The 68,054-nt window shown below is 35.3% G+C and overlaps 4 protein-coding genes across 8 annotated transcripts in view; 2 read left to right on the top strand and 2 right to left on the bottom strand.

Annotated features, from left to right (window-relative positions):
• The window catches only part of LOC136229996 (xyloglucan endotransglucosylase/hydrolase protein 2-like), a 2,147-nt gene extending 1,145 nt beyond the window's left edge, over positions 1–1,002 (bottom strand). The window contains exons 1-3 of the mRNA XM_066018897.1: positions 726–1,002; positions 553–653; positions 260–453 (exon numbers count right to left, since the gene is read on the bottom strand). Of these exons, the coding sequence (XP_065874969.1) occupies positions 260–453; positions 553–653; positions 726–891 (461 nt within the window). The 5' untranslated portion in view covers positions 892–1,002. The remainder of the gene's footprint in view (positions 1–259; positions 454–552; positions 654–725) is intronic.
• Positions 1,003–22,654: 21,652 nt separating this feature from the next.
• LOC136230868 (small ubiquitin-related modifier 1-like) lies at positions 22,655–24,634 on the top strand. Its single transcript, XM_066020062.1, has 3 exons — positions 22,655–22,846; positions 24,055–24,204; positions 24,293–24,634. The coding sequence occupies exons 1-3, from the start codon at positions 22,760–22,762 to the stop codon at positions 24,362–24,364; spliced, it is 309 nt and encodes a 102-aa protein (XP_065876134.1). The 5' UTR covers positions 22,655–22,759; the 3' UTR covers positions 24,365–24,634.
• A 6,279-nt stretch (positions 24,635–30,913) lies between these two features.
• Positions 30,914–36,187, bottom strand: LOC136230865 (ER lumen protein-retaining receptor). Its single transcript, XM_066020061.1, has 6 exons — positions 35,813–36,187; positions 33,361–33,626; positions 33,044–33,159; positions 32,451–32,524; positions 31,323–31,386; positions 30,914–31,229 (listed from the first exon to the last, which is right to left on the bottom strand). The coding sequence occupies exons 1-6, from the start codon at positions 35,901–35,903 to the stop codon at positions 31,193–31,195; spliced, it is 648 nt and encodes a 215-aa protein (XP_065876133.1). The 5' UTR covers positions 35,904–36,187; the 3' UTR covers positions 30,914–31,192.
• Positions 36,188–61,735: 25,548 nt separating this feature from the next.
• Positions 61,736–65,004, top strand: LOC136231104 (protein XRI1). 5 transcript variants are annotated; one of them, XM_066020375.1, is made up of 10 exons: positions 61,736–61,754; positions 62,181–62,267; positions 62,975–63,033; positions 63,158–63,277; positions 63,373–63,512; positions 63,674–63,737; positions 63,817–63,919; positions 64,021–64,061; positions 64,180–64,263; positions 64,445–65,004. In XM_066020375.1, the coding sequence occupies exons 2-10, from the start codon at positions 62,248–62,250 to the stop codon at positions 64,717–64,719; spliced, it is 906 nt and encodes a 301-aa protein (XP_065876447.1). In that variant the 5' UTR covers positions 61,736–61,754; positions 62,181–62,247; the 3' UTR covers positions 64,720–65,004. The 5 variants fall into 5 exon arrangements, with proteins under 5 accessions (XP_065876447.1, XP_065876446.1, XP_065876449.1 ...); XM_066020374.1 differs by lacking the exon at positions 61,736–61,754 and adding an exon at positions 61,853–61,871; XM_066020377.1 differs by lacking the exon at positions 61,736–61,754 and having other exon boundaries at positions 61,878–62,267; positions 63,158–63,274.
• The last annotated feature ends 3,050 nt before the right edge of the window (positions 65,005–68,054 follow it).

Below are 68,054 nucleotides of genomic sequence, written 5' to 3'. Positions count from 1 at the left end.
CAACTTAAAATTGTTTGGCTTATTTGAAGAAATAGCAAAATAGAATATCTAAGTGATTGGATAAAAAACAATTTTAATACTCGTTTTTTTTTTTTTTTGCGAATATAGAAAACCATGGTATCATTTTATCAAAAAAAAAAAAATCCTCAAATTGTCAAAGCACGATACTACTATATGTTTTCCCGTTAATTAATTAATACTAAGAGATGATAAATTAATGTGAATTTTTTCAAACCATGGGAAAGGATAAAAATCTTACACAATTTGATGTTCATTCCACATAATTTTGTAGTCATGGAAATCAGCAGTAGGATCAAACCAAAGAGAAAGTCTTTGCTCTCGATTTCCTAAACCGTTTGCAAACACATTGGTCTGTAATACAATCGGCTTTCCTTCTCTATTGCCTAAGAACTCAAAATCAAGCTCATCATGGTTGTCACCTTTTGAAGTTAACTGCACCCACCATATTACTTATTCAAAAAAAATGATCAATCGCATAATATAAACAAAAGTAACGCTTAAAAATAGATCGATAGATAAATAGATATTCACATAAAAAGCCGTAACGACTCCCGCTGAATCCTTTGGAGGTAGTTTTATCTTCATATGAAAATATCCAGAACCATAGCTAAGTTTCGACTCGAATCCAGCCCCTGCAATTAAATAATATGTCTAAAATGTACATTAATATAAGAATAATTAATTGAAGAGGATAAAAGAATAACCAGAAGATTGATCCAAGGAAAGCTGAACTTGTGTTCCTTGATTAAAAGGGAAGACATGATCATATCCCCAAGTAATCTTATAGTTTTCATCAAAACTAATAGCAGCACCATTTGCAACCACAGAAAATACAAAAATAAATCTCAGAATACTTGACAACAAATTCATTTTTTAATTGTAATTTTGAAACTGCAATTCTATATTATATATTATATGCTTAATTCAAACTTTGTGACACTATGTGTGTGCATATATATAGATGGAAAGGAGGGATATGCATGTCTACGTATTAGATCCGTGTAGGCAATATATATATATATATATATATATGTTCTCAATAACGATATAATATAAAAATATATAATCTCTAACAGAATAAGGTTAATTGATCACCTTCAAGTAACGGTATAAATTATAGGGTTAGTGTCATATATTTTTGTCGCGTCATTTATCGATTTAGAAGGTGTTTGGTTACAACTTTTCATGCTCCTGTTTGTATTTTCATTTTAAAAATGAGAATTCTAGGTGTTTGGTTAGAGAGTTCGTGTTGAAATGAAAATTTTAGGTGTTTGGTTAGGGAGCTCATGTTTGCCTTTTAACTAGCTTTTTACAAACGCAGAGAATCCCTGCTTTTTTTGGAAAAGCAGTCTTTTCCATCAGTAAACAGCAAATGGCAACAACAAACAGTTAGGGCCCGTTTGTTTTACATACTGTTTGCTGTTGCAACAGTAGGTCACTAACCAAACATCTAAAATTCTCCATTTTGAAGTGAAAAAGCAAACAGGAGCACGAAAAGGAGCAATCAAACACCCCCTTAGTATCAATGATTGTATCAACTCTCCGTTTTGTATCAATCATCCTTACAATTAGGGAGCTTCCTTAGCTAAAACCCATAAGGTCCCTAACTGCAAGGCTGCTCCCTAACTCTAAAGCAAGGTTGCTTTCAACTGCTTTCACTCGCTATCTCATGTCCATTATCTCTTGTTACCTTTCCATTGAATCCAAATTCGAATATGGTTGTATATTTGTGTATTTAATTTGATAATTACATATTATATTTCAGTGAGAATGTTTGATAAATTATCAAATTGGTCCAAAATTTCATATGTTAGGTGGAAAGAGTAATTAATAGGCTTAAAACACTTTTTGGCCCTGATTTATCCAAAATTTATGCATTTGGCCCATGACCTATTATTTGGTCATATTTGGCTCTTAACCTATCAAATTATATAGAATCCAACCCATATTGAATGAAAAATTAACTCTATTGGAAAATTAACGACAGTAACCAATACAAAAATGACACATGACACATAAATAAAATTAATTTTCACTCTATCTGAACACTAGAAAAAGGTTTTAGGATTTTTTTACTGTGTAAAATAGTTACGGTTGTCATCTCCAGTTGAAAATTAAGTTTATTTATATGTCATGTGTCGTTTTTGTATTGGTGACTGCTGTTAATTTTCCAACAAAGTTAATTTTCCATTCAATATAATTTGATAGGTCAGGGGCCAAATATGACCAAATAATATGTCAGGGGCCAAATGTACAAATTTTGGATAGGTCAGGAGCCAAAAAGTGCTTTAAGCCTAATTAATAAAGTAACTATAAACTCAAGCCAGAATATTTGGTAAAATTACGTAATAGGCTTGAATCCATCAAATTACATAATTTAGAATGAATTATGTAATTAATTATGAAACTGACCCAGATTAAAATAAGGGTGAAACAGAATAATAATTTTATAAAATTAAATAATAAAAAAGTAAAAATAATAATAAATTTTTTTCTTGAAAAGGTAAGGTATCTGTGTTTTATTTTTTTTTTATTTTTTTTGAAGCCAAATTTATATTAGTTTGATACTAAGTTCATATCATTACAAATAATAGGTCAAATTGAAGAGAGACAATCCTCATGATCACCAATGATTCAGAAAAATCCATTGCCCACTCTGCAAGAGAATGTGCAACCATATTTCCTTCCCTAGAATGTAACTAAAAGAACAACTACCAAATATCGTAGCCTATGCCAGAACATCTTCATACTGGAACAACAGATGAGAATGTGGAAACTCTCGTGCCTGTAATACCTTCACTACCACTTGTGAATCCGATTCCACAATAATATTATTAAAACAACAATCCCTTGCAACCATTAGAGCAAGTGTAATGGTTGTGACATGGATATGTTACAAAGTGATGACAACTCAGCATAGGAAACATCCAAAAAAAACATCCCACTATAACTGATTTTTAGACAAAAGCTTCAAAATGTAAGCATAGCTGTGTAAAAATGAATGGGACCCTCCACTATTTGATACTTTGGAGTAATTTACAAAGTAAATAAGTCCCTCTGTAATGCACGCGCCATTAAATGTGCTCTACAAGTCTGCGTGAAACTCACATTTTTCTCTATGTCAATTTGTCTCAAATTCTAATGGGTGTTACCTCTGCAAGTAACTTTTCTAATTTTGTAACAATAAAGTAATTAGGATTCTAATGGTTGGGTGTCACAAGTAATAAGCTTGTGACACCCATTAGACTTGCTCTTAAACCCTCTAATATCGCCTGTAGTTCTGCCTCCTCCACGGAGCCACAAACACCAGTTGGAATCCCTGCAGATGCCATAATTTCACCTGCTGAATTCCTAGCTATTACAACCGCCCTACATTCCAATCCATTATTCCCAAATCGAGCATCACAATTTATTTTCACCACGTCACTCGGAGGTGGCAACCAGGCTTTAAGAGGCTTTTGAACTGTATACAACAAATCTGACGGCTGCACATTTGGATATAACTGAACACTATAATTACTTTTATAATTATTGTTAGTCATTCTAATCAACATCTTACAAATTAATTTAAGAAAAATTCAGAAACTATTAGTTTAATATTGAAATTAGTACAAAAATTTATGAAACAAGTTTGAATAAAGTCGGTATATCTTTTTCCAAAAAAAATGATAAATAAAAGTGAGTATATCTATTCTTCATCTATAAAGAAAATATAAACAGTTTGATCCCTTAAAATATTTATAAGTACATGATAGAAAAGAAAAAGAAGTATCAAGTTGCAATTGTGTGCACGTTTGTGATATATCCATACTTCCAACATCATTAATCTTTGCGTTCACAAGTAAAGCAACTTCCACTAAAACATATGACTATACATCTAATATAATTTGGGTAAATTACACTTATGGCCACTGAACTTTATCCATTTAACATTATGGGCACTGAACTTTAATTCTTAATACAGTAAAACCTCTATATAGGAATACACTTGGGACCGGACTATTTGTATAACAATTGGAAGGTTATTACTAAATAGAGTTTGATAATAGAGGTTATTACCAAGTTGGGACCGAGTTTTTTTATAACAAAATAGAGGTTATTCCTATATAGAGTATTTCTATACAGAGATTTTACTGTAGTATGGCCACTCAACACCTAAAAATGACCGTTGACAGTCTAAAAATAAAAAATCCAAAGCATAATTATATTCTAAGGAACTTTAATTCTTGAAAATTTTTGTTTGGAGGTCATTTAGTTGTTGTTTTGTTAGGAGAGGGAGTGAATCTTTAGAGAGAAAAAGCTAAAAAAAAATGATTTTGGAAAATAAAAAATGTAGTTTCATGGTAAATATCGTTTTGAACAATTTTAATTCTTAAATATTTTCATTTTGATGTTGGTAACGGTCATTTTGAGGAGTTAGTTAAAATTGAGTGGCCACATGTGTTAAAACGTGTAAAGTTAGGGGTCATACCGTTATGAATTGAAGTTTAGTGGTCACAATGTTAAAATGGATAAAGTTGAGTGGCCATGAGTGTAATTTACCCAATATAATTTTATAGTAATTCTGATCATCATCATATATAGATATAATTTATATTTTGAGATACTAATTAGGTGATCCCTCTGTCTTCTCATCATCAATCTATTGTGCATTTCGTACTAGTCTACTAGACAAATATTTCATATACCAAAATAGAATAGTAAGCCTCCTAATTTATCTTTTTAACTTTTATACCTTAATCACCTATATACTATTTTATATATATATCAAGGGACAATTACAAAACTAGCACCTTTTAAAGGGCTAGTTTTCTTTTCTAACTCCTTTTGAGAAACTCACCAAAACTAACACATTTCATTAACTAAATTCCAACCTTGCCCTCATCTCTAACACTCCGCTCCTGCTCTTCAACATTCGAACTTCCATCACTCTAACCTAACACCCCTCTATTCCTCTCTCTAACTTTCCGCCGATTCATTGGCCGATTCTGTACATTTCATCTGGCGAATCTCTGTTACTTCGAGTGGACATGGTGAGAACACCAAGCTCAGACAACGAATCGAATTCAGAAGGAAGAACGAAAAAGAGGGTAAATAACTTGACTTTACATTTGCGTTTCTCTCTTGTATTCCATGTACATTTGTTGTGTTTGAGAAGGAATATTTCGTTTCGTTTACTGCTTCTGGTGTTAGGGTTTTTTCTAGGTTCGTCTGGTGTTAGGAAGTCATTCGGTTTGGTTGAAATTCATCGATGTGTATGTTCATCGGCAACCTAATGGTAGATAGTACATAGTCATAGACAGCCTAATGGCCGATAGAACATCCATATCGATGATATATTGCCGATATAACATTCCTATCGTCGATCTAATTGCCGATAGAACATTCATATCGACATTATATTGCCGATAGAACATTCATATCGACGAACTATTACTGATAACTCTCTTATTTTAGCATACGCTAGCTCATTCTAGCTCAACGTTATAATTAGCTTAATTGTATGTTCCCTGATGATATGTCTACAACATTTTTCAGCATGATCGTGTAGACAAGAGGAAGAGAGATGAGCATGGCTCTCCTTCGAAGAAGAAAGCCAAGAAGAAATCTGGATATAAATACAAAAAAGCATTTGGAACGGAAAGCGTCATCACAGTTAGGTGTAACCTAGAAGCAGCAAACCAGATAAAGGGGTTGTTAACATCAGACCAACTAAATCTATTTAGGAAGAGTTGCTTCGGCCAGTATTTGGAAATGACCAATACAGTATTTGCAGGAGTCCTCTGCCATACCATTTTAACAAGGGAGATCATACGTGAAGACCTCAAACCCAGGGAGCTTTGCTTCAAAGTTAGAGGTGTTGAGTTAAGATATGGGGATTCGGAGTTTGGACTCCTAAGTGGGTTACGGTTTGGAGACATAGAAGCATTTCTCGAAAGGTTCAGTGGGATAAATAAGCCATATAGATTTAGGACTAAGTTTTTTCCAGGCATCCCTACACCATCCTATAAAGACGTGGAAACAATTATGCTGCAAACTGTTTGGAAGGATGAATCTGATCAGGATGCAGTTTCATTTGCCATGTTGTATTTTGCCATTGGCTGTGTGTTGGATAACACTCGCGAAAAAAAAGTTCTTCCTTGGGTGTTGGAACTTGCTGAATTTCCAAGAATGTTTAACGAGTTCTCGTGGGGTGTTTGTGGCTGGGATGTGACCTACAGGTCTCTTGTTAATGGGATAGATGGTGGAAAAGACCGAATTGATCAATTGGTCGCTTATAGGGCGAAGTTAAGGACTAATCGTGTCTCATACAACCTATATGGTTTTGCACACGTATTTCAGGTATGATGTGTGTATATTTTGTATACTAGAAATGTTGGTAATAGGCATAAATAATGAATTGGAACTTTGTTGCAGGCTTGGTTGTTCGAAGTATGGGATGCCACCCAGGCATGGTATGAGAAGAAAGGCACTCGCATCCCACGATGGCTACGATGGAAAAGGACCAGTATCGCTAAATTGCCCAAAGTTCTAGCCATTTTTAAAGTAAGTTGACCACTCATTGTGCCTATATGTGTCACTATTGTGCTATACATCTGACTGACTTGTTTATTTGTACATTTGTATTTTTAGTCGGGTGTAAAACCAAATGCCACGAAACTTACAGCTGAAGACATCGAGAAAGAAAGCTCATGGTATGATCATCTAGTAAACCATGTGGATGGTCTGCAGTGTAATTATGACCAAGTGTTTACCGATTTGGAAAAGGGGCAAGAGGTTGCAAAGGGGAAGGAGGTGGAGGAAGAGGGGAAAGAGGAGCAAGAGGATGAAGGCATGGAAAAGGAGGAACATGAGGGATTGGGTACATATGAAGGGGGAGATGTTAATGTAGAGGATGACAGTGAATCTGAGACTGATAATGATGAAAATGCCTTCATTGTCTCACCTAGAGTACCTGTCCAGAAGAAGAAACAATCTGGTCTGGAACGACTACTAAGGAGGATGTTTGATGAGCACGAGAAGAAAATGAATGACAAGTTTGCTGAGCAAGAGAAGATGATAACTAAACAGTTTGGTCAGCAAGAAAGGAAAATGAATACCTTTGTAAATAGATTGTCCGTTGTAGAACGTGGTGTGCAGGAACTGAAGTCACAATGGGATGTTGATATGTATGAGATGGAGATTAGAGGACAGGGTCTGGAGGATAATAAGAAGACGGAGCAGGAGGAGATGGAGAGTACAGAGCAGGAGGAGAGGGAGAAGAAAGAGCAGGAGGAGAGGGATAAGAGAGAGCATGAGGAGAGGGAGAAGATAGAGCATGAGGATAGGGAGAAGAAACAGCAGGAGGAGAGGGAGAAGAAAGAGCATGAGGAGAGGGAAAAAAGAGCATGAGGAAAGGGAGAAGAAACAGCAGGAGGAGATGGAGAAGAAAGAGCAGGAGGCGAGGGAGAAGAGAGAACATAAGGAGAGGGAAAAGAAAGAGCAGGAGGAGAGGGAGAAGAAAGAGCAGGAGGCGAGGGAGAAGAGAGAACATGAGGAAAGGGAGAAGAAACAGCAGGAGGAGATGGAGAAGAAAGAGCAGGAGAGGGAATTTGTTATAATGATTGATGTAAGTTTGTTTTTAACGTTTAATATGGTGCTTTTAACATAGAATAATGATATAATCTGTGTTTCTAATTGGTGTTTTAATAGGATGAGAGCCATGACGGCCATGATGCTGAGATCGATCATGGACAGCTTACTCTTCTGGTTAACCAAATTGTCCAATCATCTTTACCTAGACGTGAAGATAAAGGAGAAATAGAAGATTTGACTATCGAGGTTAAACATGAGGAGGAAGGGCAGGGTAAAAGAGGAGGAGGAAGAGGAGGAGGAAGAGGGAGATGAGGGGGGGTAAGGGATGCAAGAGGAAGGGATGGAAGGGGAGGAAGAGGGACAAGAGGAGGAAGAAGAGGGAGAGGAAGGGATGGAAACATCAAGGAGGAAGAAGTGAAAGGGAGACCCCAGCGAGAAAAGAAACGTGGGAAAGACGTTAAGTCACCATTCACTGATCCTCGGATGGAATATCATTTTGATGATGATGATGCCCAGTACCCCGTGGAACAACATGATGGTCGCGATCGTATAAAAGGACACCTTCTACAGGCATATGACGACTGGAAGAAGAGTACCCCCCATGATCAGCTGAGGAAGTTAGGTGGAATCGATTGGGGACAGACTGTATCGTGGTTTGAAGAGGCAGAGATAACTGGAAAGTACATAGACAACCAAGTAAGATATTGCTCACTTTCCATGTTTTGGTTTATATTGTTCACTTTGTATGTGTTGTGTTTGTACTTATTTTTGCATGTGTTGCAGCTTGTAAATGCATTTTTGTGGTTATTGAATGGAAAATACGTCCATCAGAGTCAGTGGGATTTATGGAGTTTGCAAATATGACCAAGGATTATGACAAACCCGGAAAATGGGGACAATCCAAGTTGTTTGTGCAACGAATCAATGGGATGAAAGAGTTTCACACTCGGCCTTGGTATGAGGTTAAACATGTGCTAATACCCATCAACTATAAAGGAGAACACTGGTTACTTGGTGTGTTCTACATGGAAGAAATGAGGATGGAGTTCTATGATAGTCTGGAGTCAAATGCATCCAACGAATCAATAGACAAATGGCTAGAACCCCGATTTCGTATTATGACAAGAGCAATGGAAGAGGCCGATTATTGGAATAAAAGTGGGAGGCCTAATAACGGTAATCGATTGATAAAGTGGGAGAGGGCTCGCGGGTGCCCACAACAGCTGCGTAAATCCAATGATTGTGGTGTCTTCCTATGCTTGTTTGCTCAGCATTATGTTGAAAAAGTGCCATTATGTACGGATTATGGATTCTCTGGGTTTGATGGACGTTTCTATAGGCTGCGGGTGTGCTTGGAACTCTTCAACCAACGATTGTTCAACCAGAATGATCTAATTACAGGGCCTAATTTGCTTGGATTGTAATCTTTTGTAAAATGTAAACGTTTGTTGGTAACTTATTAATGTAAATTGTTGGTAACTTATGAATGTAAATTGTTGGTAACTTATTAATGTAGGACAGATGGGAACATATCGGCGTCTATATAGCCGATATGGGACCATATTGGCGTTAACGTAGGACAGATGGGAACATATCGGTGTCTATAGACACCGATATGAGACCATATCGCGTGTACGTAGGACAGATGGGATCATATCGGCGTGTATGTAGGACAAATGGGATCATGGAAGGCGTGTATATAGTCGATATGGGACCATATCAGCGTCTATATAGTCGATATGGGATCATATCGGCGTTAACATAGGACATATGGGAACATATCGGCGTCTATATATGATATATTATTGCGTAAACTCCTGATTCAAAAGACACAAACTCTCACTCGTTTAATTATCATGGAAAAAATACACAAATTATCAATACAGAAATTATCAATACAGAAGATAGAGTACACTATTTGCCAGCTGAGTTTTTAGAGCAGCTTGCTTCACTCGATATTGTTGGTGGAAGCCGAGATGGAACTCGTAACATACTAGTACAATTCGCTCGATTATGACCAGTATGCTCGCATCTGGTGCATCTTGTTGGAGTTACCTCCTCGCCCTTTGACGGTATTCGGCTTTGATTTCTCGGACGTCCCACTCTAGGCGCAGCCTTTTTAGGAGGAAGCACCCGCTTAGGAGTCTCACAAACTTTCCATTCAGACTGGTGGCCTAGTGGATGTATGGGTTCATGGTACGACAATCGTACAGTCTCATTTTTGTAGTAGCGATGCACCCACATATATGCATTCTCTAATCGATGCATTGATGCAATCTTACATACATGTCTGCATGGAAATTGTGACAATTGCCATTTCCTACACGTGCATGTTCCCGCGCGCAGATTCACTATTCCACCCTTACCTCGATCGCCGATTTCAAAATTGTGAGCATCAATGGGCTTATATGAACACCGAACTGACTTATTGACATGTTTATTCATCTTCTTGTTATAAAATGCGGACAAATATGTCTCCCGTTCCCCTGCAAAAACATTTTCAATATATGAGCATATAAGAACTATTAGTATATTATACTAGGGACAAGGTCCTAATATCAAACCTGCTTTTGTGCATCTCTCATGAAACCATGCTTGGAGGATTGTCCTTATATACTCAACCAACAATGTGATCGGTAGACGTCTACCATCTCCCATTCTCGCGTTGAATGATTCTGATATGTTTGTCGTTATAATGTTATACCGACGTGTGCAAAAGTACGCATATGTCCATTTCTCTCTTCGAGCTTCCTCCAGGTAGTCCGCTGCCCCCGGACATATACTACGAAGTCTGGCGAATCTTTCCTGGAAATCAGAGGTCCACCAGGCTTTTGCAACTTGCCAATACGCTATGTCTAACTTTTTCCCGCCCCTAAACTTAGCCTTCACATTCTGTTTCAAATGCTGAGCACAACTTCCATGTACCGCATTTGGATACACCATATTGACTGCATAATCAATGCTCTTATTCCTATCTGATATTATGACTAGGTCTTCAACATACTGTCAATTCTCCGAAGCATGAACATATCTGAACCGAGTATGACTCCACCTCTAGCCCGCCACTTGCATGTGTCAACATGCTTGCATCGGACCTCAAACAAAGACTTAGTTGATCTGTGCACCTTCCATTCGAACATATTATCAATTGAATATCTCCCAAGTGCATCTTGCAGTTCTCGTTTGCTTTTGAACATATCATGCGCCTTTAACCCACCATCCCCCGAAGATTCTGTAGTTTTCATCGGAATGTCTCCATCCTCTGGTACTTGTGGAACAAACCGAAATGGATCCGTTCTCCTTCTCATTCCTGCTTCATCATCAATCTCATGCAAAATTGGTTGAACATTATCAATCGATGGTTCTGAAACGGATCTTTGGCGATCATCGTTATCATATACGTGATCATCATTGTCAAATCCATTGTAGTCGTTATCATATCCATGGTCATCGTTATCACATCCATTACCATATCCTTGATCATCCCCATGCACTACATTATCATACCCACAATTGTGATCCAATGTAATATCGTCTAGCCCAACAGGAGATTGGGTATATGGATTCATGACATGTTTTGCCGGACCACGAGTCTCAATTGCTATGTTAGGTACACAATAACTTATTCTGGTTGCCTCTACTTCAGCAACATTTTGTGGCCATAATTCACCAACAATTGGTCGTCTTACTTCTGCAACAATTGGTCGTTTTACTTCCGCAACATTTGGTCGTCGTACTTCAGCAACCATTGGTCACCTTACTTTCGCAACAGTTGTTCGAGAAGTCATAGTCACATATAATGGCATCACATCGGGTTTATTCCATCTACAAAACTCAATGAAACCAGTAATATCACTGTCATCCACTATGTGTGCTAATCTTCCAAAAAGTTTATTTGGACCGTATGTTGTGTGCATTGCCATTTGTATGTCAAAACAGGCTGCATCAACATTCAAGGAAGCGTGAATTCTATCTCTCAAAGTTTGATAATCAGTTGGCGTTGAAAAATGGAGCACCTTCGATTGACCACCAACGTATATCATAGTGTCCATGGGCCCCTCTTTTTTCCATTCTCCATCCCACGAAAGCATACACAGACAAATATTCGGGGTGGACATATTTCTGCATTATCATAAACACAGAAGTAAATTATATATTATTGTAACTAAACGAAGAAAGCTAACGAAAATTATATATTATTGATATACACACTTCAAACTATAAGATATGTCGATACAACTTAAATATAGACACATATTGGCACATATCTACGATGCATTCTCGTGATAGATGTCGATAGTGATCATGTATCGACTGATTTCGACGGAAGATCAAAAGACGTTTTTCTAGAATGATCTGTTAAGCGATGCCTTAAATGCATGTAATGATCACTTTGACTTTCACTCTTCTTCGAATATCACTCTAAGCATTAAATACGTCGATATATGTCGATACAACATAGGTTTCGACACCTATCGGCACATATCGACATATAACAGCACATATCTGCGAAGTATTGTCGTGATAGATGTCGATAGTGCTCATATATCGACATATATCGACGGAATATGAATAGACTTTTTTTCTAGAATGATCTGTTAATGAGCATTAAATGCAGATAATGATTAGTTTGACTTTCACTCTTCTTCACATATGAATCTATAGTCTGTTGAGATTCCCCATGCATATTACAGTTCCTTCTCCTATAAATATACTCGTTGTCTGTTCATAGTTTATTATTCATTCTAGTAAACTCTTCAGCTCTCAAGTTTATCAAAAAAATGGCAGCGACACCACCAGGATCACCACAGTCACCACCACCACCACCTCATCCTCTGCCCGAGTTCGAAGAACTCATGGCTGCTTTCATCCTTTCGTTCCGTGATGGAGACACGGACGAAATAGTGAGGTTCATGAGGGGCATGGCACACACCATGTCTTGGGCTGCAGATGAAACGTCTGATCTTCTGGAGTCAGTCATGGGACAAAACAGGCAACTGAGGAGGACAGTGAGGCGCCTCAAGAGGGACTTGGAGAAGTCCAGGAAGGACTACGCTGACGCATTAATGGGTCCTGAATACCTTTGATGTTTACGTACTTTTATTAGGTGTTTTGTGTTTGTTTCTTTTTTTTTGTTTATGTGTTTTGTGTTTTTCTATTATGTTTTACTGTGTTTTTTTTCATTTTTTTTATGTTTTATGTATTTTTTCCTTATTTTAATATAAAAATATGGTTCTTATATATGTTTTATGTGCTTTGTGTTTGAATTTTATGATTTAGAATGGAAAATCACACATTTCTGTCTGTCGATATTCATCTTATATTGACACTGTCGGGAAAACCGCAGATTGAAGTTCCAAATCAAATGCATCTTCTTACAACAATGTCACTCATTTTAGGGTTTCGAACGAACAGTAATAGCATGAAATGGCAACAGCAACGATATACATTGGGTTTTAGAGAAACAAAATGATACATCTTAACCATGAATAGGACGAAGCTTTAAATATTGTAAATAAATGTAAAACTTACATGATTGTGTATAAAATCTTGAAGCACACACTGTGGGTTGGATTGAATGTTGATCGGCGTCTGTAAATTGATCCCGTTCTTTAGAGAGAGAGAGATAGTGAGAGAGAGAGCGAGAGCGAGAGCGAGACGAAAAGGGGAAAATGGGGGGAAAGACAACGTTATAAAAGGTTAGAGATGAGAGTAAGGTTGGAATTTAGTTAATGAAATGTGTTAGTTTTGGTGAGATTTTGAAAGTGTGTTAGAAAAGAAAACTAAGCCCTTAAAAGATGCTAGCTTTGTAATTATCCCATATATCAATCATACGTTTATAATACTATTTTTTTTTATAGAAGTTTCAGTTTAATAGAGTTTATAATCTTTTTTTTATATATATATAATTATTTTGTTGTTAACAATCTACACGGGTTGCTAACTTTTTTCTTTGATGTTTTGTGGGTTAAGGTGCAAAAATACCTCTAACGTTTTGGGTCAGAAGCAATTTTACCCCTAACGTTTAAAATGGTGCAATTTTACCCCTGACGTTGGAAGGCAGGAGTAATTTTACCCCTAACGTTGATAAATTGGGTCAATTTCAGACATTATTACAAAATACAAATATTTTTGTTTCTTATTCTGCACCAATTATATAACAATTCGTTTAAAAAAAGATTTCATATATTTTATAATTTAATAATAGAATTAGAGATTAATATTTATAAATTCGGTGAATTTTTTAATTTTTTTTTTTGTCTAATTCGTATTTTTTTATTTTTTTTCACATCCCAACATATGCTTGTGATTTGTTACTGATAAAAATGACGCACATGTGAAGTGTAAATGACAAAATTCATGACCGAAAAAACAATTTGATGAATTATTTCTCAAATTGAACCAATTTATTAACGTTAGGGGTAAAATTGCTCCTGACCCAAAACGTTAGGGGTATTTTTACACCATAACCCATGTTTTGTAAAGGCTATATATATATAGCCACCAATTTGAAGTTCAATAAATACACAAACGGTCCATATTTATTTGCTTATTTGTGACTTTCGTTTACATTTGGTATCAAAGCAAAACACTTAATTGTGTGAGAGTAAAATACATGTGAGAGTGGAGTGAAACATGAGAGATTGTCAATGGCAGAAAAAGAACACAACATGTTAACAATTTTCAAATTTAATAGGGATTATGAGCACGTGTCCATGCTTATGGAGAATTTGCTACGTTCAAAGGAGTTGTGGCATCTGGTGGATACATGCTGCAATGAATAGGGAGAAGCGACATTCTAACTAGGCCTCGAAGAGCGGAACTAACAAATCTGAAGTTTAAAGATTTATCAGTTAGTTCGATTGGTGTAGAAATTTTTTGTTAGTTAGTTTCAAAGTTATTTAGATATGGTTATTATTACTTATGTGTTGAATATTTGAATATTTATGAATATCTAATGTAGTTTATTATTTTAGTAATTTATTATTTAATTACATAAACTTTAATATTATTCATGGATGAAAACAATGAGCTTTGAATAATAAATCCAAAGTGAATACAAAGTCTTGATAACGCTTTGTAGTACTTCACGAGACGAGTTATATCCCAGAACCTGGTTGTCTATGCATAATATCTAATTAATTGTAATAACCTAGCCCAATACCATATAAACATTGTTCGTTTTGGGTCAAATCCAACATATTGGACCTCATGGTTTTAAAACGCGTTTGTGTGTATTGGATTCTCACTTTACTACTAAGTCGTCGTCACTCTCTCTATTCGGATGTGGAATTTAGTTCATTCTTTCCCTTATCCTCATTCCTTAGGGACACTCCTTACTTAGACATTCTATCCCGGCATCATCCACTCTGGACCAACTCGTTACAAGCCTACCAGCTTCTGTCTGGTTCGTCCCCGAACCACACATCGTACATGAAAAGTTGGTTTTGATACCAATTGTAATAACTTGGTCCAATATCATGTAGATATTGTCCGCTTTGGCTCAGATCTAACACATTGGGCATTTTATAACTTTAAAACAGTCTACATGTATTGAATTTCCATACTTATAAACCCCGGTCACCTTCTCTCTATTTCCGATGTGGGATTCAGTTCATTCTTGCTCCAATTGCCATCACTTAGGGTCGGTCCTTACTTAGGACTTCTACACCAGTGCTACGCACTCCAGACCGGATAGTTACAAATAGCATTGAACAATTAGAACATAAAGGTTGATTAAGACCAATTAATGTCTCTTTTTCAAATTGAAATCAAGTGTAAGGTTTTGTTAGTTAAATACATGTTGCACAGAACTTGTGTGTATTGTTAGTTAACTTTGGGATTAAGACGTGCAATTAAAATGCCATTGTAAATCCATTGTTCCGTGCGAGTGGGAGATGTTAGAAATGTAACATGAGCCAAATAGTCCACCCTTAATAGATACGAACCGAATATAGGTTATTTGAGTATTAGGTTAACTTTAATTAGTTATTATATAAAGTTAATTATCTTAACCCTAACCCTAAGTGCGGACATCCCCTTCTCTATGTCCCTCAGTCCATTGCCCTTAGTTCGTGCATCGTCGTATCTCCTCATGATGTGTCTTGGTGTAATTGATTCATGATTGGAAATACACATTTTTGGTTCGATCTTCTGCTGCAATCAATTGCAACAGATTCCGCGCTACAATAGGTAACTCGAGAACACGTTATTATATATGCATATAAATATGAATGAATTTTAGTTCAATTTATTTCTTGACAATAATCACATTAAATATCTAAAAATGTTATATCAAATTGTAGTAAATACGATGTTATATACTCCGTTTGGTTCATATTATTTGTTAAAAAGAGAAGATTTTTTTTGGTTCATATTATTTGTCATTTTAAGTTTTAATTTTTTTTTCCATTTTACCCCTATTAATGAGTTTAGCTTTAATTATTCTTTTTGTCATTTTAAATTTTTCAAAATATGAAGAGATAATGAACTGCTCGTTCTAAGTCATCCCTAGAAATGAATCAACAATTCGAAGTGATTTTTTTTTTTTTTTGCGTATTCTTGATAAACTATTGTTTATATATATATATATATAGGAGATGTGTGACTTAGGGTCTGTTTGATTTACATTGTTTGCTGTTTGCTTTTGGGAAAACTGTTTTTTTTTTAAGTAAGGATTACCTACTTTTATAAAAAAAAAATTCAGCTGTAAAAAACAAATATGAATTGTCGGGTAAATTACATCCATGACCACTGAACTATACCTATTTTCACATTGTAGCCACTGAACTTCAATTCTTCCCGGTATGGCCATCGAACTTCACACTTTGTTACACGGGTGGCCACGGTCACCGTTGCCATCAATTTTCTACCATTGACCCATAATTTGACCGGATGTGTCTCTCCCTTCCCCTTTCTCAATAATTCTCTACCCATTTTACCCTTATTAATTACCACCTATCATATCAAATCAAATAAAAAAGTTTCTCTCACCCTTTCAGTTCACCTTTCATCACCTTCTTACCCACGTTTCATCCACAGACAGCACTCTCTTCATTTTCTCATCAAAAAACCTTCCTAAAAACCTAACTTTACTGAAACATTGAAGAAAGCAAGTAATTCGTGGTTCCTTTTTCTATCGTGCGGAGAGAAGGAGAATAATTGATTCTAAAATTTTATAAACAAAAAACCTTCAAGTTGTTATTGGATTGAAGATGGTTTTATATAAACAAATATATATATCTCAAGCTTTAGGTATGGCATATTATCTTCGATGAAGTTTGAAATTTGATTTATTTGCATTACAAAATAAAAAAGGGTCTTCTTTTCATTACTTTTTTAATGATATATGATAGAGGGACCAATATGTGGGGTATTCCAACTGCACATATTGAAATATTCGATCGTCTATTTTGTATAGAGAAAAACTATCTATTAAACTTCAAGAACTCTCTGTAAAAACTCTGATAGTTGAATCAGTTATAATGGTTTTTTCTAAAAGAAAATTTAGCAAGAAAATATTAGGAGTTCATAATTAAAAAACTTTCTCTTCGAGAAGAGTGTTATTGTATTTATTAATTTTGAGTAGATTTATTCACGAGTTTATTGGTCTATTGAGTCCGTCTAAATTCATTCTTTATGGGATGGGTTTCGACGTACACATTTAATATTTGATCCAACTTAATCCAAATTTAAAATAAGTTAGACATATAATTTATCTTGAAATCCATGCAGTCTTCTTATATACTACTTTTATAGAAAATGTTATATTTTTGTTATATTTAACATTTTATTTTCAACTTCATTATCATTTACGATTATTCTATTATACTTTTCAAATAATTCAATCTACTGATACTCAATTTTTAACTTAGCATTAAATAAGAAAAAAATATTATTTATTTTCTAAGATCTTTATTTATTAAGTAATTATACTTTGATGATACAGATTAATGTTAAATGAGTTGATTTTAATCTTTGATAGCACTCAGATGTTAACTTTTGGATAAAAACATTATAATCAGGGATAAGGGCGGATATACCATACGACGGATCCCGTTAGCTTCAATGTGGCTGGCGTATGTCCATGGTCGTGCATTATGCCGATAAATCCATTTATCCCTGATTATTACGTTTTTACCCCAAAGTTAACATTCAGGTGTTATCAATTTTAAATCAATAGAGAATTTTCTTCTCTAGTTAAACTAGAAAGAGTTAATCAAGAGGGTTCACGGACTAAATCTGTAGGAATGGTGAAATCATCATTGTTGAAGGCATAAACCTTAACAAAAACTTCAAAGAGAAGATTATAATTTTTTATTAATGCAAAGTTAAACATTACAAATGAAAGAGATAAATTTATATCATCTCTAACCCTAAAGTTGAAATTACATAAAAGCCCAAAATACATAAACTAATTAGATAAAGCTTAAAGGATAAATGGGTGCCATGATTGTAAATAATGAGTGGCATATGTTGTAATTAATAGGTGGTAAATTTGTAATAAGAATGAAGTTGGAGTGAGGTGCAAAGTTAATATTTTACATCATTTTAAAAGTCCACACGACGTGTGGGCTTTTAGTCCGAAAGTAGCTGTTGATTTTGGCAGCCCACATGACGTATGGGATTCCCACACGGCGTGTGGATTACCAAGTGAAGATCATGAGCTTTCCTAATAGATCCATATGGTATGTGGGTTTTCCACACGACGTGTAAACTTGTTTTTCAGCAAATGGTCTTCTATTTGCTTCGGTTTGTTGCCTCTTTGATTTGACTTCTTCCACCACTCGTCTAATCGACTAGATGCCCCGCATCATACACTCCCTCTTGAAAAATAACTTGATCTCAAGTTACTTGTTCAGTATGGAAGAAACTCGTGAATCTTGAGCAGACTCAAAATGAACCAAGGTGTTGTGTGAAATGAATTCAAAAAGCCCATTCCATAAATTTTCGGATTCACCTTCTTCACACAAACTTCATCCCATATTTCAACTTGTGACATGCCCCAATTTCCACCATCCTTGACATTTGTCTTCCACTTTCTACCAGCATCAAATGGGATATCTCGACGAAGCTTGTCGAACCACTCCCCAATAAAATCTTGCATTCTCTTCCAAGTTCCCACGACATGTCAAACAGACCAGCCCTGGACCTTCTCGGTCTCACTCCACTAGTTTGAAGATTAGCCACCAATTTTCTCTACCCATAGCAGACCTCAAATGGAATGTCTCGGTGAAACATATCAACCCAATCGGAGCGAACCCTTCAGCACTCTTCAAACCCCCAATATGACTTTAAGTTGAATCTTCTCGGACTTCACTAACCTTCATGTCATTACCCTAGAAGTTGTAATCAACCTCTACTTACCCATTACCAACATCAAATAGAATATCCTGGCGACACTTTTCAACCTACTTCATAGTGATCCCGAGAACACTTGTATGAACTCCTCCCTTATATTGAGTTAACAATCCCAATATAAATCGTTTCCGCTCTTGCTAAATTTAAAAAATGTATAAACAAAAGAATAATAGGGAGCATATACAATTCAGACGGATAAAGAGATCAGATAAAATATATGAACAAAGATGAACCTAATCGGTTGGAGAAGAAAGAAGTAGGGATGGCAACGGGCATTGTACCCACGAGTATCCAGCTCTACCGGACGACTACTCGTACCCTGTATAAAAATTATGAGATGTGTATGGGATCAAAACTATTACCCATGATGTGTATGGGAATACCCCTTGGAGTTCGAAATACGAGAAGTTGAAACCTTACGATGATTGCCCGACTGGGATGGTAGCTCTTGGGCGATCACGAGTCCCTTTGGGCTTGTTTTTTAAAGGCTAAGTATTATAAGGATTGGCATGGTTTGAATATGTTTAAAGCTAACCCTGCTCATTCTTACACTTGGAAGAGTATTGTTGCGGGAAGTTAAGTAATGCGCAAGGGCCTCTACAAGTTGATTTCTTCAGGGTGACAAACTCAGTTTTAAAGCGACACTTAGTGTGGTGGCGCACCCCTCTCAGATATTATGGGTCAGGTGGTTGAGCCGGTGAACATGGATTTGGTTATAGCTGAGCTATGGGATACTCAACATAATGCTTGGGATTGGACTCGACTGTAGTATCTTGTTGGGGTTAATTCAATGCGCATGATCATGCCTTACATGGTGAATCCGGAGAGTGACTTGGAAGATTGTTGGTCAGGGGATCCTTCATTGACCGGCGCCTACATAGTCATAACTGGTTACAGGATCATTGACCTAGCTTGCTCAGATTCCTCAGATTCCTCATGGGCTCGTGTGAAGAAGCTTGTCTTTCTTGAAAAATCAAATGCTTATTGTGGCAGGCGTTGCACAACGCCATCCTCTAGAACTCAAATCGAGCTCGACGACACTTCACGACGGATGATCGATGTTTGTGGTGCAAACGGTAGGACACTGAGTTGCACGTTCTCTAGGGTTGCGTTACAGCTGGGAGCTTGTGGACCGTTATGATTCCAACTGAGAACTAGTAGGTCTTTTTCTCCCTTCCCTACGCAACTGGTTACTATGGAACTTTTCAGTTTAGAGGAAATTTTAGGAAGCTCCATGGCTTGTTTTCTTTGGTTTTATTGTATGGTGGATATGGAAGTGGCATAATGAATCAGTCTTCCGAGGCCAAATTAATTTTTCTAAGCATGTGGACGTTGCTTATGGATTCTGTTGTGAATTTTTAAGAGCTCGGGATTTGATTAACGCACACAGTATGCTCTGTCACCATATGATTTGGATAGCGTGGCAACCCGTGGATCATGGTTGGGTTAAACTCAATATTGATGGTGCGTGTAAAGTTGGCAGGTGGCTCAGTGCATGACTAGCATGGAGGTTGGCTGTCACACCCGACCCTAAACGACCTCAATCGGCATCAGACGTGAAATAGAAAGATCATAATCAATACTTAGGAGTCTCCAACCTCGCCTAATCGGTCGGTAACCTTCTCTATATCATGTACTTTATCACCTAAAAACATTAAAACATTTAAAAACGTGAGACAAAAATCTCAGAAAGAAACTATCAGCTATAAAAACCAAATTTACTTAACATAGCTATGTATATACATTAATAAAGGGACGTGACATTGGCCGTGCGAGTTTAGGGACACACCTCGGTTACAGTACCTCGTCACTGCCTGAGCTTTATGGTCTCTACTTCGGGTTATATATTGCTTGGGATAAGGGTTACGGAAGAGTGATTATTGAGTTAGATATGTTTACATATTTAACTCATTTACCCAACCTACTACATATTTAGACTATTTTTGTGTGACTTTTCCAAAATACCCTTAATATATCTAACACTTAGAAAAAATTTAGCCTTTCTTTTTTCACCATTCCGTCTGACTTCGCAGATTTCGCAATATGTGAAGTCTGCGAAAATAATGTTTGGTTCAGTAGATGATTTTAATTTGCAGATTTCACAATCTGTGAAGCCTGCGAAAACAATACTAATTCGCAGATTAATTTTTATTTTCGCAGATTTCGCAATATACGAAGTAAAAGACGTGTTTTTAAGCAGTATTATCTTCGCATACTTCGCATATTGCAAAATCTAAAAAAAGGCATAACAACAAGGGTGCAACAATAATTCTAATATTAAAATCATAACGTTATCAAAATTTACAACAAGATTGCAACAATAACAACATTAAAATCATAACATTATCAAAATTTACAACAAGATTGCAATAATAACAACACTAAAATCATTTCAAAGTCAATGTGACGAATCTTGACGGAAATTTCTCCCCGTATCAGAAAAGAATCCAAGAAAAATTTCTCATTTGCATCTCAGTACACCGCCTTCTTGAAAGGGATGTTATGTATTTAACCACCTTCAGAAAAATTTAATCTGATTTGGCTCGCGAAAAGAGGGTTTCGCGAAGTCTGCGAATAGGAATGTGCAAGAAAGAGGACGATTTTACTTCGCGAAAATGGATTACGCAAAGTCTGCGAGGAGAAATGTGACGATTTTACTTTACGAAAACAGATTACGCGAAGTCTGCGAATGTAAAAATCATGAACATTATCTTCTCAGACTACGCGGAATCTGGTTTCGCGAAGTAAAATCGTCAGTTTCATCCTCTTTTTCCTCACAGACCTTCGCAAAACTCATTTCACAAAGTGATTTTATGGAAAAAAAATAAAGAGAAAACAGTAGATATTTATATTTTTTCACTTTTTACCATTGAAATCGTCAATAACCATATGATAAACGCAGAAAAACAATCAAAATAACATCGAATAACAATGTCTTCGATCCGCACGAGAAGAAAGAAACCAAAAGACGAGAAGAAACAGGAAGATGAAAAACCATGACTTAATTTTCTAGAAATATGAAGATAAAGAATCAAAAGATAAATAAAGGAAAAATAGAAAGATATAGTAACGAAGAAATTAGTGCGGATTTCGCAATATAAAGAAAGAGAAGAAAATTAAAGGTCTGGAAAAAGGAAGAGAAACCGTACGCTATTTTAGAAAAGTTATAATAATATAATCTAAATATATAGTAAACATATAAATATATAAATATATAAATGAATCTCCATTTCACCAATTTTGTAAAATCTCTATTTCCTTTTACCAAAAATAAAAATACAATGTATGCCACTAACATAGATAAGGAAGAATCTAATTCAATTAGCAATTAAATCAAAGTACACATCGTACCCCCTCAAAAGTTTTTATAGCCTCCTCTACACCACTATTATATCTTTTTCCTCTAACCTTCAGATTTTCCTTTTTCTCAATTCTACCCCTCCAATCTAAAATCTACGGTCCCTAATTTTCTCTATCCGGAATCCAAAAACTTATCAAATTCATATTATTCCAAAATATGTCATTCCGTCTTTACGCTCGCACAATAATCAGACGCTACTCGCCTTACTGTCAAGACACGTCATCAAATGGTTTAAAATTCCAGGCGAAACTACAACATTGCCACTGAATTGGTAGGGATCGCGAGTCTGATATATGGCGTATATAAAACGCGACGCATCAGCATTAATAGTGTGACGTTTCGAGGCAGACTGGTGTCCTTGTTCTCATTTCTATTGGCAGGGGAAGGGTGAAGGCTCACAGAATCTCAAGGAGAGGAATCGGCGATTGGAAATATATAGAGATGTCGGCAACCGGTGGCGGTGGTCAGGAGGAGGACAAGAAGCCCGCCGATCAGTCTGCTCATATTAATTTGAAAGTGAAGGGTCAGGTATGTATGCGCTTTCAATTCATGTTTGCCTACGCTTTTGCTTGTGAGTGGGGATTTTTTTATGTGTTTTGTTTTCTGCCTGTTAGGGTTTCATGATGAAATTTGAATTAGTTTTTTTTTAATTATCATTTGTGATGTCGTTAAAAGCAGTTTTATGTTCGGTTATTTGGTTTTGTAGATTTTCCTCTCGCAATCAATGGGGAGATTGCTAAATTTCATCATTATTAGATTCTTGAATAGTTTTTGAAATGCTATATGAGTAATGGGAGAATTATGTGCTTGATGGTTAGTTAATGTGGTATGCTAGCGGAATTGTATGTGAAAACTCTTTCTTCTTTTTGTTGATGACCTGGTCCGTCTGGTTACACTCTGTTTACTCCGACTGTCATTTTGAGGCCTTAATTGATGGTTATAACTTTATATAGTGTAAAATCGAGTGGATTTTACAGTGACCATGTCACCCATATTGTGAAAATGATTAAAGTTCAGTGGCAATTGGTGTAATTTACCCTGTTTTTGAGGTGCAAATGGTGGTGGATATGTTTTTTTTATGGTTAATTGATGGGTTTCATGTAGGGGTGGTAATGGGTAAGGTAACATTTATTTTTTGAATCACCCCGTTCCATTTAATTGAGAAGTATTCACAATATCTTTAGCTGTTAAGAATAAACATAATCTTCATTTTAATATATGGCGCATAGGTAATTTTTTGCATCCCATACCTTTTTTCACATGGTTCGGGTAATCCCATTAGGGTTAGCTAGTACTAGGTTTTGCGGGTGCCCTTGCCCATTGCCATCCCTAGTTTTTATGTGTTGGGGTAATGTTACGTTACTCTAGTAACACATTATTCAAGCAAAGGGTAGGGAGCTGCGGTGTTAGTGTCTAACTACGTTTTGTACTGATTTGAAGTGATCAAGTGCAAGTGAAAATGAATTTGGCTTATTTAAGCTTAATGCAATATATTAATAGTTCTACGAGGGCTAGATTGAATTGCCATTTATCAGATGTTCTTTAGTGAAGATTTGGTTGATGATTTTTACTGATTTCCAAATTAGTAAGAAGTACTACTGGAAATTATGGAACCGTTTCAGCTTCTGTTTTGTAATGAAAATCCTTAATTGTTCTTTGTTGAACAGTGAACATGGGATTATGACTGCATTATCATTCCCATTTACTATCTAACAAGTTGACTTGCTTTGAAATAGGATGGCAATGAGGTGTTCTTCAGGATCAAGCGAAGCACACAGCTGAAGAAACTAATGGGTGCATACTGTGACAGGCAATCTGTGGAGTTCAACTCCATTGCTTTTTTGTTTGATGGGCGCAGACTGCGTGCAGATCAGACTCCTGATGAGGTAGAGTTACTGTTCGTTCTATAGTAGTAGTTCACTTGATGTTTTTTGGTCTTGTTTGTGATGTTTTAATGCTACTTGGGGGGTGCAGCTGGAGATGGAAGATGGAGATGAAATCGATGCAATGCTGCATCAAACTGGAGGGCGATATGAATATCACTGAGTGCATGAGATAGAGTTGTGTTGACGGAAGTGCGATTTTGTTCGTCAATGTCATGTCATCTACTGTAAATGGGAATGGAACTGATGCAGACTTTGAAAGTTGAGGTTTTTTGGGCCCTAATATTGTGAATTTGGGTTTGTCATAAATATGATGTGGAATTGAAGTTGAAGTTGAACCATCTTATTTAGCTTTCTTATGCTCATTTATTTCCCACCATATGTTTTTACACATCTATGAATTTGAGTGTTATACAACTTAGCATTATCCTTACCTTTTGTTCTGTAGGGGGAAGTAAAAAATTTGCCAGCGTGGTTGGCACAATTTGTCATTTTGGCTCATATCAATTTACTTCTTAAATGATAACAGGTCTCTTTAAAAAAGTGTGATAAAATTTTATTTCAAATTTTTTTTTTTATCCGGTTACCTTTAATGATTCAATTATTGGTTCAAATATTTTATGGTTTTGATCAATGTTATCAGGCTCGGACCAAAGTGGCCAGTTCAACCACTCAAGTCTGGAACTGGCCAAACATCCGGTCCTCACTTCTCCGGTTTGTTGAACCCTCAACAAACCGGAAAGACCCGAATTTAAACTGGAACCCAGCGGTTCGACTGGAAACCAGTATGACTCCGGGTCGGTAAAAAGTAACCTTTAAATCAGCACATGGAGGATGCTGACACTGAACTAGGCTATAAGCCGACCACCAATTACATATCCTTGAGGCTTCATTTATAGCACCTCTCCTTGTTTTTCTTTTTCTATATAAACGATGTGGGATTTGAATATATAAAATCAATTTAACATCCCCCTCCTCCGCCTATTCTATACCTTTCCAACATTCATTGCTTTATTTTAGTATTATATTTTTTTGGCTACTTAAATCTTTTAGGTTTTTTTATTATTAAATCTTTTAAATTTTCTATATATAAATAATGTTAGTTTATTAAGTTACATTGGTAGCAAATATATAAGACACAGAGGAATCTCATAGCGTGCGAGAGACAATCGGGACGGAGAGAAGACTAGTTATAAAACTCCGGAAGACGCTAACAATAGCCGACTCTGCTTCCCTACTGAGTATACCTTCCCTTCCCAAATTGCGAATATGCTTTGTTGAGATGGAAGGCTATTTGAAAGCTTATTAGAAGCATTTTCTTTCTAAAACAAAACCTTTACTGGATTTCTCTATTTTCTAATAATTGATTAAAGGTTTGTAAAAATGTTTTAACTTATAAATTAGTTAGAATTCTCATTTCTTTTTTACGTGGGATTCAAGTGGTTCACTTTAAGTGTCAATTTCTCATTCATCACTTGTCCGTTTTGAGTTTATAATATACCGTTAAAAAGATCGCATGTCATAGAATATGTTTACATATTTCAAGTTATTTTAAATTCTATTTATCCGTCATATATTTAAGTCTCAAATTGACAAAAAATAACAAACCAAAAGTTGTTTATAATTTGTTCTGGATATATATAATTTATAAAATAATTTTAAATTAATTATATATATATTTAATATATATATATATTAAATATAGGTGCCCGCTATGGTTACTTTGTAAAAAACAAAGTAACTATAGCGGACACCATATATATATATATATATATATATATATTATTTATTTATTACGTCATCCGGTTCGACCAATCCGAACCATTCGATCCGACCAAATGACCCGTGACCCAGTCACCATTCCAGTTTGATGTCTGGTCCGGTTCTGGTGAATATAAGCACCAAGTAACGGTACTTTGTAAAAAACAAAGTAACTATGGAGCATAAAATTAATCCAATGGTGAATATGAGCACCAAGTAACGGTACTTTGTAAAAAACAAAGTAACTATAGCGGACACCATATATATATATATATATTATTTATTTATTACGTCATCCGGTTCGACCAATCCGAACCATTCGATCCGACCAAGTGACCCGTGACCCAGTCACCATTCCAGTTTGATGTCCGGTCCGGTTCTGATAACATTGGTTTTGATTAGATTTTGTTATAATATAACATAAATTGCCAAAAAGCAATTTTATTTTAAAATCTAAAATATTACAATTTTATCTTAATATTAGTAGGAAAGAGTAAAACTCCGCCTGTGAGGGTCACTTTGTGGCATTTACAGCCGGTCACAAGCAGACAAAGGAGGAGGATTACGGTAGGTTTGTGGCGGCCAGCGTAAAACTTAGCCACATTTTCTTTGGGGGATTATGTTCTGTTGATATGTAAAAAAATATATTTTTAAGATTATATGTCTTTGGTTGTAATCAAAACTTACAGTATGTTTCACATGGACCCTAGTGACCACTGGCTGATTAAATCAAAGCCTTAGAATAATTTGAATCTTCACTTTAGGATTTTAATCAGTCTACATCTAACAGTGAATGACCAAATTCACCGTGATCATTACTGTCCATGTGAACACTACTGACAAAAACTTAACTGTATAGTTGTAATACTTTATTTTGTAAATAAAGCATATCAAATACCTCTATTTATAAACTTTTAAACCACATGTCTCCATTCGTAAATTGGACAAATTACGTGCATATTTTTCATATGTTCCCCTAAATTTTAATGTAAATCTTTTTTAGAACAAAATACAGTAGAACCTCTATATAGGAATACTCTATATTAGAATAACCTCCCAATTGTTATACAAAAGTTTGGTCCCAAGTGCTGAGAGTCTTTGTTATACCAACCTCTATATAGAAATAACCTCCCAATTGTTATACAAATAGTCCGGTCCCAAGTGTATTCCTATATAGAGGTTTTACTGTACTTGTATTTTATAATAAAACTTGAATTTGATCCAATTTGCCAATTACTTCTAGCGTTCAATGTTAGGTATATTCTTGTACCTTATCTCTAAAAGAGCATTTCCAACTGTTTCTTAGTTGGGCTCTTAAGTTAGAACAAGTTCAGGGGGCTATCATGACACTTTGAAAGTTGAAGAGGCCAATCAAACTTTTTGGACAAGTTTTGGAGGCAAATGACATATTAAGCAAAAAAAAAAATTACTTACTAATCTATACTATATATAATTACGGAAGCAAAGAGAAATGAGAAGAAGTGTTTTAGAGGTATTTTTGATGAGTTGTCAGCGTAGTAAAAAATCAGATTAAAAATATTTAATTAATTAAAAATAAATATTTAATTAATTAAAAATAACAAATTTATATTTATAATATATTAAATAATTACTAGCCTATTAATTAAAATAATAAAAGAAAGCAAGAGTTACGCGAATATGAAAAAACACAAAGCAAAGGAAATCCAAAAGTCACAAATAAACTTCTATATAAAGCATGATAGATAGTATTCTACCATTATATTCATTGGTCACGATAGATAGTATTATATTTCTGAAGGTAAATATTCGATTTTTTTCATATGTTGTAGTTATTTTGTTGTCAATTATGTTGTTGTTTTATTTTTATTAAACAATAGTTGTTATAGTTTCATCTTTCAGATTCATTTCTGTTGTTACCCAGGTTCTATACCTCTCGCTATCTTATCCATGTTTTCTTTTTTATTTGTCTTTTTTTTTTCCAAACTGATAGCTTCAATTGAAGAAATCCGACAGAAATAGAAGATGCATGAACAAATAAACCGGAAAACACAAAAGTGTCAAAAATTACAAGAAATTCTTATGTTTTTCAAGGTAATTATTTGATTATTTTCATATGTTGTAGTTATTTTTGTTCTCAATTGTGTTGTTGTTTTCTTTTTATTAAACAATAGTTGTTATAGTTTCATTTTTCAGAGATGAAATTTCATTTCTGTCGTTACCCAGGTTCCAAACCTCTCGCTACCTTATCCATGTTTTCTTTTTTATTTTTCTTTTTTTTTTCAAAATGACTAAAATAAAGAATTTGTAAATTTGTATTCTTTTTTAGTATATGTTGCTAGGTGTTATCGTTTCGATTGCTAACTCTTAACTAAAATTTAGATTTTCGGCTTTATATGAACTCAATTTTTGGCTTTCTCAATTGTGCTGTTGTTTTATTTTTATTAAATAATTGTTGTTATAGTTTCATCTTTTAGAGATGAAATTCTATTTCTGTCATTATCCAGATTCCATACCTCTCGCTACCTTATGCATGTTTTCTTATTTATTTATTTATTTTTCAAAATGACTAAAATAAAGATTTTGTATATTTGCATTCTATTTTAGTATATGTTCCTAGGTGTTATCGTTTTGATTGTTAACTCTAACTAAAATTTAGATTTTTGGCTTTTTATGAACTCAATTTTTAGTTTTAATTGAAGTTAGATTAATTTTTCTAATTCGGAACATGTTGAAATCCACTCATTTTTTTAGTTTGAGTTTAGCTAATTGATATGGATTGTATTTTTTCTTTTTATGCATTTTCGTACAAATAGATATAAAGTTTCACACTATAGTTGTTCATTGAAGTTTGAGACATATTAAATAAAAATATTAAAGACATATTGGAATATTATACTTATAATGAAGTTTATTTCAATATAAATTATGTTATATTATTATTATTATTATTATCAAGAAGTTACTTTTTCCCAATTTTCTAGACAAGGAGATTGTAAACGTCTAATATGCTTGATAAGTTGTTTATTCTTGAAGAATGTGGATTATGCTACATACGAATTCAAAATCAAGGTAAATAAAAATAAATTTTGATGCTCAAAATCTTAAAAATGTACATTAATTATGGATATTGAGATAATTGTTTTTGCAACATTGGCTTATAGAATTTTTAACTATTATATTATGGTTCGTACAAAATTGTTAGTATTTCAAGAGTTTTTAACAGATGAAAATGAAATATGATCATAGGACAAATTATTGAAAAATATTAATTAAGAAAATATTATTATTTGAATCTCTTCAAATTCTCAAATGTTGAGCATAATGATTCTAATTAATATAATTAATTTCACATATTAATTATAAAACGTTTTTTTTTGTACTGAGTGGTTACAATTGCGATTTAATTCTATTTAACTAAAATTAATTTATGGAATTAATACTTCATTGAGAAAAAATAAAATATTTAATTAATGGGCAAATAATATATTGATGTTGCTTCCATTTTAACATAGATTGTAATTCTTTTGTATCGTAGATATAATATTTAATTTTAATTGTAGTTTAATTCAATTTTTGTTTAACCTATATTGTAATTCTTTTGTATCGTAAATATAATATTTAATTTTAATTATAGTTTAATTCAATTTTTGGTTTTTTATTATATTCTAATATATTTCTTAATTAATCTGCTATTTTATTATTATTGTTTCACAGAATATTTGGAATATAAAAATGTATTAAAATTCCTAAAAAGTACAAATCATTGAATTTTTTAAAAATAAATAAATCATTCATCTTTAGTTAAAATTCTATAAAAAAAGTATTCAATTATTTTTAAAATTAATTTAATTTGAATTATTATTAAAAAAATATATATTAATTTCAAATATACATAATATAAATTTTTTTCATTGCATGATATAAAATTATTTAAAAGTAAATATGTCAATTTATTTATTTATCTAAATTATATAAAAGTTTCATACCCTGTGCATCGCACGGGTTTTCGACTAGTTTTAATAATAAATAATGAATGAATATGAAGAGTTTTTGTCTTAGTCACTCCTCAAATCTCTAAAAGTCAATTGTTTATATTATTTTTAGAGAAATAACTAAAAGACCTTTGAAAATGCTTTTAATCACTCATCAAAATCAATTGTTTATATTATTTTTATAAAGTTGAATAAAAATCTCTTGGAAAATGTTATATTTTGCAATGTTATCAAGCTCGGACGGACCGACCGGTCAGACCGAGAACCGGCAAGGAATGGTAGTTCGATAGACATTGAAAAATCCTATGTAAATTGGAGTTGAACTGGTGATTGGAGGTCGAATCGGAAACCGGTGCAACTTCGGTTCAGTGCCATTTGCTTAAGAAATTTATAAACAATAACCATAAAAGGGCCCGAAAAATCAGAAAATTCTTAGCTTACTCTCTCGAATAGCAGGGAGAGTGAAATAGAGAGGTGGTGGAATAGCAGACAGAGAGAAAGACAGAGGCGGTCGGTGAAATAAAGTGGAAGAATTTATAAAGATCAAAATTAGATTTATGGAGTTACACTTAAAACTGATAGGTTAGGTTAACTCCATTGGCCCAAATAATTTTAATGGCCCAGCTAACTTGTGCATTAGTAAAATACGTAACTTACTATATTACTCGTATTCATCCATTCTCATTCCATTAAATAGAAATGAGTTTTAAATTAATTATATATAAATATTATTTATTTATTACGTTATCCGATCCAACCAATCCAAACCATCCAATCCGACCAAATAACCATGATCCATTTATAAATCCAGTTTGATGTTCTGTCCAGTTATGATAACATTGATATTTTGATTAAATCTAATTTTTTTTACTGAAGCCAAACGAATCGAGACCTAAGAAATTGATGATTTCAGCCTTTATACTAGCATCCGGATTTGATCAACCCATCTCTCTAATAAAAACAAACGCTCACCCACGGAAAATAAACGTGTTTATCTCATCATCCATCACGTTGATTAAATCGTCCAGACAATTTTTTTACAAGCCATTCCTATTCCCTATCCTGTAACAATATGCTCAATTGCTCATACAAAAGTTAATAATACATGTGCAGTTCTACTTTTTCAAGAATTATACTAAAATGGGATTTCCCCTAATATCAGTTTGAAAAAAGATGAAAGAAAATAAATTGTTGTAATTGACAAATAACATATAGAAAGTATTTAGCCTGTCCTTTGACCATCTCCCGGAATAAATCTACGCTGGTAACTGAAGCTTCCTGTTGTTTTTCCAGCTGCATCATAAATAGAAAAACCAGAGCGTGAGCGGAGACGCAAAAACAAAAATTATTACGAAGTACTGCAATTTCTTCAGTAGGATTTCTCACCTCTCAAAGTAGTAGTAGAAGAAGTCGGCATAAAGCAATGTTTGCACAAGCCCTGAAATCCATGCTGCAAGCAATTCCCAAAAAATATTATCACTCATATATTGAAACAATCCGCCGGGAAAATGAAAAAAAAGACAAAAAGATTGTGATAATAACAAGGCAGCAAAGTAAGAATAATTGGGTTTTTTGACAGCAATTTACTGCTACATCCACTCTATTTAGAATCTCTGATCGGTGACATTATCATGCAGGATCAATGCAGAATTGGCATCTATGTCGTCTAATTATATATTGATGTAAGTGCAATAACTAAGAGCATAAGGTTGTTTTTTTTATGAGGTGTACCCTATAAATTTTGGTTATCAAAAGCTGGGATAAAGAGAGCTTCCATTGAGTTTCTAATAGTTGGCAATTGAGAATTTGAACAGCAGCAATAATTACCTAACACTTCAATCTAGCGGTTGAATGCTCAACCACGAACAGCTAGGCAACAGAGATTCAACCAAACAGGCACTAAGGATATAGGTTAAATCGAAAAAGTAATAATCCAGAAACAAGAAACACGTTTTTTTCTCTCCATAAAGTAGGCAATTCATAATTTGGCTCAGTAAACAATATATACCACATCATGATTTTTTATCTTCTAAAAGTGATTACATTTATGCCTTGATTTATATTAAATGTAACCTTGGCAGCAAAATCATTGGATAGATTATTGATTTATGCCAAATCAAGATTTTAAATTTCACAAACTTCAGGGACATGCAAGTTCAAACATGATCTTGTCAGTTGTCAGTACTATGCATCTTTTGGTTCTGCCCCCAGAGACCAAAAGAATTGGAAATTTTCATATGAAAAGACAGTTCCTTGTTTTGACTTTATTTGAGAGGGTATACATGCAAATAAGTAGATATATAAATAAAAAAGCACTTCCTTCTCAAAGGAGGAAAAAGATAGCAAATTATACAAATGCAGAGAGATTTGCATATTGTTTGCATGCTACTACTGAGCATATGTTTGCATGTATCTAGATACATTCATTTGAGCGTGAGTTTATATTTATTGTTGGATATTTATGGAAGAGAAACCACACAAGCAAACATGAACTAATAAAGTGACTTTTCTTACTTATCCAATGAACATAGTGTGGTTCAGTGAAGTAGCGGTAAACCCAGTTGAGGATGTACAGACTTCGGTATGCTCTGCAATTAGAAAGGAAAACATTGGATAATCATATGCAAATCCTCCTACTATGATATTAAAAATTAAAAACATTGAAAACTAGACAACTTGTCACATAAAAATTTATGCCTATGAATATAACAATAAAATTTAATCTTTTGAAACTTATCAAAAACTTCCATATTTTAGCACTGTACTTTGAAAGTTTATTTCATGGAAGCCAAGGGGCGACCGTCTTTACTACATGATAACATATAACGTTTATTTTTGCCACAAATTTATATCAGGAACTAGTAAATCTAAATGGAAGCAAAAACATATTGGACTCCAGAGAAATATATGCTAAATCTATTAAAAAAAATGAAAAACACATGTATGAAATCATGATTTCGTAATGGATTAGAAAGCGAAGCCAAGTGGTTTTGACATCAAAGGGAAAAAAAATTGACCAATGACAACAAATGCAAGTATCACAATCAAGCAGTAATTGAAGATGCACATTGTAGTATAAATTCTGTAATTCTTAAATGGTAGCTTACCCAAGAAGAAACACATATTGCCCAGTCAAGTTATCAATATTTCTAGTTCTCTGCAGCAGAACAAGCTGTGGTAATATGGCAACAGCTTCTAGATATATGGAAAACGCCCACATCACCTGGCAAAATTTATTTTGCAGCACATCAGAAAGCAAAAAGCAGGGAAATAAAGAAAAGTTACTTATCCAATACCAATTTCAAAAGTATTTGTGCATTTGTAAATTAACTTGAAACATACTTCGCAACTGTATGCCAGATAACAGCAAAAACTTAATAGCCATCAAAAGAAAACTTCAAGAAAGTATGTGAGAAAGACAAACCTCCTTAATTGTGAATTTCTCATTAACAAGGAGGGCCAAGAGTATGCAGGGGACTATTAGGAAGTAATGGCGGAAGGTGTCTTGAGCCTTATCATATGACCTACTAACGATCTTGTGGTTCCTCATGTACCAAACAATTGAAAATGAGCTTCCTAAAAATATTAGCTTCATGGTTGTGTTGTAGAACGATATGAAATCCGTGAATATATCCAAATAACGGGTGGCAAAAACTAAAGCATAGAGTTCTTGAGTCTTCAAAGAAACGCCTGCATAGAACACAATCCATTTAATCTTGACAAACAATTTGAGAAATTATAATAGCACAGGTCCTGAGGGCGAGCCTTGGCGCAACGGTAAACGTTGTTGTCGTGTGACCAAGAGGTCACGGGTTCGAGTCTTAGGAGCGGCCTCTTGTCAAATAAATTGGCAGGGGAAGGCTTGCCCCCAGTACACCCTTGTGGTGGGACCCCTCCCCGGACCCTCGCTCAGCGGGGACGCGTAGTGCGACCGGGCCGCCCTTTTATAATAGCACAGGTCCTAAAAGAGAACAATACTAAGAAAGCAACTTCTAATTTAGTTTAATTAACACTCCAACCTCACTATGATGCTTCTTCTACTCAGACAAATTGACAAAAACAAGAACAATAAACTGTCAAATTTTTGAAGATCTATACCATAACTCTAACTAAAGCACATAAAGCTAGCCAGGGACAGATCCAGGCGAGGATCGAGCAACCACTGGTCGCCAGAAAACTCCATTAGACCTTTGTATGGAGCTTTAAATTTTTAGGATAAAGACGCCCAAAAAATTTCAATAGGCATTGAAGCACTCCCCCTACATGTGAATCCTGGATCCATCGCTGAAGCTAGCAATTGGGAATTAGTTAGGTCTCCAAAGCTAATAAAAACAACTTCTATTTTAGTTTAATTATCTAATTTGCATGGACAACACTATTATAGTCTGGCTATTTTGTATTTGCATTGCTAACATATCAAGGACTGCAAAATTTATGTTAAGTAAACAATATCTAACAACCCAACTAAATATGGGCTGCAAAGTTTACATGGGGTAAACCGATAAATGGAGTTTGAAAGCCGTTCTTGTTATATTTAAGTAAATTGTGGCATTTGAACTTATCCTCATTGAGCTATTGATTCAAAAGGAAGCTTGTAAGCCTTGGATACATTGATATCCATGCATGGTGTAACTAAAAGAATCTCATATCAAAATAATTGTATTTCTCATAATAAACACTTAAATTAAATTCATCAATATGTCTCTACATTTAAGAATCAGTCAGATGGATCCTCAAAGGGAATCCTTAAGGCCATTAGAGACCTCATTTGGGAAATTTGGCTAACTTAAAGTTGTTCCTACATGACACTAACCACAACAGAAAAGTTGGATCCACATGGCATGTCTTCAAATATGCACACTTCACAAGAGCTTGATTCCAAATCTAGGGCCAAGAGTACTTCCTAGGACTTGGGGAAGCTAAAGACAAAAAACCATATCTGCATAGTAAACAGCTTGAGGAAACTGGCTCAAAAGCTGAAACGGAAAACTTCAGTACAGCTGATGTACATCACCATCCTGATACTTAGCATGTGGATGCATCTTTTAATGCCAGTTCCAAGAAAAATTGAAACTGGCAAGCTATGCCATAACAGCCTTCAATGGCCCTGGACTTGCAAATTATCCAAAACAGGCAGCACAGATTTTTCTCCAAGTTCACTTAGAATACAGTTCACATACATCACTGCCACTAAACAACTAACAGTGTTCTTGTTAAACATATTATTTGTCAATGCTATAAGCTGAGTCCTTCTCGTGATTGCCGAGGTAGATTAAGTTACTAATGTTATACACAACATGATATATTATATCCTTTCTTGTTTTCTGGACTGGAGTTCATCTTTCAAGTGAAACAAGATGTAGTCTATTTCAGCTGGTGCACATCTAATTTTCCCGAACTCAATAGGTTTTATAGATTTCAGAGTTATATTTGAAACATGCAGTTTTCACAGGCAGTCAGACCAACCTTCAAATTCAAATTGTGCTTCCTCAAGCCCCAAGTGACTATGTCAATATATTATGTCTTTATTTTCCATCCCATTATGGTTCATTAACACTTCAAACAACAACTAGCAATCCTAAGCAGCTCATGAAAGAATCATAAACCAGCAATTACTAAGATAATCACAGTGATACTTCGACTTTTATAACAAGTAACCTACCTTCATCTTCAAATACTCCCTACATTTCCCACAGACCGTGCCTGAAAACTCGCTAAGCAACTAGATAAGCCAATTCCTAAATAATCTGAACAGAATCTCCAAGACAGGAGGAATAACATTTGAGATCTCCTACTCCTCAAGGCCAATTCATTTTTCACCGAAGATTTCTACTAAGAAAAATTGAAAAAATAATTGAGAGGGAATGGAGCAGTACCTGCGCATGATTTAATGGTGTGGATCTTGAGAAGCAAAACCAGAACGCTGGCAAGGTGAGTCATATCACCTGCTAATCTGAATATATTCATCTTGTTCGCGCGATCTACTAATCTCTCTCTCAAACTAAAGATGAAAAGTATATGAATCCTGAAATCGTTCAGTCCCTTTCAACAATTCCTCTTAGTTTGTTACAGAAGCAACAATGGATAGAGAGAGAAAACAACTTCTTCAATCTGACGCTGTACGGTGGGAACGTAGCAGAGAAGCGTCAGATCTCAGCGGCGACTACTTTCCGGTGCGGTTGTGGACGGTTTTGTTATTTTAGATTTCAGCCAATAAAATTTTGCAATGTCAGCGTCGTGACAAAGAAGGTCCACACACACAATCTTAAATTGGTTTAAAACTCAAATTAGCCCTCATCTATACTTTTAAAAGAAATTAGGTCCCTTATCTTTTTAGAATCGCAATTGATACAAAATTATAGTTTGGTTACTTTATATTTTTTATTCGGTTTTTGTTACTATCTTGTGATTTTATTTTTCAAATCAAACCTGATGATAAAATTGGTTCAGCGATATTAAGTAGAAATCAAGAACGTAGGAACCTCTAAAGTACTAGATAGATTAGTATTGGAAGGAGATTGATGGACCATTACATGAGCCGTCTCATTCGCTAATCGTGTAATAAACGTCATAGAACAATCCGGACGTGTCTGAAAACCGATGTATATATTATCTATAATACATCCAAACTTTGTCAAATCCCTACTTTGTGAATGAATTGCATCAACTACCGTTATTGCATCGCACTCAAACGTTATGTTAGCATATGGGAATGAGAACGTCCAAAACATACTATCTCGTAGTGCTAGCACTTCTACCAACTTTTTCGAGGGGACTCCGTCTGAAACCGAACTAAAACCGCCCAGAAACTCACCATTATGCCCCCTCAATACTACTGCTGCTCTGAACTGCTTATATGTCATGTACATTCCAGCATCGATGTTGCACTTTACAGTGCATGCTGTCGGCGTCGTCCACCTCCGAACAACCCCATGACATGCTCTGTCGCCATGTCTCAACTTTTTTCGTTGCCTCGACTCATTCCAGTCTGCCAAGAAAGCATTTACACCCGTGAAAGCAGCCGTTGGTGGTTTGGACGTCCCCTGCCAGACCTTCAAGCTCTGTTGCTGCCATATTACCCATAGCATAATCGCTGCTCGACTTGCGACCTCCTTCCCCATCCGAACTAGATCGTCAAAAAACCAATCTTCAATCCACTCCCATTCAATGCATAGTTTTGGAATATTAGCCGCATCCCAGCAGTTAGTCATATATTTGCAACCCGCGAACAAATGCCACCCATGTTCAGTGTCTCCCTCACACAATACACAGTTGCTTGGGACAGTCATATGATGGAGCGGCCAGTCTAGTCCTCAATGATAGTATTTTCGGCACCACCTTCCACACAAAAACATTGACCTTTGGCGGGACATCAAGGTTCCATAATTGCATCCAGTCATCCTTGCGCAAAGCCCCATCCCACATATCCTCAAGTAATCGATACCCTAACTTAACGGCATACAGTCTATCCCTAGTGATATGGTATTAAATAGTGTTATGGGCTTAACTGAATAAGCTCAGGCTCATTGAATGCTATATCAGACCAGCTCATCCATAAAAAAGGACCTTTCCAGAACAAATAAAGGAAATGAGCTTCGGAATTCAAAATACACGCTCAATTTAGTACATTACAGAATTATATAAGTTCCTAACCAATGATGTGTTGACACATGTATGAAGGCACAAACTAAGATGTAAACGATTGTCTATAAATAGCATAGAGATCATAATCACATGTACACAATTCTGTACTACACACTTATACCAAATTGCTTTCAAGTTACATATTCTCCATAATGACTTAAGCATCGGAGATGGTTTGCCGATCTCCGACCGCTATCTGACAGTTTTCTTCTTTTTCAGATGGCTTGAAGCTAACAAACAGAAAGTAATCGATGTTCTGATATCACCTAGTAAAATGTCAAACCAATTTATCATTCCTGTGAGACATTGGAACCACCATATCTATAATACGAGCCACCTTTCCTTGATCAAACAAAGCCATTAATTTCCCTCGATCCCAAATTCGCGTCCTTGGGATAAACCGCTCTCTGACTTTGGCACTTTCTTTATTGCCCATACTCATTGAATTAATGAAAAATTGTGATTCATGACAAACCCAGGGCTCCTTCCAAACTGATATACACTACGCCAAAACCCTCTTCAGATGACGGTTGAAAACTATCGTCCTGCAAGATATAAATCTGTCACGGGGCTCGCTGTCGTCTATTGCACCTTCAGACGACGGTCAGGTTCTGTCATGTTTCGTCATCACACATGACATTAGCCTATTTGCTTAATGTCATCTTACACTTGTTACGATGCAGCTTATTTATTACTGCCGTCACCTTTAATGTCATCACATGACATTCTAACAATTAAAATCGTCAGGTTAGCGTTGGGGAAATTGGCATATTTAATTTGAGATGACAGTTCGTATAATAATTTCTGCTGTTATAGCCTGTTTAGATGGCACAGGTCTTAATCAATCATGTCAAAGGATTTCTTTTCATATGACAGATACATTTATTTTAATGTCTTTTTATTGCTGTTTAGATGACATTTTTAAAAACTAAAATGTCACTTTATGCCTTCTTCTTCGTTTGAATTTCTGGTTTTTATACCTGAATACTGGAACATTCTAAAATATGAACATGAAATTTTGTATATCAATGGTTTTAATTTTATTGGAGACCAATACTCATAATATGTTTACATTTGTGCCTATAACATCAATCCATATCTTGAATAACCAATACATTTCTGAATTAAAACACAGAAAAAATAACCCTTAATCTTTCATAACGCGTCAATCCATATCTTGGAGTAATAATTAGGCATATAATCCCAAAGGTTTTGGTATCTCCAAAAGCCAAGTAGGTCATTAATATTACACACATCCCTAAACTCAATAATTACCTAGACCCTTCCCCTTTCACGGCCTTTCACTTACCCCAATCATATCACTATAAATATATGCATCATAAACGTTCAGAATCCATACCTTCAACAACCAGAAAACTTACGCTATAACAATGGATCCCCTTGTTGAAACTCCACAAGAGATAATTGCTGACTTGGAGAAATTATACATGGAGAACCCAGAGTGGCTTCTGGCCATCAATGATACGTAATGTCAATCCATAGTTGTTCTGCACTCTTCCTGGTTTCTTCCGTGTATTTCTAATGATTCTTCTTAGATGATAACGTACATGTCCTCTCAATGGTAACTTCTTCAAATGGTCGATCAGAATGAACGGTCCCCAATACACCCCATATGAAAGGGGTGTATTTGAAATCAGAATCAGCTACCCTCCGGATTTCCCAGACAGTCCTGCAAGAGTAAATATTAACTCAGTTCAGTAGGATATAATCACCTACATGAAACATACACTAATAAATCACTCCTCTTATTCTCAGTTTTGCTTCTAGAATAGGATATATCATCCTAACGTGGCTCCTCAAGGGTTGATTCATCTTCCCCATATCCTTAATAACCATCGCTTTTCCACTGCCACGGTATAATGCAACCATTTATCTATTTCATTTGATAAACATACAACATCATATTTTTGTTCTAATTATTCTATGCATTTTGTAGTGTATGTGGTACCTATATGATCTACTTCTACAGCCCCATAGTGAGGAGCCATATCCTGGGCAAGAAGCAGTTGCTGAGAAATACCGCAGCAACAGGGAAGAGTATGAGGGGCTCGCCCGGATATGGACTAAGGAGTATGCAAAGTGGATATGAGGGTGTCCAAATCTCCTAAACTATCTTGGCTAAGAGAAAGGAGAATCGGAAGGCAATGTGAGCTCCAAATGTGGTTCTCATTCCAATTCCAAATTTCCTTTCTATAGTCAAAATAGTTAAGGAGCTTTGGACCTTTAATTCCCCCACCCCCCCCATTTTGTAATATAACGTAGAGCTTTATGCTCCTAAACTGACCCTTTTATAATGCTTCTTCCACTTGTACTCGTTGTACTCTGAACTTGGTAATGAGGGTTATGATACTGTCACCATAAGGGACTCTGTTTGTGTTGAATATGAGGGTGTTTAAATCTCCTAAGTTGTCTTGGCTAAGTGAAAGGAGAATCGAAAGGCAATGTGATATCCAAATGTGGTTCTCATTCCAATTCCAAATTTCCTTTCACTAGTTAAAACAGCTAAGGAACTTTGGACTGTCAATTACAACCGAAAGGCAACACTCATCACCCCTCTTGTAATATAACGTAGAGCTTTGATATTCAGTTTGTATGTATGTGCAAGTAGACTAAATTGGCCCTTTTACAATGCTCCTTCCACTTGGGTTGTACTCGTGGTACTCTGAACTTGGTAATGAGGTTTATGATGGTTTCAAAACAAGGGACTCTGTTTGTACTGAATGCATCATAAACCTATCACCATGTTTAATGTTGTTGTTACGATATCAAACCGAGTGGAAAGGAACATAGTAAGAGTATGGCCAATGCACATACATAACCCTTTATGTAGAGCTTGTTATTCAGTTCGTATGTATATGTATATTCTATCTAATCAAAATATATCTTATCATTTACAAGCCATATCAGTACATGCAAATAGCTTAAATTTACATGCTTCATACATGCTCAATGACCCTTTTACAATGTTCCTCTAATACTTGATGCATGATTAATAAGCTACATGCTATAATCACTTCTAGTAGTATAACTCATATGTGTAAGAGTATTGCCAATCACAATGAACATTCAGAGCTTTAGAGTATGCCTAGTCAGCCATATGCTTAATGATCATTCATACATAAACTCTATGAGTCCTAGTGTAACATCCCTAAACCCTAACATATACATCTTCCCACATTCATATATGTTTTCATGATTGAATACATACATTTTAGATTCATCTCATTGGCATCGGAAGTTTCGTATGCATAATGCGATTATCATGCGATTAGTAGACGATTAGTGTGTCATTAAGATGTAACGATTGGTTAATTGAGTTAGGACTTAAATGAATGAATGAACATGTCCTTAATTGATTAAATTAGACTTGTGGAGGTCTAGAAATGAGTTTTGTGAACAAGCACCTCACTTAAGCATGATGTCACCCAAGATTGAGACAAAATGCACCTCTTCATTTCAAATGGATGTACACAACTCATTCTTTATGCTTTCCAGCCACAATTTCGACCAAAGCTTCAGCAAACTTTCCATTTTCATACCCTAACATCCTCCAAAGAAAACTCTTCCAATTTCTTCCATTGTCAAGCCAAACAAGTTAAGTTAGGAAGCATACTAGGTGATAGACACAACTTGAAGGTTAGTATGTTGTTTTAGCTTGTTTTCTATGAGTTTGAGATTATGAAATACCTAGGTATGATGATAGGATTTGTTGTGGATGAGTTATTATTGAGTTTGTTGAGTTTTGGTGTTGTTTGAAGTGGTTATAGGCTGTCCAAATGAAAGATATGTATCAAGTGCCCTAAACAGAAATCTAGGGTACTGCTTTCCGTCATTTTGGAGCATGTTTTTCATATTGATATTGTTCGAATTTGATGATACATTAAGAATAAACTATGTTCCTATATGTGTTATGAAACCCTCTGTAAAATATGGGACTTTAATTCCATATATAGAGGAAGAAAACCTAGATTGATCATGACTGCCTCAAAATTGAATGTCATGTGAGGCAGCCATGTTGATGTAGCATTTTGAGGATCTTAGAGTCCGAATTGGAGAAAGTTTCTCTATACAAAAGTGTTTCTAACTACTTGAAGTATATGTCTGTAAAAGGATTTGGCAATCCATTGTACTTAGTGTGAGCTAGGTTGAGTGCATTATGGTAGAGGCAAAGCTGGGTAGTCTGTTTCTTGGCTGGAAACAGGACAGAATCATTTTGCATGCCATATATTGTGCAGAGGTGATATTAATGTGAATTTTGGATATGTTCTACCCATATATGTCTAGTTTCAGTAGGTTCAAGAATCAGGGAATTTGGATTCATATAGAGAAAGTTATGACAGAATGTGTGCAAGTAGGTCATGTGATGATCTAAGACAAAAGGATTAGATTGCATGAAATTTGTGGCATTAGTGTCTTGTACATCATATAGCATCCTTAGTTTATATTTTCATTAAGTTTATGTTAAGGCTAATTGGATCAATGTTATGTGACATTAGGAGGGCAAGGTGCAATTGAACGCACACCTGATCGTGTTGAATAGATCGAACCAAGTGCGACGGTAAGCATATTGCTTATATATGTGTATGAATGTATTGTGCCTTGTGACTTGTTGAGTGTGATAATGGCCTGTTTCTCCGCACTCAAAACATGTGCCCTTCTTAAATGAACCATAACACTCTCCTGTGTGAGATCGGCCACATCTGACACAAACCAGGGAAGGTCCCCAACACTCACCTCTGTGTACCCGTCCACATGTCTGACAAGCTGGAAAAGATGTTGTTCTTGCTCCTCCTCTATACCCACTATTAAACCGACCACCTGAAAATCTGTTACTACCCACAGATGGAGCACTACTCAAAACATCTCCAAATCCGCCCCGTGATCTAGTCCCACCACGATGGATACTACTACTGTAACATCCCTAAACCCTAACATATACATCTTCCCACATTCATATATGTTTTCATGATTGAATACATACATTTTAGATTCATCTCATTGGCATCGGAAGTTTCGTATGCATAATGCGATTATCATGCGATTAGTAGACGATTAGTGTGTCATTAAGATGTAACAATTGGTTAATTGAGTTAGAACTTAAATGAATGAATGAACATGTCCTTAATTGATTAAATTAGACTTGTGGAGGGCTGGAAATGAGTTTTGTGAACAAGCACCTCACTTAAGCATGATGTCACCCAAGATTGAGACAAAATGCACCTCTTCATTTCAAATGGATGTACACAACTCATTCTTTATGCGTTCCAGCCACAATTTCGACCAAAGCTTCAGCAAACTTTCCCTTTTCATACCCTAACATCCTCCAAAGAAAACTCTTCCAATTTCTTCCATTGTCAAGCCAAACAAGTTAAGTTAGGAAGCATACTAGGTGATAGACACAACTTGAAGGTTAGTATGTTGTTTTAGCTTGTTTTCTATGAGTTTGAGATTATGAAATACCTAGGTATGATGATAGGAGTTGTTGTGGATGAGTTATTATTGAGTTTGTTGAGTTTTGGTGTTGTTTGAAGTGGTTATAGGCTGTCCAAATGAAAGATATGTATCAAGCGCCCTAAACAGAAATCTAGGGTACTGCTTTCCGTCATTTTGGAGCATGTTTTTCATATTGATATTGTTCGAATTTGAAGATACATAAAGAATAAACTATGTTCCTATATGTGTTATGAAACCCTCTGTAAAATATGGGACTTTAATTCCATATATAGAGGAAGAAAACCTAGATGGATCATGACTGCCTCGAAATTGAATGTCATGTGAGGCAGCCATGTTGATGTAGCATTTTGAGGATCTTAGAGTCCGAATTGGAGAAAGTTTCTTTATACAAAAGTGTTTCTAACTACTTGAAGTATATGTCTGTAAAAGGATTTGTCAATCCATTGTACTTAGTGTGAGATAGGTTGAGTGCATTAAATACTTCTTTATGACATTGATCTTCTCAACAGTTTCCTGGACTAACTCAGGTCCTTCCAATTGCCTCATTCCTTCAACATCCCAACATATAGGGCTTCTACACGGTCTTCCATATAATGCCTCATAAGGTGCCATGCCTATACTCGAATGATAACCATTATTATAAGCAAACTCCATCAGAGGTAAATGTATATCCCACTCACCTTGGAAATTAAGAACACAAGCTCTCATCATATCCTCTAAGGTCTGAATAGTTCTTTCTGATTGTCCATCTGTCTGTGGATGAAAAGCTGTACTGAAATGCAATTTTGTTCCCAAGGAGTGTTGCAAACTGCCCCAAAATCTAGATGTGAATCTAAGATCACGATCTGAAACAATAGATATAGGTACTCCATGCAATCTCACAATTTGTTCCACATAAAGTCTAGCCAATTTATCCATCGAGTCTGTCTGTTGAACCGGTAGAAAGTGAGCAGATTTCGTAAGTCTATCTACTATCACCCATATACTATCGTGTCTACGCCTTGTTCTTGGTAATCCCATCACAAAATCCATAGTGATCCTCTCCCATTTCCACTCTGGTATGGTTAAAGGTTTTAGTTTTCCCACGGGAGCTTGATGTTCAGCTTTAACCTGTTGACATGTCAAACATTTGGAAACAAAAGTAGATACATCTTTCTTCATTGTAGGCCACCAGTAAAAAGGTCTCAAATTTCTGTACATCTTTGTCATTCCTGGGTGCATAGCATAAGGAGAATTATGTGCTTCCTGTAGAATTTCTGATCTTAAATCTACTACATCTGGAACACATAATCGACTACCTATCATCATAGTCCCATCATCTTCCACAGAAATATCAGGTCTCTTACCCTGTTGTACACGATCTCGCATTTTCTGTAAATAAGGATCATGCCATTGTGCTTCTTGGATCCTTTCTTTCAAATCTGGTTTTACCCGTAGTGTAGCCATCAAACCTGTTACTTCATTTACTTCTAACTGCACATCCATGGCTCGCATCTCCACTAGTGAATTCAAACTATAACTCTTCATACTAGCCACAATATCAACACTCTTTCTACTCAAAACATCTGCAACCACATTAGCTTTTCCTGGATGGTAATCTATTGTACAATCATAATCTTTTAATAGCTCAATCCATCTCCTTTGTCTTAGGTTCAACTCCTTTTGTGTAAAGATGTACTTCAAACTCTTGTGATCAGTGAGAATCTGAAATGTCTCCCCATATAGGTAATGTCTCCATACCTTCAATGCATGGATGACTGCTGCCAACTCTAAGTCGTGTGTGGGGTAATTCATTTCATGAGGTCTCAGTTGCCTAGAAGCATATGCAATGACTTTCCCATTTTGCATTAGAACACATCCCAAACCTTGTCCCGAGGCATCTGTATAAACAACAAAGCCACCACCTTCAGAAGGTAACACTAACACTGGTGCAGAAGTCAATCTCTTCTTTAGTTCCTCAAAGCTTTGGTGACATTTATCATTCCATTGGAATACAACTCCTTTTCTTAGCAATTTAGTTAATGGACCTGCAATCAGAGAAAACCCCTCTACAAATCTCCTGTAGTAACCAGCTAACCCAAGAAAACTCCTAAGCTCTGTAACGTTCTTTGGCGGTTCCCATTCATCAATAGCTTTAATTTTGGAAGGGTCGGGTTGAACCCCTTCACCTGACACCACATGACCAAGGAATACAACTTCATCCATCCAAAATTCACATTTGCTCAGCTTTGCATACATCTGATTATCTCGTAAAATTTTCAAAACAATTCTCAAATGTTGTTCATGCTCACCCACAGTCCTTGAGTACACTAGGATATCATCAATGAACACCACAACAAACTTATCTAGATATGGCTGAAAAGTCTTGTTCATTAATGCCATGAAAGCTGCAGGAGCATTAGTCAAGCCAAAAGGCATCACAAGAAACTCAAAATGACCATACCTTGTACGAAAAGCAGTTTTAGGTATGTCAGCTTCTGCAACTCTCAACTGTCAATAGCCCGATCGTAGATCAATCTTTGAAAAATGACGAGCTCCTCTAAGCTGATCTAGCAAATCATCAATCCGAGGCAATGGATACTTGTTTTTCATTGTCATTCTGTTTAATTGTCTGTAATCGATACACAGTCGCATACTACCATCTTTCTTCTTCACAAATAATACAGGTGCTCCCCACGGTGAAGTACTAGGTCGTATAAACCCCTTCTCAAGTAGATCTTCTATTTGTTTCTTCAATTCTTGTAATTCCATTGGAGCCATTCTATATGGAGCAATTGATATAGGAGATACTCCTGGCATGGTCTCAATAGGAAAATCAATCTCCCTATGAGGTGGTAATCCTGGTAGTTCATCTACGAATACATCTGCAAAATCTCTCACCACTGGAATATTCTCCAATTTGCCTCCATCCTCCCTAGTGTCCACAACATGAGCTAAATATGCCTCACACCCATTTCTAATCCATCTGATTGCTTGAATTGCAGATATTAAACAAGACGGCACAACCTTTCTCTCCCCAACAAATAACACAGTTGACTCTGAAGTAAAATGTAACACAACTTCCTTTGAACAACAATCAACTTTAGCTTCATATTTACATAGCCAATCCATCCCCAAAATAATATCGAATTCTCTAAACCCCATAACTACTAAATCTATAGGGAACTCACTTCCCCTCACTTTTATAGGACAATCTCTCAGAACCTGATTTACAATAACATTATTCCCAACTGGTAGGATAACTCCCACATCATATCCTAATGGTTCTACCTTCCCATTTATTTTCAATATAAACTCAGGTGTTATGTATGAATGAGTGGATCCAGGGTCAATCAAAACAAAAGCTAAGGTATCAAGGATAGAAATTGTACCGGATATAACCTCTGGTGCTATTTGAGCTTCACCCCTCGTCATATTGAAGGCATAAAGAATGAGTTGTGTTTCATGATTGAATACATACATTTTAGATTCATCTCATTGGCATCGGAAGTTTCGTATGCATAATGCGATTATCATGCGATTAGTAGACGATTAGTGTGTCATTAAGATGTAACGATTGGTTAATTGAGTTAGGACTTAAATGAATGAATGAACATGTCCTTAATTGATTAAATTAGACTTGTGGGGGGCTGGAAATGAGTTTTGTGAACAAGCACCTCACTTAAGCATGATGTCACCCAAGATTGAGACAAAATGCACCTCTTCATTTCAAATGGATGTACACAACTCATTCTTTATGCTTTCCAGCCACAATTTCGACCAAAGCTTCAGCAAACTTTCCCTTTTCATACCCTAACATCCTCCAAAGAAAACTCTTCCAATTTCTTCCATTGTCAAGCCAAACAAGTTAAGTTAGGAAGCATACTAGGTGATAGACACAACTTGAAGGTTAGTATGTTGTTTTAGCTTGTTTTCTATGAGTTTGAGATTATGAAATACCTAGGTATGATGATAGGAGTTGTTTTGGATGAGTTATTATTGAGTTTGTTGAGTTTTGGTGTTGTTTGAAGTGGTTATAGGCTGTCCAAATGAAAGATATGTATCAAGTGCCCTAAACAGAAATCTAGGGTACTGCTTTCCGTCATTTTGGAGCATGTTTTTCATATTGATATTGTTCGAATTTGAAGATACATAAAGAATAAACTATGTTCCTATATGTGTTATGAAACCCTCTGTAAAATATGGGACTTTAATTCCATATATAGAGGAAGAAAACCTAGATGGATCATGACTGCCTCGAAATTGAATGTCATGTGAGGCAGCCATGTTGATGTAGCATTTTGAGGATCTTAGAGTCCGAATTGGAGAAAGTTTCTTTATACAAAAGTGTTTCTAACTACTTGAAGTATATGTCTGTAAAAGGATTTGGCAATATATTGTACTTAGTGTGAGCTAGGTTGAGTGCATTATGGTAGAGGCAAAGCTGGGTAGTCTGTTTCTTGGCTGGAAACAGGACAGAATCATTTTGCATGCCATATATTGTGCAGAGGTGATATTAATGTGAATTTTGGATATGTTCTACCCATATATGTCTAGTTTCAGTAGGTTCAAGAATCAGGGAATTTGGATTCATATAGAGAAAGTTATGACAGAATGTGTGCAAGTAGGTCATGTGATGATCTAAGACAAAAGGATTAGATTGCATGAACTTTGTGGCATTAGTGTCTTGTACATCATATAGCATCCTTAGTTTATATTTTCATTAAGTTTATGTTAAGGCTAATTGGATCAATGTTATATGACATTAGGAGGGCAAGGTGCAATTGAACGCACACCTGATCGTGTTGAATAGATCGAACCAAGTGCGACGGTAAGCATATTGCTTATATATGTGTATGAATGTATTGTGCCTTGTGACTTGTTGAGTGTGAGATGTGGTTGAATCTTATGTGAATGATGTGAATCATGTTTGAGTGTTTGTGATCCGCTATGATTGATAAGAAAGTGATATGATTGAGTATGTTGCAGTGTTATGAGTAAATACGGAATGTTGAGTCTTGTGCACATACTGGAACTGGATAATGGTTGGATTATAAATGAATATGAGCTTGCTTAGATGGATATGTGAAATGGTCCAAGTTGAGAGTGCTATCCGAATATTGTGAGCCGGAAGCACATGTGTTGAGATATATGAGTACGTGAGTTGAGTGTAACTCCTCCGTAGCACAGATGATTGTATTCCGAATTTAGTGAGCCGGAATACAGATTGGGCCCAAGGACCATTTTATATATATTGTCTAAGTACAGCAAGACCTTTCTAAAATAAGTATTACTATAATAAATGAAATAGGTGAACAAATTCTAACTTGGTACTGATGATATATTTTGATTTGTGCTCTTTACATTACTTTTGTATATACATATATGCGTAATATGTTTAATGAGTAGGCAGCTCACCCCTTGCCAACAGATTTTACAGGTTAGGTGGAGTTCTTCTTGCTTAAGGTCGCACCGGCAGTGTCAGTCCATTCTCATCTAGGCATTTTGGAGTCTTGTGATGTACTTGAGTTTTGTAAATCCTCTATGTAGGATAATGACTTAAACGTGTATTGTAAATGCTTTCTCTTATGTATAATATGTAAAGTTTATATGAGATTGAAGTTTATATGATTGAGAATTGAAAGCATGTCTATAACTGATATTGTGTGAGATATCATGTGATCCAAGTGAGGGGGTTACATTTAGTGGTATCAGAGCGGGTCTACTTTCCTAGGGATTAGGTTGTGTATGACTTGTTTTGGATTCCTAGGTTAAGACCACATAATCATATTTTCTTATTCTAAAGCATGTTGACATGGTCATGTTTCATGTAGGGTTATGGAGTCTGATGGTGAGAATGGACAATCCGGTAATGTGTCTAGTCATGGTTCAGTTGGTCATGTTCATGAGTCTGGGGGTTCATAACATATAGGAGCTTCAGGACATGCAGGTTATCCGCAGGGTTACAACCAGTTTGAAGAAATGATGGGAATCTATTTGGCTCAAGGTCAGCCTCAACCACGTGTTCAAGCTCGTCGAGATGCGCCAATCTTTGATAAATTTTTTGAAAGGCTTAAAAAGATGGGTGCAACAGAGTTTGAGGGTAGCACAGATCCTGATATAGCTGATAAATGGTGGGCCAAGATTGAAGATGTATTTGAGAACACAGAGTGTCGTCTGGACTCAATGGTCAAATATGTTTCTAATCTTTTCACTGGTGAAGCTTTAGAATGGTGGAGATCTATAAAAAGGACAAGAATTAGAACTGAAATAACATGGGATATTTTCAAGAAGTTGTTCACTAATAAGTACATGTCAATGATATACAAAGATAGGAAACAAACAGAGTTTTTGACCCTTATGCAGGAGGATATGTCTGTGGCTGAATACGAGCTTAAGTTTAACACCTTAGCCAAATATGCACCTGCAAATGTGGCTACAGAAGAAGCAAAATGTCATAGGTTTGAACATGGTCTACACCCAGATGTTAGAATGGGGATTCATGCACATGAAACGAGCTTTAGATTGTTAGTAGAATCTGCACTCAGAGCTGAGGAAATTGTGAAAGATAGAGAACAACTTTTTGTAACCAAAAGGGCTAGATTTGATACAGAGGGTCAGTCTAGCAGGCCAACAAAGAGAGGTGGATTCTCAGTTTCTTCTAGAGGCTATTCTCAACAATTTAGAGGTAGTAGTAGTAGTATCCATCGTGGTGGGACTAGATCACGGGGCGGATTTGGAGATGGTTTGAGTAGTGCTCCATCTGTGGGTAGTAACAGATTTTCAGGTGGTCGGTTTAATAGGGGGTATAGAGGAGGAGCGAGAACAACATCTTTTCCAGCTTGTCAGACATGTGGACGGGTACACACATATACATCTTCCCACATTCATATATGTTTTCATGATTGAATACATACATTTTAGATTCATCTCATTGGCATCGGAAGTTTCGTATGCATAATGCGATTATCATGCGATTAGTAGACGATTAGTATGTCATTAAGATGTAACGATTGGTTAATTGAGTTAGGACTTAAATGAATGAATGAACATGTCCTTAATAGATTAAATTAGACTTGTGGAGGGCTGGAAATGAGTTTTGTGAACAAGCACCTCACTTAAGCATGATGTCACCCAAGATTGAGACAAAATGCACCTCTTCATTTCAAATGGATGTACACAACTCATTCTTTATGCTTTCCAGCCACAATTTCGACCAAAGCTTCAAAAAACTTTCCCTTTTCATACCCTAACATCCTCCAAAGAAAACTCTTCCAATTTCTTCCATTGTCAAGCCAAACAAGTTAAGTTAGGAAGCATACTAGGTGATAGACACAACTTGAAGGTTAGTATGTTGTTTTAGCTTGTTTTCTATGAGTTTGAGATTATGAAATACCTAGTTATGATGATAGGAGTTGTTGTGGATGAGTTATTATTGAGTTTGTTGAGTTTTGGTGTTGTTTGAAGTGGTTATAGGCTGTCCAAATGAAAGATATGTATCAAGTGCCCTAAACAGAAATCTAGGGTACTGCTTTCCGTCATTTTGGAGCATGTTTTTCATATTGATATTGTTCGAATTTGAAGATACATAAAGAATAAACTATGTTCCTATATGTGTTATGAAACCCTCTGTAAAATATGGGACTTTAATTCCATATATAGAGGAAGAAAACATAGATGGATCATGACTGCCTCGAAATTGAATGTCATGTGAGGCAGCCATGTTGATGTAGCATTTTGAGGATCTTAGAGTCCGAATTGGAGAAAGTTTCTCTATACAAAAGTGTTTCTAACTACTTGAAGTATATGTATGTAAAAGGATTTGGCAATCCATTGTACTTAGTGTGAGCTAGGTTGAGTGCATTATGGTAGAGGCAAAGCTGGGTAGTCTGTTTCTTGGCTGGAAACAGGACATAATCATTTTGCATGCCATATATTGTGAAAAGGTGATATTAATGTGAATTTTGGATATGTTCTACCCATATATGTCTAGTTTCAGTAGGTTCAAGAATCAGGGAATTTGGATTCATATAGAGAAAGTTATGATAGAATGTGTGCAAGTAGGTCATGTGATGATCTAAGACAAAAGGATTAGATTGCATGAACTTTGTGGCATTAGTGTCTTGTACATCATATAGCATCCTTAGTTTATATTTTCATTAAGTTTATGTTAAGGCTAATTGGATCAATGTTATGTGACATTAGGAGGGCAAGGTGCAATTGAACGCACACCTGATCGTGTTGAATAGATCGAACCAAGTGCGACGGTAAGCATATTGCTTATATATGTGTATGAATGTATTGTGCCTTGTGACTTGTTGAGTGTGAGATGTGGTTGAATCTTATGTGAATGATGTGAATCATGTTTGAGTGTTTGTGATCCGCTATGATTGATAAGAAAGTGATATGATTGAGTATGTTGCAGTGTTATGAGTAAATACGGCATGTTGAGCCTTGTGCACATACTGGAACTGGATAATGGTTGGATTATAAATGAATATGAGCTTGCTTAGATGGATATGTGAAATGGTCCAAGTTGAGAGTGCTATCCGAATATTGTGAGCCGGAAGCACATGTGTTGAGATATATGCGTATGTGAGTTGAGTGTAACTCCTCCGTAGCACAGATGATTGTATTCCGAATTTAGTGAGCCGGAATACAGATTGGGCCCAAGGACCATTTTATATATATTGTCTAAGTACAGCAAGGCCTTTCTAAAATAAGTATTACTATAATAAATGAAACAGGTGAATAAATTCTAACTCGGTACTGATGATATATTTTGATTTGTGCTCTTTACAATACTTTTGTATATACATATATGCGTAATATGTTTAATGAGTAGGCAGCTCACCCCTTGCCAACAGATTTTACAGGTTAGGTGGAGTTCTTCTTGCTTAAGGTCGCACCGGCAGTGTCAGTCCATTCTCATCTAGGCATTTTGGAGTCTTGTGATGTACTTGAGTTTTGTAAATCCTCTATGTAGGCTAATGACTTAAACGTGTATTGTAAATGTTTTCTCTTATGTATAATATGTAAAGTTTATATGAGATTGAAGTTTATATAATTGAGAATTGAAAGCATGTCTATAACTGATATTGTGTGAGATATCATGTGATCCAAGTGAGGGGGTTACATTTAGCGTATGCATAATGCGATTATCATACGATTAGTAGACGATTAGTGTGTCATTAAGATGTAACGATTGGTTAATTGAGTTAGGACTTAAATGAATGAATGAACATGTCCTTAATTGATTAAATTAGACTTGTGGAGGGCTGGAAATGAGTTTTGTGAACAAGCACCTCACTTAAGCATGATGTCACCCAAGATTGAGACAAAATGCACCTCTTCATTTCAAATGGATGTACACAACTCATTCTTTATGGTTTCCAGCCACAATTTCGACCAAAGCTTCAGCAAACTTTCCCTTTTCATACCCTAACATCCTCCAAAGAAAACTCTTCCAATTTCTTCCATTGTCAAGCCAAACAAGTTAAGTTAGGAAGCATACTAGGTGATAGACACAACTTGAAGGTTAGTATGTTGTTTTAGCTTGTTTTCTATGATCTCACACAGGAGAGTGTTATGGTTCATTTAAGAAGGGCACATGTTTTGAGTGTGGAGAAACAGGCCATTATCGTAACAATTGTCCCTTATTAGTTGATAGAGGAGAGAGAGTTCAACCTCAGTCTAATATAGGAGGTGGTGCAGCTGGATAGAGGCAGAGGCAGAGGCAGAGGTTGAGGAGGAGGTAGAGGGGGTAGACATGATGCTCCTATGGGTGGAAAGACACAAAATTTACCACGAAATAGAGCCTTCAATATGACGAGGGGTGAAGCTCAAATAGCACCAGAGGTTATATCCGGTACAATTTCTATCCTTGATACCTTAGCTTTTGTTTTGATTGACCCTGGATCCACTCATTCATACATAACACCTGAGTTTATATTGAAAATAAATGGGAAGGTAGAACCATTAGGATATGATGTGGGAGTTATCCTACCAGTTGGGAATAATGTTATTGTAAATCAGGTTCTGAGAGATTGTCCTATAAAAGTGAGGGGAAGTGAGTTCCCTATAGATTTAGTAGTTATGGGGTTTAGAGAATTCGATATTATTTTGGGGATGGATTGGCTATGTAAATATGAAGCTAAAGTTGATTGTTGTTCAAAGGAAGTTGTGTTACATTTTACTTCAGAGTCAACTGTGTTATTTGTTGGGGAGAGAAAGGTTGTGCCGTCTTGTTTTGACTTTCCCATTTTGCATTAGAACACATCCCAAACCTTGTCCCGAGGCATCTGTATAAACAATAAAGCCACCACCTTCAGAAGGTAACACTAACACTGGTGCAAAAGTCAATCTCTTATTTAGTTCCTCAAAGCTTTGGTGACATTTATCATTCCATTGGAATACAACTCCTTTTCTTAGCAATTTAGTTAATAGACCTGCAATCAGAGAAAACCCCTCTACAAATCTCCTGTAGTAACCAGCTAACCCAAGAAAACTCCTAAGCTCTGTAACGTTCTTTGGCGGTTCCCATTCATCAATAGCTTTAATTTTGGAAGGGTCGGGTTGAACCCCTTCACCTGACACCACATGACCAAGGAATACAACTTCATCCATCCAAAATTCACATTTGCTCAGCTTTGCATACATCTGATTATCTCGTAAAATTTTCAAAACAATTCTCAAATGTTGTTCATGCTCACCCACAGTCCTTGAGTACACTAGGATATCATCAATGAACACCACAACAAACTTATCTAGATATGGCTGAAAAGTCTTGTTCATTAATGCCATGAAAGCTGCAGGAGCATTAGTCAAGCCAAAAGGCATCACAAGAAACTCAAAATGACCATACCTTGTACGAAAAGCAGTTTTAGGTATGTCAGCTTCTGCAACTCTCAACTGCCAATAGCCCGATCGTAGATCAATCTTTGAAAAATGACGAGATCCTCTAAGCTGATCTAGCAGATCATCAATCCGAGGCAATGGATACTTGTTTTTCACTGTCATTCTGTTTAATTGTCTGTAATCGATACACAGTCGCATACTACCATCTTTCTTCTTCACAAATAATACAGGTGCTCCCCACGGTGAAGTACTAGGTCGTATAAACCCCTTCTCAAGTAGTTCTTCTATTTGTTTCTTCAATTCTTGTAATTCCATTGGAGCCATTCTATATGGAGCAATTGATATAGGAGATACTCCTGGCATGGTCTCAATAGGAAAATCAATCTCCCTATGAGGTGGTAATCTTGGTAGTTCATCTACGAATACATCTGCAAAATCTCTCACCACTGGAATATTCTCCAATTTGCCTCCATCCTCCCTAGTGTCCACAACATGAGCTAAATATGCCTCACACCCATTTCTAATCCATCTGATTGCTTGAATTGCAGATATATTTCTGTGGAAGATGATGGGACTATGATGATAGGTAGTCGATTATGTGTTCCAGATGCAGCAGATTTAAGATCGGAAATTCTACAGGAAGCACATAATTCTCCTTATGCTATGCACCCAGGAATGACAAAGATGTACAGAAATTTGAGACCTTTTTACTGGTGGCCTACAATGAAGAAAGATGTATCTACTTTTGTTTCCAAATGTTTGACATGTCAACAGGTTAAAGCTGAACATCAAGCTCCCGTGGGAAAACTAAAACCTTTAACCATACCAGAGTGGAAATGGGAGATGATCACTATGGATTTTGTGATGGGATTACCAAGAAATGAAGAGGTGCATTTTGTCTCAATCTTGGGTGACATCATGCTTAAGTGAGGTGCTTGTTCACAAAACTCATTTCCAGCCCTCCACAAGTCTAATTTAATCAATTAAGGACATGTTCATTCATTCATTTAAGTCCTAACTCAATTAACCAATCGTTACATCTTAATGACACACTAATCGTCTACTAATCGCATGATAATCGCATTATGCATACGAAACTTCCGATGCCAATGAGATGAATCTAAAATGTATGTATTCAATCATGAAAACATATATGAATGTGGGAAGATGTATATGTTAGGGTTTAGGGATGTTACAGTTCGTCCCCCCTGAAAGAATTTCGTCCCCGAAATTCACTTACCAAAAGCTTCAAATAGGTAAGGATATTGTGTCCTCATATTTTCTGCTACCTCCCAAGTTGCCTCATCAAGTGTTGGATTATGACTCCATCTCACCTTAACCATTAGAATTTCACGGTTTCTGAGTCGTTTCATTTCTCGTCCCAAAATCTCTAAAGGTGGCTCACGAATAGTCAAGTCTGTGGTCACTATTGCAATCTCAGGTTCAGGAATCATATGACTTGGGTCTGATCGATATCTTCTTAATACTGACACATGAAATACATCATGTATTAAAGACACAAAATTTACCACGAAATAGAGCCTTCAATATGACGAGGGGTGAAGCTCAAATAGCACCAGAGGTTATATCCGGTACAATTTCTATCCTTGATACCTTAGCTTTTGTTTTGATTGACCCTGGATCCACTCATTCATACATAACACCTGAGTTTATATTGAAAATAAATGGGAAGGTAGAACCATTAGGATATGATGTGGGAGTTATCCTACCAGTTGGGAATAATGTTATTGTAAATCAGGTTCTGAGAGATTGTCCTATAAAAGTGAGGGGAAGTGAGTTCCCTATAGATTTAGTAGTTATGGGGTTTAGAGAATTCGATATTATTTTGGGGATGGATTGGCTATGTAAATATGAAGCTAAAGTTGATTGTTGTTCAAAGGAAGTTGTGTTACATTTTACTTCAGAGTCAACTGTGTTATTTGTTGGGGAGAGAAAGGTTGTGCCGTCTTGTTTAATATCTGCAATTCAAGCAATCCGATGGATTAGAAATGGGTGTGAGGCATATTTAGCTCATGTTGCGGACACTAGGGAGGATGGAGGCAAATTGGAGAATATTCCAGTGGTGAGAGATTTTGCAGATGTATTCGTAGATGAACTACCAGGATTACCACCTCATAGGGAGATTGATTTTCCTATTGAGACCATGCCAGGAGTATCTCCTATATCTATTGTTTCAGATCGTGATCCTAGATTCACATCTAGATTTTGGGGCAGTTTGCAACACTCCTTGGGAACAAAATTGCATTTCAGTACAGCTTTTCATCCACAGACAGATGGACAATCAGAAAGAACTATTCAGACCTTAGAGGATATGATGAGAGCTTGTGTTCTTAATTTCCAAGGTGAGTGGGATATACATTTACCTCTGATGGAGTTTGCTTATAATAATGGTTATCATTCGAGTATAGGCATGGCACCTTATGAGGCATTATATGGAAGACCGTGTAGAAGCCCTATATGTTGGGATGTTGAAGGAATGAGGCAATTGGAAGGACCTGAGTTACATTGGCATCGGAAGTTTCGTATGCATAATGCGATTATCATGCGATTAGTAGACGATTAGTGTGTCATTAAGATGTAACGATTGGTTAATTGAGTTAGGACTTAAATGAATGAATGAACATGTCCTTAATTGATGAAATTAGACTTGTGGAGGGTTGGAAATGAGTTTTGTGAACAAGCACCTCACTTAAGCATGATGTCACCCAAGATTGAGACAAAATGCATCTCTTCATTTCAAATGGATGTACACAACTCATTCTTTATGCTTTCCAGCCACAATTTCGACCAAAGCTTCAGCAAACTTTCCCTTTTCATACCCTAACATCCTCCAAAGAAAACTCTTCCAATTTCTTCCATTGTCAAGCCAAACAAGTTAAGTTAGGAAGCATACTAGGTGATAGACACAACTTGAAGGTTAGTATGTTATTTTAGCTTGTTTTCTATGAGTTTGAGATTATGAAATACCTAGGTATGATGATAGGAGTTGTTGTGGATGAGTTATTATTGAGTTTGTTGAGTTTTGGTGTTGTTTGAAGTGGTTATAGGCTGTCCAAATGAAAGATATGTATCAAGTGCCCTAAACAGAAATCTAGGGTACTGCTTTCCGTCATTTTGGAGCATGTTTTTCATATTGATATTGTTCGAATTTGAAGATACATAAAGAATAAACTATGTTCCTATATGTGTTATGAAACCCTCTGTAAAATATGGGACTTTAATTCCATATATAGAGGAAGAAAACCTAGATGGATCATGACTGCCTCGAAATTGAATGTCATGTGAGGCAGCCATGTTGATGTAGCATTTTGAGGATCTTAGAGTCCGAATTGGAGAAAGTTTCTTTATACAAAAGTGTTTCTAACTACTTGAAGTATATGTCTGTAAAAGGATTTGGCAATCCATTGTACTTAGTGTGATCTAGGTTGAGTGCATTATGGTAGAGGCAAAGCTGGGTAGTCTGTTTCTTGGCTGGAAACAGGACAGAATCATTTTGCATGCCTTATATTGTGCAGAGGTGATATTAATGTGAATTTTGGATATGTTCTACCCATATATGTCTAGTTTCAGTAGGTTCAAGAATCAGGGAATTTGGATTCATATAGAGAAAGTTATGACAGAATGTGTGCAAGTAGGTCATGTGATGATCTAAGACAAAAGGATTAGATTGCATGAACTTTGTGGCATTAGTGTCTTGTACATCATATAGCATCCTTAGTTTATATTTTCATTAAGTTTATGTTAAGGCTAATTGGATCAATGTTATGTGACATTAGGAGGGCAAGGTGCAATTGAACGCACACCTGATCGTGTTGAATAGATCGAACCAAGTGCGACGGTAAGCATATTGCTTATATATGTGTATGAATGTATTGTGCCTTGTGACTTGTTGAGTGTGAGATGTGGTTGAATCTTATGTGAATGATGTGAATCATGTTTGAGTGTTTGTGATCCGCTATGATTGATAAGAAAGTGATATGATTGAGTATGTTGCAGTGTTATGAGTAAATACGGCATGTTGAGCCTTGTGCACATACTGGAACTGGATAATGGTTGGATTATAAATGAATATGAGCTTGCTTAGATGGATATGTGAAATGGTCCAAGTTGAGAGTGCTATCCGAATATTGTGAGCCGGAAGCACATGTGTTGAGATATATGAGTACGTGAGTTGAGTGTAACTCCTCCGTAGCACAGATGATTGTATTATGAAATACCTAGGTATGATGATAGGAGTTGTTGTGGATGAGTTATTATTGAGTTTGTTGAGTTTTGGTGTTGTTTGAAGTGGTTATAGGCTGTCCAAATGAAAGATATGTATCAAGTGCCCTAAACAGAAATCTAGGGTACTGCTTTCCGTCATTTTGGAAGTAACAGGTTTGATGGCTACACTACGGGTAAAACCAGATTTGAAAGAAAGGATCCAAGAAGCACAATGGCATGATCCTTATTTACAAAAAATGCGAGATCGTGTACAATAGGGTAAGAGACCTGATATTTCTGTGGAAGATGATGGGACTATGATGATAGGTAGTCGATTATGTGTTCCAGATGTAGCAGATTTAAGATCAGAAATTCTACAGGAAGCACATAATTCTCCTTATGCTATGCACCCAGGAATGACAAAGATGTACAGAAACTCTGGATTGGGAAGCTTCGACATTCCTCATTATCAAGTCTCATTGTAAAAACTATCGAGACCTAACTCGCTTATCATGATTGGCTTTAATGTGTTGCTTGTACACAACCATTTTGACTGAAGCCTGCTCCCTTCTTTCCTCTAAAAAATCAAGTTTTCGGTGCATGGCCTCTTCATTCCCATCAATAGACTGATACTTTGCTCTAGGGCTAGAGGAGGCAATTTCAACGGGAACGAAGGCTTCGACACCATATGTTAAGGAGAATGACAGCTTTTGGGAGCATTTCTAACTATGATGAATATATGGATTTTTTTTTACCAAGATTCGGAATTGCATCGTACTAAAAGGTTAAAGTTCCAATATTGAGATTTAGTATTGAAGACACACCTCTTTTAATATCCCTTGAGGATGACACGAAGCCCAAATTTTTTTTTTGTTATTTGTTTGCTTAGGAAAATAAGCCAATGTAATCTTGTTAATCAACATGAAAAAAGATAAAAAAAAGTGTAGAAAATGTTTTACTCTTTTTAAAAGGGTAAAACATTTTCCTAACCATTTTTTAATTCATCACTCTATCTTCCGCTTCTTTATTTTATGTTCGATCCAATTATAATCCGTGTAAAAATGCAAAAAAAAAAAACAGTAAAAACGTAAAAAAGAAGAAGAATGAAAATAAAAAAAATGGTAGAAATGCGAAAAGTAAAAAAATTTGGAAAACGCGAGAAATAAAAAATACTATAGAAATATGAGAAATAAACAAAGAATTTTTTTTTGGTGATTTCTTTGTGTCCAAATAGAGTGGTAAAGGCTCATCCTCCCTTAACCAAAGGTCCAGGGTTCGATCCTCGCCTTTGGGAATGGAAAGAATTTCCGTGGCCAGCAGTCCCACCCATAGAAGTGCAAACAATCTGCGAAAGTGAATAGCCACTGCTGTCGGCGGTGGATACACTTACGAACAAAAAAAAATAGAGGTATTTATAGATTTTTTAAATGTTTTACCGTTTGATAACCATTTGAGATATATGATTAATGATTTTTTTTTTTATATTTTTTTTTTGGTAAGAATTTTTTTTTATATTTTATATTTTTATATTTAATTATAGTAATGGTTTTTTTTATCTAAAATATTAGAATCGCAAATTTAAAGGTTTCTCAAATCTTATTCTTTTTTTTCAAACTTTTTATGTAGATTTAATGTCCGGCCGTACATGTCATTCCACACTCAAATAACCTCGCAAAGGAAACATGTTTCTTGAAGCGTTTGGACTTCACGCTGCCAACCAAGTCTCGCCAACACACACACACATTTTCCACCATCTATATGCTACGATTGAAGTTATCGAAGCACTCTAAATCTCCAAACAACCGACTTGAATGGGTGACCTACCCAATTTTGACCAATGGCTTAACATCTCCTCTACCGGTTGGCAACTATTAGATGTAGGTTTTTGAAGAGAACCATTGGAGATGCTCTTAGTCTAAATCTCATCTATTAGATGTAGATTTTGGCATTTGATGGTTATCGGGACCTTTAAAAAACATAGATGTAGGCCCCGTTTATTTGTCAAAAAATTATTGTGTAAAAAAATGTTTTCTTGATTTTCTGGTATTTGTTTGTTTAGGAAAATAAGCCAACGGAAATATTTTGTTAGTCAACAGAAAAAAAATAAAAGAAAGTGTGGAGAATGTTCTACTAATTCCAAAAGGGTACAACATTTTCCTAACCATTTTCTTCCGTCCTAGCTCTATCTTCTGTTTTTTATTTCATATTCGATCCAATTATAACTCACGTAAAACTATAAAAAATGTAAAAAAACAGAAAAAAATGTGAAAAACATAAACATGGTGAAAATGCGAAAAAACAAAAACAAAAAAACATGAAAAGCAAGAAAAATATGAAAAGGTAAAAAAATTGAAAAAGGGGAAAAACATGCAGAAAAAAGAAAAACGGAAAAAAGAAAAAAAATAGTAAAAAACGTGAAAAACAAAAACATGGTTAAAATGCAAAAACATAAATAACATGAAAAATGATGAAATATACAAAAAACACGAAAAAATGTGAAAATAATAAAAAAAACGGAAAAGGGTGAACAATGGTAAAACGTGAAAAAAAAAGAAAAAATGTGAAAAAAAGAAAACGGAAAAAATATGAACAATAAGGAAAGAACGTGAAAATGCGAAAAAACATGCAAAAATTGAAAAAATAACTTGAAAATTGAAAAACGTGAAAAACGAAAAAATGGATTTTTTTTATTATTTTTGTATTTTTATTTTTCTCATTTTTTCTGTGTTTCGCTTTTTTTCGTTCGGATTTTACATTTTTTCTCTTTCCCAGTTTCAAACTTTTTTACTTTGAATTTTTTTTTATTACATTTTGTTCTGTTTTCCATATTTTTTCTCTCTATAACATTTTTCTTATTTTGCACATAATTTTTTTTTGTTTTTTTTATGTTTTTCTGTTTTTTATGTTTTCATGTTAGGTTTAATTTTATCACGTTTTCGGTCTTTTTTTGTTTATTATAATATAAATTTTTTTAATTAAAAATCAAAATTATAAATAAATATAATATTACATACTTTGAGTTTAGTAATATGAAAATATTATTCTATGATATAAACAAAGAACGTAAAATATTTTTCAATATTGTAATCGAAGGTTAGGCTATGCTTACTTTGTTTTTAACAAAGTAATCATAGAAGGCACCTTATAATCGAATATCAAAAATTATTTTATTCTTAACAAATATTTTTTCCCACCTAATATTTTACAGGAAATAAACAATCCGTAATTTCTCGAAATAAATAAATAATAAAGCAAAGAAACTGAGAACGGGCCGAAAGAAGAGGAGAACAGCCCACCAGAAAACTAGGCCCATGTTTCGTTTATGGTAATGCTATCCAAAAAATCTGTCCTCTCCTCACCTCACCAACCGACGCCAAATAACTCATAAAAGGCAAATGTCACCTTCCTTATATATTTATATATATATATATATATATATTCCTGAATAGTCACCTACCTTATTTAAATCCCAACATACCCCACTTTTTACTTATTCACATTTTTCAAAATATAAATTAAAGGAAAAACCTAACTAACTACGCGCCTGCGCCAGAACTCTGCCATCTACAACAAAACCTTTCCTTTCCCCTCCCTGACATTCAACCTTTGACCCACGCGCCGTAAAAACCGTGACTACAGGCAAGGATAATCTGGATTATAAATTATACTAATTAACTACTAATTAGTGAACATAATCCCATTAGTAACGGATTTAAGGAGAGAGTGAGAAAAAAGAGGGTCCAGTTTCTCATCGTGGTCCTTCTCTTTCTCTCTTCTCTATATTAATAATTTATGGCTTTTTACATTCATGTTTATGCATTACATTAGTATTTATTTATAGCTAGGTAAAAGGGCGAGAGAGAAAGAAAGAAAGAGAGTGAGAGTCGCCGTTTTTTTCTCTTCTTCTTCATCTTCTTCTATGTTTGCACACATCTCAAGCAAAAACACTTACTGATGAAGTAGAATATTTTAGTTTATTATTGTTTATTAGTAGTTGTGCTGTTGGAGTTCGGAGAATCGATCTGTGGGTAACGGCTCTTTCTTTCTTTAATGTTTTGATGGTAGTGAGGGGAGAGAAGGGCTTTCTTTTGATTACTCAGACTGAGACTGCATTCTGTTTGGGGTTATAGAGATGGATTACAGCAATGGGAGGTAATTATCTCGCTATTTTACTTGTTACTTGTTTGATTTGATTAAATAGGAATCCCTTTGTAAGATGGAACGATGGGTTTTGCGTTGATTTCTATTGCCATGTTAACGTTATTATTTAATTCGTCCTTTTGATGAGAAATTACTGGGTATTGAGTTCTACATTTTGTTGTTTCTGTTTTTTTGGATAAAAGTTCATTATCTATGTCTGCATTTGTTCTAGTTCTATGAATTTGGATTTCGTTCGTTTTTTTTTGTTTGATGTGTTTTCCTTTGATGGATTTATGTTGTACTGTTTTGGGGTAAATTGATGATGAGATTGTGGGCTCTGAACAAATTTGTGGGTCATTCTAATTTCCCTTTTGCTTATCTTTTACCCCTTTTTCATTAATATATTTATTTTTCGGTAATCTGATGAGATTTTGTTATGAATGGCAAACTGTCTGAACATATCCAACAATTACAGTTTAACTCAGTGCTTCATTCTGTGTTTGCTCTTGCATACAACTTTGATGCATTGAGTTGATTTTACCCCTTTCGTTCTCTTATGCTATTTGCTAGTGTTAATATGTTTACTCAATTGCAGTATGAGTTCTAATATTAGGCATAAGATTCTTTAATGAGATTATGTTGCCTTTCAAGTTGCTTCTCATTTGAAGTGGTTTAGGATTTTACTAATATCATTGCTGCCTTATTTTGTGACGTAGCAGCACAGGGAATTGGGATTGGCAAGGGGAGGATTATTCTCTCCAAAAGGATCCTAGTTATGGTAAGTTTCCTTTTATGCACTAGTTCGTTTGAAAGTGAAGATATCGGGCTGAAGCTCGGTTTGAGATTAGAGGCAAAGGATAAATGATGTAACTAAAATCTGTGTTGTTTATCATTTTCAACAGATGTATCTCAATGTTTATGGAATGAAGTGACTCTAAATGAGGAAGATCTCTCGTATATGTTAGATGAAGCAACTCCAGTTAAGGCCTGTGGGGATTTGGCTTACCATGTTAATCACAGTGGTATTACATTATCCTTTTGAACCCCAACATAGGGAAAATAATTGCGTCTAAGTTACCTATTAGTGTTTCTATCTAATTACAAAGATGTTTTTCAGATAATGTGCAAAAAGAACCGGAGGAGTATAGGGAAGCTTCTTCACAGTTGAAGAGGCGCCGGATGCTACAATTTGATAATCAAGCGATAGATTCTCCCCTTTGCAATGAGGACATATCATCTGTGTTTCTACAATCTAATGTGAGCTCTAGACAGTAGATACAATTTTGAATAGTAGATAATGTGTTGATACTTCAATATGCATCTTTGACTCTTAATCTGGAAAATGCATCATAAACTTCATTTAATGTGTATCCGCTTATACTGAAAGTCGTTGATTTATGTCTTTGTTTTACATTTAGGAGGGGGCGGACTCACTTGAGGATATTTTGCCTCAGTCATCAGACTGGGTTCCTGGATATCCAGGTTTGTCCCTTACTAGGTTATGCTAGAAGGATTTATTCAAACTTGTTTGTTTACTTACTCATGATGTTAATTATTCTAGCAGATGTTTCTGCCACCAGTTATGAAGTTGTGGATCAGTCATCTGATGGGTGGCTTGCTGAATGCCTTAACGAAGCTGAGATGCAATTTAGTCCCAGTGATATGTATGTTTCTTTAAACTTCAATGTTGTAGCAGACTGATTGGTATGTCTCCCAATGATTAGTATTTTGCTAAAAGCTGACTAGTTAACTTCGCGTGAATCAGGAATTTTCATGGAACATCGGATGTTCAAATTAATATTTCAGGTATATGTTTTATTATTCGAAATCATGCTTGCATAGTACTAATGCTCTTTCTATGCATGCGGCAAGGCAGTTAATGTATATTAGGCATAAGGTGTATAACATTAGTTTTCTTGTATAGAGTTTGGCAGTAACCCACTTGGGACTCAAACTAATGCAGCTCCAAAACGTGTTGCCCGAACTCCTCGCAATGTAATTTTTAAAGGTGCTTCTTCTCTCTTCTCAATATTCCGTGTTATCTGTGACTACTGGGAGCACTATCACCATAAACCATTGTGAATATTTGTATTCTTGGGTACTTGGTTGATTACATTTCTAGCGTCCTTTGCATATTCTGTAACCTAACAAACTGAATAGACATTCATTCTAATTGTTGGCATGTTTAGGTAAGAAGTCACTGATACGAACACCGACTAAGTTAGCTTCTTCTATTGTGTATCCATTTGCCTTCATCAAACCCTGTAGTTTCCATGGAGATGTTACTCTCAAGGACATAAACCAGCGGATTCGAAATCCCCCACAGTCAAAATCAATACAAATTGAAGAAGAACCTCCTGTTTACCCAACATCTGCATTTTCGGGGAAGCCTGTTGTCGGGAAAACGAAAATTCGAACTGAAGGAGGAAAAGGAAGCATCACAATTATGAGAACCAAGGGTTGAGTGGAGTGGACAAGTATCTTAGGAAACTTGTAATTTTGGACTTGTCTCATGGTGTTCTGGGGTTGGGTGTTTTGAAACCTCTTTGTTGCTTTGTACCCACAGTTTTAGATGTTTATAGTTTTGGAAGTCATAAATCACATTAAAGTGTTTATGCTTCCAAGTAGCATTTTAGGTGTTAATGCTGGTTGTGCTATCTATACATATTAACTTTGGTCTAGGACTAGTTAAATCTTGTTCATGCCTATGCCTATATATATATTTATATAATAGTTTGCACCTTGGAAATATGGAATCTTTTCTATTTCAATGGTGTTTTTGTATGTGATTTAATCAAGGTTTTATATGGAAGTAAACATCCTTTGACAGTGTACTTTGACTTCAAAACTGTAAAGAAGTTTTCTTAGAGCACCTAGTTAGTTTGATATATCTAATATTTCTTTGCAAAGAAGTCGGATGAAGTTCATCTGACTTTACACTTTTGATTAATTATTAGTTGCAAATAAGTTGGATCTTTGTCCACATATACATTTTATCTATTACACCAATTATCTTCCATGTAGTGGTAGACAAAACGATTTTTATTGGTCAGATGTATTACTCTTGAAATACTGTAAAATTTCTCTTATTTATTATAAAACATTATATATTATATATTAACCCTCACTGTCTATTATAGCTTATCATTCAAAATTTCTTACCTACCCGTTGTACCTTAGTTGATGTGCTTTCTATGGTTACTTTGTTTTTGACAAAGTACCATTACTTTGTGTGTTTTCACCATTGGATGATGGAGTATAAAATTAATTCAATGGTTAAAACACACAAAGTAAGGTTTACTTTGTAAAAAACAAAGTAAGCATAGCCTTTACCCTTAGTTGATGGTGCTAAAAATGGACTCAAAGTGCCAAAATATTGTCACTTGTCAATAGAATAACAATTATATTAGAATTAACTCATCCCGTGAGTTTTCTTCTTTCCCTTTCACCGTAAGTTTTTGTTCTCTATTATTTTTCTTCTACCCCGAATCTACTCTGTTCTCTCATTTTTTTTTGTTTCACCGCCACCCATTGAATTAGTTTCTTCTGGGTTTAAATGGGGTGGTTCAGGATGAGGTGAGTTTCTGCAACACGAGCTAGAAGGAACTCAAGGTGTTTTTTTTATTTTATTTTGGGAGGAGCACCACTGTCTTTGGCCAAATTAGGAGGAATCCTAAAAGGTAGTAGACCATGGGAAGGGGAAATGGAAAAATTATCACTTGGTATTCTCCTCTTCATTGTCATCAGTTGGGTTGCTTTTATTGTTCAGGATTCAGCATCTCCGTACAACCATTTTTGGTTCGCACGAGACGTTTGGGTCTGTTCCTGGGATTTGTATTTTTGGTCGATTAATGAAGTTCAAGAGGTTCAGGAAGCTTCCTACTAGCTCAAGTATCGGGTTTTACTTGTGATTTATCTATTCACATATAAAAAACAATTATGTTAAAATTTTATTCAAATTGAATGAAATTTTATCAATTGTGATAGGTTAAGGAACCAAATATCAACAAATAATCAAAATAATAAAATTTTGGATAGATGGAGCGAAAATAATAGTTTAATAGTTTAAGCCTTTTATCTTTTCTTTGCTTTACAAATTGCCATATAATCTAAAATCCCATCAAAACAACTTTTTATTTATTTTCTCTTTGATTTAGTTATTACATAGTATAAATAAATTGTGATTTTGACACTTTTTTTTTATCTTCACACTTTATCCAATCAAAATCTTAAATATCAATTGCAAGGTGACTTGATAGTTATGTGCTTGGTCCTAAATGACCTTTTTATTTTGTTCTGAAGTTTCTATAAATATCCAAATAAATTAAAACAGACTATATATATATACTGTTTGATTTTTTTTTAATACAAAAACGAGTGTTGTTAAGGAATTATGGGATTTTTTAATTGTGGAAGGAAATTTGAGTATATTCATTTTCAAAACCAAATGATTATAAAGAATAAAAAAACCATAAAATACTTAAGGAAAAATAAAATTGGAAAGAAAATTAAACAACAAAACTAAAGAAAACTCATTGAAGTCTAAAATTATTTAATTTGTTTATCTTTAAGTGTGAGTCGGTAGAGTTTATTCATTGTAACATTCTCCTTTTTATAATGCTCAAGGTGACAACTTCTAGATCCTCCAATAAGCCACGTTCTTCACCATTAAAAAATCAAATGTTCTATGTAAATGCCTATTGAGCTTGCAGCGTGCACAACACAGGTTCCCGTTTAGTCCTAGAGGCTCTGATACCATGTCATGAAACCGATTGAACTAAAAGCTCGAGCTGATAGTTAAGGCCCAATCGTATATCTTATATCAATTTTAACACAACTAACTAGATGTGTATTTTCTTTCGAAAAAAACTAGATGTGTATTTGAATCATTAATATGTTAAAAATAATATTAAGAAAAATAATCTAAAAAAATGGGTTCAACATATTTGGTTTGATGTTGAATAATATTCAATTTTATACTCCTTTTATTAGTTTGACGTTTCCGATGACATTCAAGGCCTGTTTGGTTCAGTTGTTTGCTAATAGCGGTTGCGGTTATTGTTAGCTGTTTGCAGTAAGCTGTTAGCTGTTGATGTTAGGTGTTTGTTATTAGTTGTTTAATTACTAGTGTTCGGTAAAATTATATTGAGCTGTTGTTGTTCGAATTTAAAATGTCTAAAATGGACATGTTTTTAAAGTAATCAACGATAAAATTATAAAAGGAAAAATATGAAAAAATGTACATAACGTTTATAACTAGGAATAATTTTACTTTTTAACGTCTAAAATTGTACAATTTCATAACGATGTCAGCTAAGAACAATTTTAGCCATAACACTGGCAAGTTAGGTCGATTTCAAATATTATTAGAAAACATAGATATTTTATTTCATATTCTACACCAATTGCACATACCAGTAGTTCTAAAAAAGAGATTTCATATTTTTTTTTTGTAATTTAATAATAAAATTGAAAATTAATATTTATAAATTCGACGAAATAGTTGATTTTTTTTTGCCAACTCGTACAAAAGACATTATATTTTTTTTCTTAAAAAAAAATTCACGTCTAATTGTATGTTTGTGATCTGTTACTAACAATGATAAAATGGTAAAATGGTGCACATGTGAAGTGTAGATGACAATATTCATGACCAAGAACACAATTTAATAAATTATTTCTCAAATTGACACAACTTGGCAATGTTAGATGTAAAATTGTTTTTGGCTGCCAACATTAGGAGTATAATTGCACCATTTTAGACGTTAAAGGTAAAATTGCTCATAGCTATAAATGTTA

This window comes from Euphorbia lathyris, chromosome 5, assembly GCF_963576675.1.
Source record: "Euphorbia lathyris chromosome 5, ddEupLath1.1, whole genome shotgun sequence".
NCBI lineage: Eukaryota > Viridiplantae > Streptophyta > Magnoliopsida > Malpighiales > Euphorbiaceae > Euphorbia > Euphorbia lathyris.
This window is presented reverse-complemented; position numbering and strand designations above follow the sequence as displayed.

What these genes read in the sequence shown, in the direction of transcription:
- LOC136230865 (XM_066020061.1), bottom strand. Translation starts at nt 35,903, where the DNA reads ATGAATATATTCAGATTAGCAGGTGATATGACTCACCTTGCCAGCGTT. An exon ending in AGAAATTCACAATTAAGGAG is followed by an intron (nt 33,160 to 33,360) that starts GTTTGTCTTTCT and finishes AAATTTTGCCAG; the next exon opens with GTGATGTGGGCGTTTTCCAT. An exon ending in TTCTACTACTACTTTGAGAG is followed by an intron (nt 31,230 to 31,322) that starts GTGAGAAATCCT and finishes TTTATGATGCAG; the next exon opens with CTGGAAAAACAACAGGAAGC.
- LOC136231104 (XM_066020375.1), top strand. Translation starts at nt 62,248, where the DNA reads ATGGATTACAGCAATGGGAG. An exon ending in CTGTGTTTCTACAATCTAAT is followed by an intron (nt 63,513 to 63,673) that starts GTGAGCTCTAGA and finishes TTTTACATTTAG; the next exon opens with GAGGGGGCGGACTCACTTGA. An exon ending in CTGGGTTCCTGGATATCCAG is followed by an intron (nt 63,738 to 63,816) that starts GTTTGTCCCTTA and finishes TAATTATTCTAG; the next exon opens with CAGATGTTTCTGCCACCAGT.
- LOC136230868 (XM_066020062.1), top strand. Translation starts at nt 22,760, where the DNA reads ATGTCGGCAACCGGTGGCGGTGGTCAGGAGGAGGACAAGAAGCCCGCC. An exon ending in ATTTGAAAGTGAAGGGTCAG is followed by an intron (nt 22,847 to 24,054) that starts GTATGTATGCGC and finishes GCTTTGAAATAG; the next exon opens with GATGGCAATGAGGTGTTCTT. An exon ending in CAGATCAGACTCCTGATGAG is followed by an intron (nt 24,205 to 24,292) that starts GTAGAGTTACTG and finishes TGGGGGGTGCAG; the next exon opens with CTGGAGATGGAAGATGGAGA.